The sequence below is a fragment of the Ursus arctos genome, unplaced genomic scaffold (assembly GCF_023065955.2).
Source record: "Ursus arctos isolate Adak ecotype North America unplaced genomic scaffold, UrsArc2.0 scaffold_12, whole genome shotgun sequence".
Classification (NCBI taxonomy): Eukaryota; Metazoa; Chordata; class Mammalia; order Carnivora; family Ursidae; genus Ursus; species Ursus arctos.
This window is the reverse complement of record NW_026622786.1, coordinates 15,223,104-15,285,915: the sequence shown is the minus strand read 5'-3', so window position 1 is coordinate 15,285,915 and position 62,812 is coordinate 15,223,104. Positions and strand designations below refer to the sequence as shown.

Genomic DNA, 62,812 nt, shown 5'->3' with positions numbered 1-62,812 from the left:
TAATATTTCCTCCAAAGATACATTAGCATTTCAGATTCACTGTAAGACTGAAACTGTTCTTGTTCAGAGATCAGTGGTATTCTTTTATTTAAATAACCATAGTAGAGATTGTGTTTCTTCTTCAGGCTCAAAATTGCTGGCCACCCTGAGATTTCAAAGCAGTCTTACTCCTAGGATGTACTAGGAGAACATTTCTTACTCTTTCTGCTTCCAGCCCACTGTCAGGAGAGCTTCCACTGTAGTCATCCACAGTTTCCATGTTGGCTTCTATGTTAGCATTGCCTGAGGAACTTCTTAGTGCCAGTACCTGGAAACCACTCTCTCAGATTCATTTAAATTGATCTAGGTGGAGTGGGACTTTGCCAAGGCCCCAGTATTATTTTTTTAAGTGCCCCCAGATGATTCTAATATGTAGCCAGGGTTGAGAACCGTTGCTCTAGACACAGACCTTAAACACACACACACACACACACACACACAGACACACACACACAGTCAACCTCTTTAGCACTGTTTGAAAATAAAAACCAAAAACTTTCAGAGTATAATTTGGGTTCAGCACGGCATATATGTTGCTTAGTCTTCCCGTAGCCTTAGGCCTTTTAAAGTGTGGACCTCAGACCAGCAGCATTACCATCACTTGGAAGCTTGTTGGAAGTGTAGCATTACAGGGTCTTACCTGACCCACTGCATGGAATGAGGTCCCCAGATAATTCGTATGTACTTTAAAATTTCAGAAGCAATGCTTAAGATGTACATACATAAATATTCTCTGTGCTAAAAATGGATGATTCGAATCTTATTCCTTGTGGGTAAGATTTTTTGATTTGTTCTTTAGAATGTGACATTTACTTTAAAACATTTAGAAAATATTTTCATCAAGAAAGTAGGAACAAAGGGTTCTTAGGTAGTGAGCTTCTGGTGCCCGGAAAATTACTAGAGGTCTCTGTCATCAAGATGGGGAGGGGTTGCTGTTGCCTGTCTTGGTTGGTTTTTGCTTATTTTGTTATGTTTCTGTCTTTTTTCTCTCCTTCCTATTCTGTTCTAGCCCACTCTTTTCGTGGTGAGATGGAAAATATTATTTTTTACAGATATGGGTGAGGATAGTTGCGACAGTATTTGCTAATAGCTGCCTCATACTTTAGAAAATTTGGTAGAGATGGGATCTCTCTAGGGGGATGGATATAGACAGGATTGAGGAGTAGGTTTGAATTGCTTTGGTTTTTAATTGTGATATGATAGTAACTTCATCAATAAACTGATTTCCGTCACATAGCAACAAGAATCAAGAATCTGGTTCATATTAATCAGTGACAAATAACATAATAAATATTAAGATTCCTATTTTAAAGGGAATGGTCTGGTAAGAATGCTCAGGGAATACTCTTAAATTGCAGTGTATCAGTTTAGATACAGGAATGATTTTTTAATGTGTAAATTTTTATGATAAATCATTCTAAAAACCATTCACCAAGCAATCCCATAGATATCAAATGAAGAAATGCAGCAAGATTATTCACATTCCACAATGTTTTGATTTTAAAATTGGCATATATGCTTTGGAGGCCTTTTTCATCTAGCATAGCAATGCCAGTTTCTCCAGAAAACTTTTCTAGGGTTCCTTTCTGATTTATAGATTTCTCCTGAGACCTGAGACGTTTGTTTTTAGTGGAGACTTACCCATATCATCATTTATCTCTCCTGGCAAACTTCATTTTGTGAAGTGTTATACAGTGTTATAATCTTAACTGAAAATACATTTCACAAAAAAAGAATGAATTCAGCTTTTAAGGTTTGGTGGTTGACAGTACTTTATTTCTATGATACATGAGTGGTTTTTTTCTTCAGTGTGTGGGTGTAAAGGTATTTTGAACCTTCAAAGACACCTTTTCTTCAGTTTCTGCTCCTTAAGTTTAGAGATACTGGAAGCTCTAATAAAATGTTTTTAACGTGTATGGTATTGATTGGCTCAACCTCCTCCACTTTTTTTAATAGCCAAGTTTAAAGGAGGGAGCATATTTAAGTACAATAATTGGTTAAACGTCTTTTTTTCCTCCTGGGTTTCTTTTTAGGAACTACTGACAATCAAAAACCTATAGCCGACTTTGGGATATGACTTTATTATTCAACAACTAAAAGATGAGTTCTAATTGGCAGACTTCTGGCACTGGCACTTGTCCTCCTGTTTCTATAGAAACTGGGTTGGAAGTCAGAGCTGCACAGAGGGAAAGGGTAAGTTCTTTTAAACTCCATATTTATAAACCCATATCTTATTAACTGTGGCGTGGTGTCAGTTTTCAATAAGGAAAATACATCAGTGAACCAGAACTCAAACATGAACTACTAATTTTCACTTGAGTGGAAGCTGACATCAAGTCATTAAATATAATAGGAGGGTTTAAATATGGATTTATTTTTCTTGTGACTCTGACTTCACATTTCTTGAAACAATTGAACTCAGTATGACAGTTCTCACTTTCAGTTATTTCTAATTTGGGGGTTATAAAATTGATTTTTATCCTCTTAGAGCTTATTCTGTCGAACCTTCCTGGTAAGTGAAAATTGGAATATAAAATATGTGCAGAGGACATTTTAAAAGTCTGCATGAATTGCAAGTCTCTTCTTTTTGAGCTAAGTCCGATTCTTTCCATTATAAAACAAGTACTGTACTACTGACCAGTTTTTTAGGTTCTCTCCTCCTGCCGAGCAGGATGAGGTCGTCTGTTGGGCACATACGTTTGTTTTCATCCAGGCAGACCTCCATTATTCGTAGACCCTAAGACACCTGCCAGTTGGTGAGTCATCTTACTGCTATGGCTTCAGAGGGCTATGCTATACAGCTGGGGCATTTAGGCTTGGAATTGTTTAATCAAGTGTGATAAACTCCAGTCTACAGGTTGGGGTATGCAAATAATTTATGCTAAACTCTGACGAGCTTTGAGATATTGGAAGGAAGGCAATTTGGCCCTTGCTCTTTAACACTTAACTTTCTCATTTCTTTGGTCCTGACAAACTTCTCTTCCCTGCCAAAACATTAATGTTGGTTGACATGAACTAAAGAGTGGGACATCTTGGCTTTATTTCAGCTCAGATCGTCACTTCTGTAAAAATAGTAGAAGTGAAAGCTGGAAGTCTTCTATTACTTCCAAGTCCCTGGTCAGTTAATGCCTGAAAGTGGATTCTCATTAAAAATGTATGCCTCCCTTCCTTAACTACTAATGTATATCCTGTTTCTCTTTGCTCGCTGGGGCTTGAATGAGGTAAAAATAGAATTGAATTTGTGATTTTCTTTTTGGGGGGTGCGGAGGTGGCTAGAAGAAAACTTTAGGTTTTAGCTGTGTGCTGTCAAATATCCAGACATTCGGATGTGCTCTCTACTCCTTAGTAAGGGCGGCCAACTCATCTTGGTTTTACAACTGAAAGTCCTGTGTCCCAGGAACTCTCTTGTTTCCAGCCAAACCCAGACAGTTGGTTACCCTATCTTAGTTTATTATTTATATCCCTAAAAAAACCTTCACTAGCTTACCTTTGATCATTATTTTGTATAGAAGATTTCACAATATACCAGCATCTGTTGGAATGTTACCAGGGATTAGGTTCCCTCCCTCCCTCCCTCCCCCCATCTCTCTCTCTTTCTTTCTTCCTTTCTTTTTAATTTTTAAAACAATTTTTAAAAAGATTTTTATTTATTTGAGGAAGAGAAAGGGAGGGAGAGGGAGCACAAGCAGAGGGAGGGGCAGAGAGTGAAGCAGACTCCCCTCTGAGCAGGGAGCCCAGTACTTCGAGGCTCTGCTTCAAGGCTCAATCCCAGACTCTTGGGATCATGACCTGAGCTGAAGGCAGAAGCTTAATCCACTGAACCATCCAGGCGCCTCTCTCTCTCTCTTTCTTTCTTTCTTTCTTTTTTTTTTTTTTTTTTAGAAATGATTGTCATTTGTCTCAGTGACCGTAGGTAATACCAGCTTACCGCTCAGAAATAAAACATGAATTTTAACTGATTTATTTAAAAGTTGATTCCAGCCACTTTTGTTATTTTTAGTTTGTGTATATGTTATTACCTTAGGTATAAATCTGGGACAGTTGGGTAGATATTTGTGGGAAATGAGTAGGCAAATGAGGTAAATATGTGTACATAAAGCCTTCTATGAGTTGGTTTTAGGTTAAGAGAAACACTTAAGGTTTTTAAAAAGTATTGGGTTTTTTTTTTGTATTGAAGTCTTCAGAGAAATCACTGTCCGTGTTTTGTATTGTCTTGCATAAAAATAACTAAAATCAAATACTAATACATGGCATGCTTTTTCTCATGGAAAAAGCTGATTTTACAGTTGGGCAAGTTTATTAGCTAAGCTAATTTTTTGCAAACAAACATAGCATCACATATATTAATATGCCTAGATTATTTGGAAAATCTCACAAAATTATCACCTCAGTCCATTTAAGTGTTGTTGCTTTCATTAAATTTTAACCTTCTAGACAATTATTGCAGAAGGGAAAGCCAGGGACCGTGATCTAATCAACACTGGAAATTAGGTTTCAGAATTGGCCCTGTTAAAGACTAGCTTTGTAACTTTTGGCAAATAACTTGGTCTTAATTTGCTTTTGTTCCTTAAGTATAAAATAGGAATAATAATACCTATTCAACGTCCTTACAGGCTCGACAGGATGATAATAAGATAATGGGTAGGAAAGGACTTTAAAAAGTTAAAGGTATCGTAAAGGTAAAGTGTTTTTTTTTTTAAAGATTTTATTTATTTATTCGACAGGATAGAGACAGCCAGCGAGAGAGGGAACACAAGCGGGGGGGGGGGGGGGGGGGGTGGGAGAGGAAGAAGCAGGCTCATAGCGGAAGAGCCTGACGTGGGGCTCGATCCCATAACGCCGGGATCACGCCCTGAGCCGAAGGCAGACGCCTAACCGCTGTGCCACCCAGGCGCCCCCGTAAAGGTAAAGTTTTAGTATCAGAAATAGTACTTAATGATCAACATATGTAGAAATTCCTTCTTTTGTGACGACAGTATGGCACTTCTTAGAGTAATGGCTGCAAAAAATGGTATCCTAACAGTTTAATTTTTTTTAAAAGATTTTATTTATTTGACACAGAGCGAGAGCACGCGAGCACAAGCAGGGGGAGTGGCAGGCAGAGGGAGAGGGAGAGAAGCAGGCTCCCCACGGAGCACAGGAAGCCCAAAGTGGGGATTCAATCCTGGTACCCCAGAATCATGACCTGAGCCAAAGGCAGTCGCTCAACCAGCTGAGCGACCCAGGTGCCCAACAGGTTTAAATATAAGCCAATAAGTAGCTGAGAAGAAAATATGCTGAACTTTTATGTTCAAATTATCATAGATCTACTAAATAAAAAAATAAATGTATATTTCAAGGCTTAAGATTTATAAACATTCCAACCAATATTTTAGTACTGAGGAATTAATTATAAGTGGCCTATACTCAAGCATTACCTTCTTTGGTAAGATTCGGTGAATACTGGAAGACCTAAAAAAGTTAATTCTCGTTAAATTACATTGTTACTGCACTGTAGCAGATGTCTTGTGGCTTTAATTTATTTGTTCTAGTTCTTAGGTACTTTGCATTCTCCTTTTCCTTTCAATCTAGATATTATAAAATTTACGCCAATTTGAATTTAAACAAATTTGTAAATGCTTTCAATTAAATCAGCTTCATAATCTTGTGGTACTGCCAAGAAGTCCGGGTGATCCAGAGGGGGCAGTGTAGGGTTTCTTGTCAGTCTGTATGAATTGTGACTTCACTATTTACTGGGTGTTTAATTTCTTTGACTTTAAACTAATTCATTGCAAGATGGGCATCATAGTATCTGTTTCTAAAGGTTGTGAAGATTAACGTAATATATAAAACGTGCCTCCCTCAGTGACGGGTATATATTGGATGTTGAAATAAAGTTGTTCACTACCCTACCACTGCAGTCACACATGGTTGTGTATCTTAAAATTAATATTTGTTTTCCTCTTTGTCCCATAGAGATCTCTTGAGGGAAAAGGAGAAAGAAAATCAGTGAACTATTTTGATTTTCTTGAAACTGGGTATATATCTGAGATAGTATTTCTAGACTATGGATTCCTAAAAATGTGTTTATATCTTACAGTATTGTCCAAGAAAAGTAATAAATGAATAGGAACATCATAAGTTAGTTGTTCTTACAAGGAGTATATTAGTTATAGCTGTCTTAAGTTCTTGTAGCCTAGGAAATCAGACTTTTTTTTTTTTTTTAGATTTTATTTATTTATTTGACAGAGATAGAGACAGCCAGCGAGAGAGGGAACACAAGCAGGGGGAGTGGGAGAGGAAGAAGCAGGCTCATAACGGAGGAGCCTGATGTGGGACTCGATCCCAGAACGCCGGGATCACGCCCTGAGCTGAAGGCAGACGCTTAACCGCTGTGCCACCCAGGCGCCCCGGGAATCAGACTTTCTTAATCCACACCACCCAGGTTCAGAGGGCTGTTGCCATTGAGCAGATGAAGAGTCGCTCTGTTGCGTAAGATTCATAAAACCTGTCCAAATCTGAATTCAACGTGGAGTTCTTTAGTTCCTACTTAAAATGTACATCTGCTTTCTTAGGAGGAAAGAATCTCATTGTTCTAGGTAAAGTCTCTTTTGAGAAAAGTATTGCTCACAAGAGAAGAGGGGATGGATAAGAGTGGTTTCTAGTAAATTGTGGATTTCTTTTGTCTTCTGTTTTGATAGAAAGGATGTAGAAAGCAGAAAAAAAGGAATTTAGAAGCTGCTGTGTCTGAGGGTTATTTTGCTTAGTACAGGAGTATTTTCATTTAGTCCTCACAGTGTATCTGTGAGGTAGGCTGGTACTGTTACCCCCATGTACAGAGGAGAAAAGTGGGGCTCAGGTGGCATGACTTTGATGAGGTCATGGTAACAAGTGGCAGAGCGGAATTTATTATTAACTGTTTTTGCTGTCTGTATGTGTGGGAGGAGTGGTGTTTGTTTTTTCCCTATTGTCTTACGTCTAAAATATAAAAAGAATGTTAGACATTTATATCTAAATGTAAAATCTGTGTTTTCAGTAGCACCAACTCCTGTTTTTAAGATAGCTGAGATTTGAACCCAGATTAATTTGGTTCCAGAATTTATGCGGGGGAATAAAAAGATGAGTAGAACACCACCTAACTTGTTGATCTTGCAGAGGAATAGAAAAGATCTGAACAGAGAGACTTCCTGCTGGGGGAGGGCTCCGGACGAGGTAGCCTTTGACTGAGTCAGCTTGTAAGGGGTGAGACTGTGCCCAAGGAAGAAAGGCGAGCTTTGGGTCTGTAGTGATGGCAAAGCTTGCGCAGAGGCATACACAGGGAGCGAGCTGCCAGGGTATTTTAGAACTAAGGCAGGCTTTCAGTGTAGTCTTTTTCTCCGTAGTGAATCAATAGGTTTTTTAAAGCAGAGAGGAATGGAAGGATAGACTAACGATAAGAATTTTTAATTTTTTAATTAGTTTTCATTTTAAATGACTTATTTTAATTATTTAACTTTAATGACAGGAGTTTGGAAGAGTCTTCTGAAAGACATTGTAAGGGAGCTTGGTGTTAGAGAGAACTCTAGGTATTTTCTTTTCTCTTAAAATCACCCAACTAATGAAATGAAGGGCTCTCTATTCACATGTAATTGCTTACTCTGAGTGACATTATTAACTAGTTAACATAATCCTATATTTAAAGAACGTAGTTTAGGGGTGCCTGGGTGGCTCATTCGGTTGAGCACCTGCCTTCAGCTCGGGTCATGATCCTGGAGTCCTGGGATCAGGCCCTGTCTTGGGCTCCCCTGCTTCTTCCTCTCCCTCTGCCTGCCTCTCTGCTTGCTTGTGGTCTCTCTCTCTCTCTCTCTTTCTCTCTCTCTGTCAAATAAATAAATAAAATCTTTAAAAAAACTAAAAACATAGTTTAAGTATATCTTCCATTAAAAGCTACTTATTCAGCCTTCATATAAAACTTGTAGTTCCTTTTTTTTTTTTTTAAGATTTATTTATCCATTTGAGAGAGAGAGAGTATGTTAGCACACAGGTGAGGGGCAGAGGGAGAGGAAGAGAACCCCAAGCAGATTCCCTGCTGAGCATGGAGCCCAACATGGAGCCCAGCATGGGGCTTGATCTCACGACCCAAAGATCATGACCTGAGCTGAAACCAAGAGTCAGATGCCCAACCAGCTGAGCCACCCAGGCACCTCTAACACTTGTAGTTCTAAAGACACATCTAGATCATTTATCTTGAATATTTTAGATAATTAGTTATAGTGAAAAGTAATATCGTTTGGATGGGCAGGAATACTATTCAAATGATCTTGAAATAAAGGAGGGTTTTTTTTTTTTTTTTAAGCAATTTTTTTTGAAGATTGTATTTACTTGTCAGAGAGAGAGTTCGCAAGCAGGGGGAGTGGCAGGCAGAGGGAGAACCGGGCTCCCTGCCGGGCAGGGAGCCCGATATGCGACTTGATCCTAGGACCCTGGCATCATGACCCAAGCTGAAGGCAGACGCCCAACCGACTGAGCCACCCAGGAGCCCCTTTTTAAATTCTTTTTAAAGATTGATTTATTTTAGAGAGAGCGTGCATTCAAGCAGGAGTGGGAGAGAGAAGCTCAAGCAGACTCCCCACTGAGCATGGAGCCCTACACAGGCCTCAATCTCACAACCCTGAGATCATGATCTGAGCTGAAACCAAGAGTTGGGCACTTAGCCGACTGTGCCACCCAGGTGCCCCCTTTTTTTGTCTTTTTTTTTTTTTTTTTTGGCAATTCTTATTTTTTATTACATAGCAGTACACATTTATCATAGAAAATTTAGGAAACAAAATAATGAAAACAGAGCTTACTTCTAATTACTTCCAATAAGGAAAGATAACTTGCTGGAGGATGTATACCATTCTAGTCACTCAACGAGGCTTTAATACTCATTCAGATTTCAGAGGCCTAGTCAGCCAGTGGCTACATTTAATACTTCTTTAAGCTAATAAGAATGGTTTTTCATCTCCACGTATTTTAGTGGCTGGATTACCAAGGCACAGTTGAGAGTTTGGTCAATTTATTATTAAGTACGTTCTGATTTTTACTTAATACCTAAGGCTTTTGTTTTGACTGATGAAGATTTTAGCCTGTTTGATTAAATACTAACAGACAGCTTAGTTTAAGTGGCTCTTATTCTTTTCTCGCTATTAATTAGACATTCCTCAGAAAGTGAAAGCAAAAAGGAACCTTAAAAACTACCTGGTTTGCCTTCTCATTTTACAGATGAGGAAACTGGTTTCTTCCAAGCTTTTGTTTCCAGTGACTTCTTAGTTTAGATTGTGTTTTGTTAAGCTCTCGCTTGATTGCAGTCCTTTTCCTTTCTGGTCAGGCTCTGTTTTTCCATCTCTCAGCCAACGGTACAAAGAACAGGGAAATTGAAGAGAGGAGAAAGCATGTGCCAGAGAAGTAGAAGGAGCCGGCGTATGTCTGCGTGTGATCATATAACCAGCCTAGAAGGAAGGAGTGGTCTCTGTTAGTGAAGCAGACCTTTCAGGTAGTAATTCTCAGCCGTCGACTGCGTTGAGGGAAGGAGCCTCCTGTACTTACTAGTATGTATTGTGACCATTAGGAAGTTAGTTTACCTGCTTACCTTATTTTCTATTGATGAAGTTAAATCTGTTCCACCTGAGTTAGGGACTTAACCCTGTGGGGAGAAAAGTCATCATGGACTCAGAACTCACCTGCAGTCTTTGAGTGGAAATTGGGGAAAATTAGGGAATGTACAATCTGATTTTATGATTTTTTTTTAAAGATTTTATTTGAGAGAGAGAACACAGAGGGAGAGGGAGAAGCAGACTCCCCGCTGAGCAGAGAGCCCAATGCGGGGCTCGATCCCAGGACCCCAAGATCACGACCTGGGCCAGAGGCAGACGCTTAACCGACTGAGCCACCCAGGTGCCCCTGATTTTACAGTGAATCTTATTAGAAGGCCACTGGTCTTACAAAGAAAATAATTGTGAATTACTCCTGTTTTCCAAAGAAAAAAATGAGAGAATTGATTTTCTTTCCCCTCACTGAACAAACATTTCAGTGCTTACTACGTTCCCAGCAGTGTGCTAGTTTTTGGAGGAGAGAATGGTAATGAGCCAAAACAGACGTGCTCCCTGCCCTCGCAGACTGTACAGCTTCCTGGGGAGTTGGGTACTAACCACATGACTTACACATGTCGTAAGAGCTGTGAAGGGAAGGTTCAGGAGGCTGTGAGAGCACGTGAAAAGGAAGTGACTACTTAGGTGGGTTAATGACTATAAGTCCCCCTGAAATCAAAATGTTCTTTTAAAGCAAGAATGAGTGGGTCCACAGAATCATTTGGCTTATGGCACATACCAGAATTTTTTAAATGAAACACTTTTCTTAAAAAACTGTGAGTGTATGATGGCAAAGAATATTTGTGCAAGGAGCTGGCCTTTAAATATTGTTATACAAGTCAGCCCTGTGAAAGGTCAAATAACCTCCTAGTAGTAGTAGTAGTATGGTAGTTTTGACCTCTGAGGCTTCGTAAAAAGGTCTTAGGACTTCCAGGTGTCCACTGGCCACACTCTGAGAACCTGTTTTCGAAAGTATTATGTGCGTATTATGTTCGTAGATGCAAATTGTCTTTTAATCCTAAAATACCTTAAAAAGTTAAAGATGTTATTCTCATTATTTATTCAGAGAAGTTGTGGTGCTATGTGCCAACACAGTTCTCGGTACTAGAACATCTGAATGAAACAGATGGAAATATCTGCCCTCGTGGAACGTATGTTGTATCTTTTCATTGATATTTGGAACATGATTTCTCACTGCATGTGTAGCGTATACCCTCTTCTCTTTTTGGTCTGATTGTGTATGTCTTTATCTCCTGTCCTTTTTTTTATTTGGTTCTGATATAGACATTTAATTTTTTTGTTTGCTTCATTAGCTTTATGTTTCCTGTTCTCGATGTAATGAACGAACGGAATGTCTTATAGCCTCTTAAATTCACCTAACTTTAACTTGCTTTTTACCAGTTAACCCCTTGCTGGATCAGTGACCTCAATTAAATGTTTCTTGGAGTTAAGCAAAAGAATGGAGAGAAACTGACTAGGACAAGTCTTTGTATTATGTTGATTGTGATTGCACTTTAGACATCAAAGAGATAGGTAGGGGACACCCTCAAATTTCTAGAAAGGAGGAAGTATAGAAAGCACCAGCACCCCTTCCTATCCCTTGTCGTTGTTGCTTTAGTCCACCAGTACAGCAGATGTATCGAATTGTAAGATAGGGATATTAGAAGTAATGCTCTGGAAAAGACTGGTAATTCTTAGATAAGGAAGTAGATCGTGTTGCTAAAAAGTCAGGAGGATGTAGGTAAAAATAGTGAAAATGGGTGGTGGTGGGGGCGGTGGTTGTCTTTATAAATCCTAGAAAACTGGTAATAAGCTTTTCATTTCACATACACATTTAAAGTCAAAATGTTGTTTCTGAAAGATTAAAATTTATTTAATACATGTTCTTACCAGGGCAGGGAATTATTTAGCGTATTTTAGAACTCCCCATGTATTTCCATGCAGAACTTAATTAAGTAATTAGTTTTAAATCTGTTTCTCCTGGGGCGCCTGGGTGGCTCAGTCTCTTGGGCATCTACCTTCGGCTCGGGTCATGATCTCCGGGTGCTGGGATCAAGCCCCGAGTTGGGCTCCCTGCTCATGCTCTCTCTCTCTTTCTCTCTCAAGTAAATAAAAATTAAAAACATGTCAATCTGTTCCTCTTATTCATGCTTGATAACTGAGATATTAGTAAATTTTTAAAATTCTGTTTCTGAGATCCAGTTGCCATTCAGTAGGTGAATCGTGCAGTTGAGTATTTAGTTTTATATTTGTATTTATAAAAATAGCAGGTACGAATGAAATGTAGGATGTAGGGCTATGTCATATTATTGACTGTTTTGTGAAAGTATTAGCTGTCATACTCAAGCTTGGATTTACATGGCAACTAAGTAAGTTAAATTCAGAGCTTCATTGGTATTGAAACATCTACTGTATTTGGTTAAAATAATCAACCTTTTCCCACCACCAAAAGTAAGAGAAGACTGTATATTTGGTCTGATTTTATTAGATCTCTCTGCTTTTTTGGTAACAGTTCGGAAAAGCTGTGTACAAATGCACTTTCAACCCTACACAGTTTAAGGCTCCTGTGTGTATATTTTTAAAAGAAATGATTATTGGTAGTTGACAGCCTATCCTATTCTAACTACTTGAAATGTAAACACCTAAGTTGACATTCAAAAGATAGGGTTCCTTTGTGGTCATAGCAAAAGCATTGTGAATGACAGAGAAGGACAAGATGATGTAGCAGCCGTAATGCAGAAGAGTGTGCATCCCTCTAGTGTCCGCTCCGTGCAGAGTACTCCCGTGTGTAGCCAGCAGCCTGCAGCTGGTGCAGACCGCCTAAGCTCAGGTGCCCTGTTAGCATTTCCTCAGTGTTTACAGACTACCCACCCCAGATTCATCTGAGATGCACGTTCATCGTGCAGACCATTGGCTTCCCTTAAGCGTAATTCATCATGGGTGACCCAGTCGATTCTTATTCACAATAAAATTGTAGTCCAAATTGTTTTCCTAGGTCTCTGGCTGTAACCCTTATTTTAAGCAGGAATGTATAGTAATATTTCCTTTGATTATTTAAAACAACTAAGAAGATAGGGCTCTGCTTCTGTAAACAGTTTTGCAAATGAGTTTTTTATAGTCTATCAAACTTGATATTTAATATAGGATTCTGAATTTTTTTTTAATGTCAACACTTTTAAACTATTCTGCATCATTTTATGGGCAGAGCCTTACATACTTAAAAATGAGTGTAACCTCCTAAGAACTACCTCTGGGGCATCTGGGTGGCTTAAGCATTTGCCGTTGGCTCAGGTCATGATCCCAGGGTCCTGGGATCGAGCCTCACATCGGGCTCTTGGCTCAGTGGGGAGCCGGCTTCTCCCTCTCCCATCTGCCTGCTGCTCCCCCTGCTTGTGCTCTCTCTGTCTCTTTCTGTCAAATAAATAAATAAAAATCCTATATAAATAAATAAAGAGTACTCCTGATATCTCAGAACTAGATTGTTGAGCTGAGTTATGAATCCTTTTTTTAAAAAAATTAATTTATTTTAGAGAGAGAGCACTCGAGCAGGGGAAGGGCCAGAGAAAGAGAAACTCAAGCGGACTCCATGCTGAGCATGAAGCCTGACTCAGGGTTTGATCGCATGACCCCGAGATAATGACCTGAGCCAAAATCAAGAGTCTGCTGCTTAACTGACTGAGCCACCCAGGTGCCCCATGAATCATTTTATTAGGATTACTACTGTAAGTATATTATTGGTCATCTTGTTAAAATTTGAAATATACCCATAAGGCCCTTAATTCCCAAGTTCCTTGATGCTAGTTCAAATTAGTGGTTGAGAATTCTGTAAGTGACAGCGGGTGTTGAACCAGACCTTCCAGCTGTTGGGCTGCAGCATAGTGGCAGACTTCCAAGGTGTACAGAGACAATGATCTTTTGTCATCCCTGGAGTCGCTGGAGCCACCGGCTGGCTATTAGCAGCCTTTTCATTTTACTTAGCGTGTGCTATATAAACATTTTCTATATGTGCCATGATGGAAAAATCTTGCAAAACATGGTTTAGCAAATTTAAACCTCACTGCCTTTTTTTCTTTTTTTTAAGTTTTTTCAAAAATTTATTTATCTGAGAGAGAGAGAGAGAGCAGGGGGAGAGACAGGGAGAGGGACGAGCAGACTGCTGAGCGCAGAACCCCTTGAGGGGCTCGATCCCACCACCCCGAGACCATGACCCAAGCCAAAACCAAGAGTCAGCTGCTCAACCGACTGAGCCACCCAGGCGCCCCAAACCTCACTGCCTTTTAAGACAGGAGCTCTGTAAAGTCCCTACGTAAGTAAGATTTATCAGGAGTGCTTTAAGTATTTGTTTTGTGCTATGAGTTTCATTAAAAGGATTTTGCTCTGTGTTAGGATTTTGAAGCTTGATTTTTTTTGACTTTGCGAAGAAAATACTACTCCAGCCCTGCCCTCTTTTTAACCACAGTAGAGAGCTAATTGGGAATTTATTTGTGATGTTTTTGTGGGGGTTCATCAATCTTAGGAATACTGAATCAGATTACAGTTCTTTGGGGCTCTATTGTTTTTGGGGAAAATAATCACAGAGTAATTAATGATCTGCATTATTTTCTTTTGAATCTTCAGGGTATAAATATATTCCTCAGGATTTAGAGGACAGAGAGCTCTGTCTGCCTTCTTACTTATCTCCACCCACCCCAGCCTCCAAAGTAGATTTATAGCACATCAAAAGTTTGAGTTGTTTTATTTGTTTTCCAAATAAAATTTCAGGTCATAGAGAAGTTTTCAACTAATTGGCCAAGATGATAAAACTGTAGAGGACATGGTTGATAAAAGGTGGGGTGAGGAACAGGTGGAGTATTTGTTTCATGTTGCATCTGAAATAAGGGTAGAATAGAGAGAGGGAGTGACCATTTCATGAGGGGATGACCTTATCTGGATCAATGGGACAGAGACAAACTTAGATGGATGCATTTCCATTTTAGCCATTGCCTGCTCTTATAAAACACAGATGAAGAGTTAGTGTAAAATTATCAGTTTCCCTCCATGGTATTTCTGATGAGGTGTGAGGCTGACAAATAATAGCAAGAGAGAGATGTACTTCTCCTTTAGGAACTACTTAACTTACTCTGCAGCAGAACTAGCTTATAGTTGTTCAGCATTAGAAATGGCTGTCTTAACAAAAAAAGAAAGAAATGGCTTTCTTTGAGTTTGTCGAAAAAATCACTTTTGTGAAATACCTACTTGATTGAGTGAAGCTTCAGTATTTTTTAAGATCATTTTATTATACCATAGCTCAGGATATCTTCATTTAAAGGTAAAACAGAGTGTGTGTATATCTATCTATCTATATCTATCTATCTATCTATCTATCTGTCTATCTATCTATCATCTATCTATCTATCATCTATCTATCATCTATCTATCTATACATATACACACACATTATATATATGGAATATTATTCAGCCATCAAAAAATGAAATCTTAACATTTGCGATGACATAGGTGGAACTAGAGGGTAATATGCTAAGCGAAATAAGTCAATCACTCATATGTGAGATTTAAGAAACAAAACAGGAGGAGCATAGAGGAAGGGAGGGAAAAATAAAACAAGATGAAATCAGAGAAGGAGACAAACCATAAGAGACTCTTAACCATAGGGAACAAACCGAGGTTTGCTGAAGGGGGTGGGGGGTAGGGGATGGAGTAACTGGGTGATGGGCATTAAGGAGGGCACGTGATGTAATGAGCACTGGGTGTTATATGCAAGTGATGAATCACTGAACTCTACCTCCGAAACTAATAATACACTATATGTTAATTGAATTTAAATTAAATTAAAAGTAAAACAGAGTTAACCAGTTTTCACAATAACCAAGTTATAGTGACTTAACCAAATTTTCAGTTAATGTGGTAGAGAAAGAATGTACGTTCTAATAATTCTAAATTTAGAGGATCTAGACTATTGTCCTTAGTATTAATTTCTGGCAGTGTATATGACAGTGCTCTGCCATGACCCAAGGTGCTGTGGAAGAACTATAAGAGAATAACTTTTGTCTTCTCTATGTTCCCCCTAGCAGCTAGGAGAGTGCTGTGCTAATAAGTTGCTTGGTAATTATTGAATGAATACTGAGTTATAATCATAATTATTGATGGTGGTTTAAGGGAGTTTTCAGATTATATTGTGATTGATTTAAATATATTTAAAATATATATATAGTAGCATAATCTAGGCATTCATCAGTTGGCAGTGGGTGGGATATGTGGAAGAGAGGGCAACTGCATTCAGTTTTATTTTATAGGCATAATAATGGGCCCTTGGTGGTTTTATTTTTAAGTGAAACTGAGCCTTTAGCATTTTCGAGCTCACATATCAAATGCCTTGGATACAAGATTAGAAATTTCACATTCCTACTTATGTGTTAGGAAGTTTGATTATATGCTCTGTTTGCTTAAGGCTTGAGTTTTATATTTATATTGCTTTGTGCAGGTTCATTTTTGTTAACAGGGGTTAACTAGAAATAATAATAAGGTTTTAAAATATCAATACTTTTTATTTTTCTACAACCTTCCAAGGCTTCCATCTGGGCTAATTTGTAGCTCTCTGGATGCCATCCATCAGTGAAAAATAGCCCTTGGGTTTGGATGAGCAGTGACATTTGGCCTATACTTAGGTCTGTTGACCACCCTAGGTCAGGAAACTCAGTCCTAAAAAACTGTCCTAATCTAAAGCAGATCCTATTATTAACTAACACTGAATTTGTCACAGAATGTCAGAAAGGAGTGGGGGGGCTGTGGGGTGGGAGAAGCTGTGTGTGTATGGAGAATCATTTTTCACTTTTTTCCATTTCGGTCCCCGTCTTGTTATTTTCATTCGAGATCTAATACATTTTGTTGCTACTATGTTTCTTATATTCAGAGTTAATAAAGGTCTAGGAATAATTTTCTTGCCCATATGCTCTATTTACATTTTTTAAAAGAAAAGTATTTTTTGAAAACTCAGTCATATGATTCCTGTGGGTTTCTTACACATTTTTTTTCTTTCCTTTCCTCGGATTATTAAAATATGCTGTGTAGGACTAACTTGTTTTTCTTTTTCATTTCCATACAGGAAGGAGAAAAAAACTGTTAATGTGATTGATGTTACAGTTTTAAACTAGTGCCTTAACTGAGGGTTATTGTGAAAAATTTTACCGTTTGCTTGATTCCTAATTTAAAAATGCCTGTAATCTTTTATAGGAGTTTCAGCTTTTGCAATTTGATAATAACAGATCTAGGTAAGTACAAAATGAGCATCTCCTACATTCGGAAAATCTAAGTTTGGTTGCGAATGTAATACTTTATAACTGGTAAGCCTTTTGATTTAGTTAAAGCTGAAGATGATGAAGTGACTGCCCATAACCTGTCGAGAGTTGAGTGAACCTGTAAATCAACACCTTTGATGTTTCTTTGGTCCTTGCTGCTAGAGTCAAAAGTTACGAATAAGTCTAATGGCCTTTGTAAAATTCTCTTTGTTGTTTCACAGAAGAATGGCTTATATGAGTAAGGACTTCACTGAGGTTTCTCCTTTTAACAAGATGCTTAGCATAGTGTTGCAGTCAGTGAGAGATCATGGTATAAAGAAGGAAATTAAACTGAATTTTGTATTAATTATTATAATCTGGTTTAAGATACTATGAGCAACTACCAGACTAAAAATCTATGTATAAGCTATCAGCAACAGTCTTTTCACTTCCTTTGACTATTTTGTAGACTTTCTAAAATTTATGATTGCCTAGATAATATTCTCAGAATTAGTGGGTAAAAATTCTTTCATGAGTTCTCCTTATCCTCACATATATTGCTAGGGTACTGTGGACATTGGGTAGTAAAAGGCTTGTAAATTTTTTTTGACTCATTGTAAGAAATGTGTTTTACATCACATATATTTTGTATGACGTAGGGGTGTGTGTGTGTGTGTGTGTGTGTGTTTAAAATAAAGTGAGGCACAGTGTTTTTTAATCTGTTGTCTATTTTTCTAAATAAGATTTATTTATTTTTGAGAGAGAGAGCAGGGGGGAGGGACAGAGGGAAAGAGAAACTTAAGCAGGCTCCATGCTGAGCACAGAGCCTGACACAGGGCCCCATCCCAGGAGCCTGAGATCATGACCTGAGCTGAAACCAAGAATTGGACACTCAGCCTACTGAGCCACCCAGGACCCCCTAGTCTATTCTTTTTCATTAAAAAAATATGAAAGATCATGACCCAACAAATTGATTGAAGACTACACAATTACACACATCTGTAGTTTTTCCTTTTAGAGTAATAGTCCTCACAAAACTTGTCTTCTCATGTATTGAACTCTTTAAACATTTTAAGGTGTAGGGTTGCCTGGATGGCTCAGTCGGTTTAAGCATCTGCCTTTGGCTCAGGTCATGATCCCGGGGTCCTGGGATCGGGCCCTGCGTAGAGCTCCACACTCATTGGGGAGCCTGCTTCTGCCTCTCCCTCTGCCCCTCTTGCCCCCACTCGCGCGCGCTCACGTGAGCTCTTTCTCTCTGAAATAAAAATTAAAAAAAAAAAACAAAAAAAAAACACTTTAAGATGTATGTAAGAACATACAAAACTTGAAATCTCTAAACATGTTACATGTGTTTATCATTTGAGTAAGATACTCTATGCGCTGGGTATTTGTTACCTCCCTATACTTTGGGCCTAATGGGCTTGGAAAGTTTCAAGGCACCACTTGGATGGCCTTTGAAGAGGGATCAAGATTGAGAAAATGCATTGGCAAGCTATATTTGAGTTCTGTTTTTTCTAGCTTGCTGACCTGGGCACTAGCCACAGAGCTGCTCTGCTAAGCACGTCTGGTGTTTAGTCTCCTGTTACCAGCCCCTACATCACAGTTCTGGGCCTGACTTTAAAATTCGAGCCTGCTTTCCAGGTGTGAGATGTAGACTGAGCTAGACCACGTGGGCAGAGGTGGGCTCATAAACGCAATAGGAGTTGCTTGTATATTTGTATAAATATCTTTTCCTTTAGAAGGAAAATCTTCTAAATCCTTTAGTATAAATATATCTTTTCCTTTAGAAGAGAACACCTAAAGCGAACCTCAGATAATGGTGCATTTTTTTTCATCCATTAAAAATCTTTGGTATTAATTTTATACTTTCCCTTTTGCTCTTTGCCTTTTCTAGGTCTTACATTTTATTTTAACTAAATAGTATTTAGTTTTTAAACGGTGATAATGAGGCAAGATCATACCTTTTTTTCTGTTTCACTTCAGGACTGAAGGAAGTAAAAGGAAGTTTTAGGCTGAATTCCTTTTTGTGGATGATTGGAAATGCTGTATTAATTTGGACATTTAAACATTGAGAGCCTGTAGTGTGTAAAATACTAAAGTTTAAGTCTGTTCCTAGAAATATTTCTGTGTGAGTAGTCTTTTGAGAGGCTTGGATTAAATGTTCAGCAAGCACAAAATGTCCATTTAAGTTAAAAGTGCATATAAAACAATGCTCTAGTCTTAAAGCTAGCTGAAATATCAGAACTCCCCCAATTTTTCCTGTACCTGTATTTAATATTCACCAGTGGCTGGCCCCACACATCTTCTCCACAGAGATTCTGGCCTATAGGCCAAGTATCCTCCTGAACCTTTGGTCCAGAGAGAGTATGAAGGGCCTCCATTCTCCTTCTTGGGAAATCAAAGATGCCAAAGACGGGTGGGAAGCCCTGGACAAGCAGTGTGAGTAGCACATCTGAAGAGCAGAGGGGTCAGGCAACCTCCAGGCTTTGTAGGGACTCCTGACCAGATAAAATGTACTAGTGGTTGGTTTGTTTAAGGCATCATAGGTCTTTGAGAATTTTCTAGAACTCTGAATTGTCTCCCCAGGCAAGTAGATATACATACAATCCCTGCTCTAAGACTCCCAAAATACTGTAAGAAGCTGCTTAATGAACCTCTTATTATCTCTTGAGTGAATCCTCGGATTCTCCCGGATGGGTCTCCTGGATGGGTGATGGAGCGTGAGAGGGAGTATAGGAACAGCAGAGCTCTCATCAGGTTTTTAACCTGATCCTGTCATTGCATGTTCCCATTCATAATGGATCAGCATTTTCTTTCATAGCTGTTGAAGTTTGCTCAGAATATGGCTAAGCTGTTACCTGCTATAGGTGGTCCAGAAAGGACAGCCATCCCAGCAAAGAAATTGGCAAGTCCCAAGAAGCTGTGTACTCTAAAATTCCCGGACAGATCAACCTGTAGGGATTAGAATCTAGTGTTAGCCATATTGAGGGTGAAACTCTGTAGAGACCTATGCCTGCAAAGGGTTAAATACTATGAACAGTTGACTTCTGAGGTGATTTGAATGGCCTTTTGCCTTGATATTCTATAAGAGCTGAGGCAAACAGAAGAGTCATTGTGCCAGGCAGCCGTGTTCTCATTGTATTAGTAATCTTTGAGGCAACCCAGGGTACCTTTCTTCCCTGACCCTCATGGTTCTTCTCTGTTAGGAAACGATGCTACATTCTGAGCTGACAGTGATATTCTCAAATCCCCTGTTGGCTAAATACCAGCAATTGGTTTGTAGGAAGTCCATTTTCCCAGGTTGATTTCAGCTTTAGAAAGTTTGGTTTTACATAAGCTTCCTATAATATCCTACAGCCCTTAAGCGAATATTGATATCAGGCCAGAAGAGTCCATGAAGTATTTGTATAAGTATTTCCATTCCTTTTGGGCCCAGAACTTTAAGTCAATTTGGGGTAAAAGGAGAGACGAATTAAACAATGTCCCTATTAAAGTACATAGAACTACTCTCAACAAGAGAGAAACCACACTGGTGAGGAAGTCCTGTTTTCTCTCAAGGAACTCCTCAAGATGGTGTCTTAGAAGGAGCCAAAGAAATTTCTGGAGGTAAAGGAAACAAGTAAACACAAACCTAACCTTTTGGGAGACTGAGAAGCAGAGTGGAATCCTGCTGATCTCTTTTTTGCTTTCATTTGTTTTTTGTCCCATATAGATTAGTTCTCTCATCATTCCTCCTCCGAAGGTAAGAGGAATAACTGGACAGGATATCGCTACAGGATTTCTGAGGCCTTGCATATGATTTTTTAAATTATAAAATTAATACAAAATACGTATGCTCTTTGGGGAGGTAATTATTAATACCTGCTTTTACTAAAATGGTTTACCAGTGTTAACGAGTATATCTACTCACCAGTACAGGAAGTATCATTGCCAGGTAACCACCAGCGAAAGCGGCAAAGAAGATGGTATAGGTCATGAGTAGTGGAAATGTGGTGGCCAGAGGAGCGAGCAGGTTAGTGATGCCGCAGAGGATGAGGTAAGACTTGTGGTAATGATACTTCTTGATCCAGTTTTGATCAGCAACCCATCCAGAGATTATCTGACAGACGGCCTCAGTGACACCTGGAACAAGATGGAGAAGACCTTATGAAATCCGAATTCCGCTTCCCTAGCCCCTTTGGAAAGTGTAACTGCGTAAGACCTCTCTTGAGTAATACGCCTTCTTCCTGAGGCGAGGACACATGAGCAAAAAATGGTCTCATTTGTGTGTCAGTAGGCTCAATCATTTAGTTACCTACTCCAAATACATCTAATACAGTGCCAGAAAGGCTCCTCCAGAGTTGGGTAGAAGACCCCTCAGATGTTTTTTGTTTGTTTTTCCTCATCAGGTTTGGAAAGCTTGTACCACCTAACTGGGAATCCCTTGTTACAGAGGCCCCAGCGCTCAGGAGGCCTTCCTCAAAGAGGTCCTGTAGGTGAGGGAGTGAGAGTTCTAAAGACTGGGAGACCCTCTGGGCAGTGTGCTGGGGAAGTCCAATGGTGGAAGACTGGACGTTATAAATAATAAAGTCTTATGTTGAAAAAAAAAATAGATGTTGGGACTCTTTCTTATGGTTGTACATGAGGTTTTGGTAATTAAGTGCTCCTCTAAAGGTTATTATGCTTGGAGATAGGATATCTGTTTTGCTTGTTGTTTTGTTTTGCTTTTTTTTTTTTTTTTTGGAAATAGGGAATCTGGAAGTGCGTGATCATTTTGAACATTGGGGCTATGGTGTAAACTTGAATAAAATTTAAGAATTGTATTTTTCATTCAGTTCATGATAACATACTTATTTTGTATCGATTATAAACTAATGTAGCAGTTAAATAATAGAACATTTTCACTGTAGCATGACCTACAGTTGATTTGTACTTTAAATTCTTAAGTTGCTTCCCAAAAAAGGCGGGGGGGGGGGACAGAAAATGCATACTCCTGTTCTATTTTTAGTTACTTCCCAGATACATGTGGAAACTTTTTGTTAAGTTCTTTCGTCCTGTTGCATAGCCTAATCTGGTCTAAATTGATGACTACCAGACATGTGAATAAAAAAAGCAGTTTAGCTATGTATCTTTTTCTTGTGTACACAAGCTTTAGTTGACTGAAGTGGGGTATCTTTGCAGTTGGAATGGCCTATCGTCAGTTTTGTAAGGACTTTGTAAGCAGCCTTTTCAAGAAATTAGGAGAGAAAAGTTAACCTCAAGCTATGTAAAATTTCCAGAGATTTAGAACAGTCCCGTTCCATGTCGTCCCTTTTCATTTTTTTAGGCTCCCTATTTTGTCCGTTGAGAGAATCCACCTCTTTTGAATTAAGCATTTTGTTTACTTACATTTTTATAAATACTCAAATGATTTCATTTTTAACCTAACATTCTAATTTATGTTAAGTATCAGCCCAGTCCCTAAGTGAATGGCCTTAACAGGCGTATGTATCTGTCTTACTATGAGTGCAGGGGGAAAAATTGTTAGCCATCCATATTAATAGAACATTATTGAATGCTTATGATGGGCCAGGCACTATTGTAAACTCTACTATGCATTGCTCATTCAGTCCTGATAACCTCATGAGGATAGGTACTATTATCCCTATATTACAGATGAGGAAATTGAGGCACAGAGAACATGAGTAACTTGCCCGGTGTCATACAGCTAGGAAATAACAGCAAAACCTGAACCCAGGAAGTCTAAGCTCTAGAACCAATCCTTGGAGCCTCTGCCCTGTGCTATCTGCCTATGATTTTCCTCCTTCTTGGAGGTGGCTGTTGCCAGCTTTTTAAAATCAAGTATTTATGCAACAAATACTTAACGTGTACTGTGTCAGAAGACACTGACATGAAAATGAACAAGACTTGCTTAGAGGCCACTGTCTGACATAGAGCACCTGTGTGCAAGGTGCGGTGACAGATCTGTGGAGGGGCATTCCTGGTGCCCCCACCAGCCTCAAACAGCCTCCTTTTTCCTGGCCCTCCCGTAACTCCTTTTTTTTTTTTTTAAAGATTTTATTTATTTATTTGACAGAGACAGCCAGCGAGAGAGGGAACACAGGCAGGGGGAGTGGGAGAGGAAGAAGCAGGCTCACAGCGGAGGAGCCTGATGTGGGGCTCGATCCCATAACGCTGGGATCACGCCCTGAGCCGAAGGCAGACGCCTAACCGCTCTGCCACCCAGGCGCCCCCCGTAACTCCTTTTTTTAAAAAAAAGTTTGTCTTTAGTTTTTTATAAAATTGAATAAATTTATGTAAAACTAAGTTCATTTTTCCTTTTGAGTTTGAGGTCAAAGTGCGCTTTCTTACCAGCTACAGAAACGAGGAAGGAGGCATCCATGATGTCAATCCCCAGTGTTCTGGCTCTGGCCACCAGGTGAAAGGTAGGGACGAAATATGCCAACTGACTGAGGAGAAGAGACCAGGTAAATATGTAGAAGAAAGGATTTTTTAAAAGGGAGGCGTCAAAGAGTTTTTCGTAACCGTCCCCTGTAGGCTCGTTGTTGAGCTCTTTGTTCTGTGAGACTGTTAAACCTGTACCAGGTTGTCTGGCCTTCTGCATAGCGCTGTCCCTGATGGTGGCCTCTTGTGTCTCATTGCAGGATGATGTTTCTGTTGCACCCACTGCCCCTGGATTACTTGCAGACAAGCTGCTGTCTTCATTTTTAATATCAGAATTGTTCTCGCTTTTGATATGGATGGGTCTTAGGAGCATACTAGTAGGCACCAAATTCAGTGTGATCCCTCCAAGTAGTATAAGGGCACCTGCATGGGGGAGAGAAAGTGAGAAGTTAGGTTAAAAATTACCCCTCTCGTTTCACAATACTCTGTGTTCTTAGGCCCAGAAGGGGCCTCTGCCACAAATATATTCAGTCATGCTGCAGTAATTCCTGAAAACACTATTTTGTCCCCTAAATTGAAAGTATCTAAATCTGTTGACTTCATTTTTAGCCCCAAACACCACTGTATCCTTGTGAAAACAGGGCGTCCTTTGAAAATAGAAAACCAGAAAGCTGCACCAGGAGATGGCCCGGAAGGAGAGAGTGTTGTTTGTGCGAGGAAAAAAGAATCGTTTTGGGGAGAGGATGGGGGGTGGATATTTGAAATGTTAGAAAATTATGGTGTGTTTTAAATAGGGATTTAAGATATCCTGAAGTTGGGGATACAGATTCAAGGACAGAAAATACAGAATTCTGGAATTAGATGATGAGAGGCATTTGGAAACCGCTCAGAAGAGGGGCCAGCCTTTGATCTCATGCCATTTTTAATTTCCTTGAAAGGAGACAGATGCCAGTTTTGCCTTGGAAGCTGAGTACTTGCTTGGTTTCAGCATGGTCTGACCAAAGCAGTGGCTTGTGTGTGGAGTTTCCAGAGATGGAATTGGCTGTGGGTTCTGCTGTCCTGTCTTAGGGATTTGCCAGCTGGTTCCATTTACCATGAGACCACTGGTAGTTTTTCACTTGGGAAAGGAAGGAGTCAACCAAAATGCTCTGTAGGTAGAAACAGTCTTGTATATATTCCTATGTACGTACATGTACATATACGTAAACACAGTTTTCCAGTAATTTAAGATTATTTTAATCCGAATAAAACATTCAGGCACAAAGAAAATTGTGGAGTGAATGGTTTTCATTTGTTTGTGAAAAATTTATAGATGATGGTATATAAGAGATGAAGGAGCATAATGCTCTTTTTACCCCCTTCTTTTTCTTGGTCTATTTTAGTGAGTCAGATGGAAGAGGCATTTTTTTAACGTGGAATTTTTTCTTAAGGGAATATTGGAAAAGAGAGTGCTTTAGTGATGAAAGAGGAGAAGGGAATCCGTGTGTCTCCAGGAGTATCACTTTCCCTGCAAGGTGTTTCACCAGCTGCACGGAGTGGCCTCCATCCCCTCAGACATGAACCCTGTGAACTCTGAGGTGCTCGTGTGGTCTGTGGCGAAGCCTGCAAGTAGTTCAACATGTCTTCTGCTGTGTGTTCTCCAAGGAAGAGGAGGTACATGTTTACTTTGCTGTAGAAATCCTGCTTATTTCTTCCCTGGCTCAAAAAGTCTTCACTTCCACTCATGAGAGGGAAAGAGCTGAACATACCTTGTGGAGTTGATCGTTCAGACACAGAATGACTTACCTGTCCAGTCGTATAGATCTATCAGGACTTTTGTAAAAGGCGCTATCAGAAACGTCAGTCCCATCCCAGAACGGGCAATAGCTGTAGAAAGCGCTAATCGTTTCTTGAAGTATTTGGTAGTTACCACAGCAGCTGATTGGTACAAGAGAGAAGAACCCAAACCTAAAAAGAAAACCAGTAGCTTGGAATCACATGAAGTGGCTTGGTACCAGACGAGATACTCTCCTGGACCCGAGATACTGTAAGTAGGCCTTTTGGGCCCATGGACAAGACAGTAAAAGGGAAGGTTCCTACTAGTTCCATCTTTTACAGTCTTACTTTTACAGTGGACTCACCAGGTAAAAGTCCCATAGTCACACAAAGAAAGGGAATGTTAGTAGCCCAGCTGCTGATCAAATATCCACCAGTAACAAGGAAAACTCCAAGAATGGAGGCAGTTTTCTCTCCAGTTATGTCACAAATAATGGCAACCAGGGGACCTCGGAAAAAGGAAAAAAGGCAAGTACCAGGTAAATACGCTTTGGCATTTCTTACCTTCTGATGTGCAATTGAAATGAGCAGCTGAAGGCAAACAAGAGGACTTGACTTTGGAGTATTGTATATCCTTTAGAAAGGTGTCTGAATTGGGTTTCATAATATTCCCAGTCCCACACTCTTTTGCTTTTTGGAAAAAGTTGTTTGTTTTAAAGAGGATTGTAAAGAAGCAGGTTTGAAAATGCATTATAAAACCACAAAACGAGGGGCGACTGGCTGGCTCAGTCAGAACATGACTTGATCTCAGGGCCATGAATTCGAGCCCCACACTGGGTGTACAGATTACTTGAATAAGTAAAAACCTTAAAAAAAAAGAAAACCACACAAAATGAGATTGCACCTAGTTATCCATGACTAGAACAGGTTCGATCATTAATCTACCCTTCATGTTTTAGCCCCAAATAGAGGCAAAGGAAGAGGAATTGGTTTTCTGTGTTGTTTTGAGTATGCTTCGGTGGGGGGCTTAAGAACTTCGTGGTCTGATTTCCCAGAGAGACTGGCTCACTGAACCCACGTTCAGGCACTGTGAAAAGACACAAGGCACGAAAAATTGAACCATGGACTTAAATAGTTGGATTCTTAAGCTTTTTTTGAACCCTCTTCTGATTTTGTCAAGCTAAGTAGAGGCTAAACACTTCAAGTCCGTAACTTTTCTCAGCTTTACCTATTAATGAATCTGAATTTTAGCAACGCTTCAGTCTTAAATGACTGACAGATGAATCTTGGGATTGCCCTTTGTGGGGCTTTTCCTTGGGCAGCAAGCTTATTGCCAGCTTTATACCTGCAGAAAAACGAAGTGATGACATGATGGATCCAATCCAGCCAGTTTGCCCTGAGGTGCTTTCAAATTCTTCTTGGAAAACCACAAAGAAAATCGCAAACGTCTTCAGCATCCCCATCACAAACACGTTTACCTAAATCAGAGCAGACCAAAGAGTCCAAGGCAGGTGGTGAGTGAGCCATTACAGAGGCTACAGCTGCCCTCGCTTATGCCCGCCCCCCGGCCTCACGTCACCAGTATTTACCAGTTTGATGGTTCCACATTATACATTTTGTATTTCGTGGGGCGCCCGTCCCCTTGGAGCATCTAAGTACTTTACATAAATCATCTCATTTAATCCTCATTATAAGGCTATGGAATCAGTGGGGGTTTTTTGTTTGTTTTGTGGGGGTGTTTTGCTTTGTTTGGAAAGGGAGGTTTAGAGAGATTAAAAGTCACTCCAGATGGGGGTGCCGGAGATGAGATTTGAACCCAGACGGACTGACTCCAGACCAATCACTGCTGTTCTGTCAGAATCGTATCCGTTAAAGACAGCTAATTGCATTTAACTCTTGTGAGAGAAGCACATTGGTCCAAAAGGTGAATTGTTCCCATCGGTTCTTAGATTAGCTTCGCTTTAACTTTGCTCTTAAACTGAGTAGCCTTCCTCACTAGATACATAAATAGGGTAGCCATATATCATCCAAATGGAAACATTTGAGAGCAGAAAGGAGCACTACTGATTTTGCCAGAACAGCAGGGTAAACAGGTTGGAGAGTCACTTTATGGTTGGTCATGTGCCCCATCCTTTTCTTTTGTCCCAACTAACCCTCCTTGCCAGCAGCACCCTTCTCCCTTGCACTAGGAGGAATATCCCTTTTGAGGTTATGTTTTCTTTCTGTGGCATATTAACATTTGTTTCCTAGAATTCCGATTACCCTGGGGGCAGTGAAGAGCAGGGGTCGGGAGGGGGAACTGGAAGAGAAGCCACTGGGCCAGGGTCTGCAGGCACTCAGCACAGGAGGTACATGCCACTTGTCTCCAGGGGCTTCCAAGCTTCTCCTTTCTTTTTTTTTTTTTTTTTTTCAGTGGCCTTAGCTTTCCAAGGCCACTTTCTCTGCTTTCAGCCTGGCCGCGCATCGCTCACAAACCACAGACCCTGGGCTTCCTTTCACTAATTCCACTTTCTCTGTCTACCTGTAAGTATTACACCTCCTGTCATTCACTCATCTCACTCTGTACCTGGTCCATAGACAGTCATTCACTTGAGGTTTAAGTCACCATCCCCGTATTCATAATGTCATGGTTACGAGTACTGTTCTGCAGTCAGCCTGCCTTGGCCTGAATCCTGGCTCCACTTCCTATGCAGAGTGTGACCTTGGACAGCCTACTTTACAGAAGTTAAGCTTTCTCTTTGTAAAGTGAAGATAAAGGAAATGTTACGCTCCTAGAACCGAAGATTGAGAAAATTCAAACTGTTAACTGTGATTTGGTTACCTCGTGTAAACATTCTGCTTTTTCAAGAGCTGCAGACTCATTTGTATGACTACCATATCTAACTCCGGTCAGCCCATCAAAATTAGACTCTTCTTTCCCTAATCCCACACCTAGTCTTCCTTTATATTTCTCCTTTCATTGGGACCATCGGCTTGCTCACCCAAGTCAGAGACCCGCGTCCTCTTAGGCCTCTCTCTCCCTCAGCCTCTGCAGCTGCATATCCAGCAGCTTCCCCTCCGTCCCCTTCACTTGACTCTTGTTTCAGACTAGTAGTATTTCTTGTCTAGAGTAAGGGACGAAGAACCAGTGGTGCTCCGAGGTTGCAAAAGTTGGGCGTGGTGAGAAGGGGGTCCCTTAAGGTATTTTTCCCGTTTCGATTTGATAGCAGCAACAAAATTGTCCTTATTTAGAGTGAACAAGGCCACAGACACCTGGGCTCTACATTCACAAGTGAGAAAGACATCAGGCCCTTATTCAGGCGATTTGTAATCCTCCTGTTCCTCAAAGTTGCTTCTCTCAGGAAAGGAGGCTAGAGAGATAGCAAACCTCAGGCGGCCCCCCTTGTTTTTCTCAGTTTGGAATGCAGAGTGGTGACTGCGGCCTCTCATGAGCGAGGGACACCACAATGAGGCATCATTCTGTGAAATACCCTTCCTCTTTTTCTGTGGCCACGGGTTCCGTGCTGGTGTCTAGACGGTGCTGACCTCTCCTTTCTTAGCCACCTGCATTTGGCTAGCTTCTTGTCCCCCCCAGTTCAGGACCTTTCCTCTCTGGTCTGTCGTTGATGTCTGGGCGTCGCAGCAGGGAGTGGATAGGGCTTGTCTCTGACAAGTGGGTCTGCGCTTTCCACTGTGTGTCAAGAAAGCCAAGGACACAGCCTTTGCATCAGCTCTGCCTCCCTTCCTGAACTTGTAACCTTCCAACTTTGTTTCTATTTTGACTCAGATATCAAAACTTTTTTTTTTTCCCGCAAGATCTGGATTTTCCCTTAGTTAGCCAAGCAGACTAGGTATGTCTATGTCCTGGCTTTCGACTAAGGTAGGTGGGTTTCAGTCCTGTTCCAGAGTTTGCCTTAGACATTGTAAATGGGCTTACCCCAAAAGAAAAGTCCTGAGAAGTTCTCCCGCGGCTGACCCAGCCCCCTCATATTCTTTGTATCTTTAAGAGCATCATCCCCCCCCCCCCACACACACACTCATACACGGTAAGAGCTCCCTCCCCAGATCACTCTCATTGAAATATTGTCTTGGGAAAGCCCCCTGGATCAGCCACAGGGGCCCCTTTTGAATAGAGAACATCAGGCTTTGTCAGCAATGATGGGGTAATTACTGTTTAATAACAACTTCCTTCTACTGTGGGTCTCTCTTTCTTATCACCCCAGCTCTTCCTTTCTGGACTACACAAACTAGAGAACAGTCTGTTAGGTTATCTCTACTTCCTCACATCCCACCGTGGACTGTAGGGACGCTCAGCGAGGCTACCAGAGGCTTCCTCGTTGAGCTAACAAACCCATTGTCAGTTCTGTGGCATCTTGCCTCGAGGCAGCATCTGGTCCTCCCTCTTGGCTCCTGGGCACTCCTGCCTTCGCTTCTGTGATGCGCCATTGTTGCTTCTCCCCCTGCTTCTTAGTTTCCTCTGTGGGCTGCTCTCTGTCCGACCCCTAACATCAGTTTTCCCCAGGCTTCTGCAGATGGCTCTTCTCCCCCTCCCTGGCGATTTTACCCAAACTGCCTGTGGGTTCGAGCCCATCCACGCATACCGATGACTCACAGATACCAGCACGCAGATCCCGTGCTCCGCCTGCATGGGGGCTGCTGAGCACATAATTGGGTATGTCACAGGCCCCACAGCCCCTGCCCAGGATTAAGCCACCCAAGCATCTTCAGACGTCCTTCCCTTCCTGTCCTCCAACTCAATGAATGACGCATCATCCTCCAAGTTGCCCAAGACATCAGCCCAGGACTCCTTGACTCCCTTTCTCCCTGATACTCTGTTCCTGGCCAAATCTTCTAGGTCCGTCTCCTCCATATTGCACGGACCTGTATTTCCTCCATCCTCACTGCTGTTGGTTTAATTTGGGGCCTTTTTTGCTCATCTGGATTATTACAACACCCTCCCAGTGGGTCTTCGTGCTTCCAGGCCTAGCCCCCACCAATCATCATCCACCCTGCAGGCAGAGCTATTTTCCTGAAATAGATCCCATCTGATCCCATCATTCCCCTGCTTGCTTTTTTCCATTAGCTCCTCAGCCTCAAGATAAAAACCAGTGTTTTAAACATGTCCCTCCGCTATGAGCCTGCTTCTTCCTCTCCCACTCCCCCTGCTTGTGTTCCCTCTCTCGCTGGCTGTCTCTCTCTCTCTGTCGAATGGATAAACAAAATCTTTAAAAAAATAAATAAATAAAAAATAAACATGTCCCTACAAGGCCTCTGCCCATACCCAATCTATCACTCACTTTATTCATAAGTGTGTCCATCAGTCAGTTCATCCATCCTTCTATCCATCCTACCCATCCACCAACAGGTATTTATTGAGTACCTATCATGTCCCAGGCTGTTTACTATGGGCTGGGCTTATAGTGGTGAGCAAAACACATGGTACCTGCTGTCATGGGACTCAGTCCAGTGAGAGACTGGGTACAGAAAAAAAACAAACAAACATGCAAATATGTATCTACAAAGTGTGGTAAGTTAGAATGAGTTCTTTTTTAAAAACTTTTACTCTTTTGGGACACCTGGGTGGCTCAGTCAGTTAAGTGTCTGCCTTTGTCTCGGGTCGTGATCCCAGGGTCTTGGAATCAAGTCCCGCATCAGGCTGCTTGCTCATCGGGAAGTCGGTTTCTCCCTCTCCCTGCCACTCCCCTTGCTTGTGCTCTCTTTCTGTCAAATAAAATCTTAAAAAAAAATAACAACTTTTACTCTTTTTAAAGATTTCATTTTTAAGTAATCTCTACACCCAACATGGGGCTCAAACCGACAACTCCCAAATCAAGAGTCACACGCTCCCCCAACTGAGCCAGCCAGGTGTCCCAAGAAGGAGCCCTCTTTTTTTTTTTTTTTTTTTTTTTTTTTTTTTTTTTGAAGCAAAGCACTCCCAAAGAACATTTTGCTACTGGATTTTTCTTTCTTTCTTCTTTTTTTTTAAATTCTTAATAATTGTTGAGTAAGGGGCCATGTATTTTTATTTTGCACCAGACCCTGCAAATGATGTAGTCATCCCTGCCTGGAGCTCAGGGCTGTTCCCACCCCTCTTCTCAGAGGGTGAAGCTGGCCTTGAGAGGTTATATCACTTGTCAGGGACCCACAGCTACATGACAGAACCAAGATGAGTCCTTGAGTGTCTTAAACTCCATCCCTGTTTCTTCAGGGCTCTGGTTTCCGCTTGCTCACTCATTTTCTTCTCCCAGGCACTTCATTTTTTAAATTCTACCGAAGGGCTTCTCTGTACCGCTCATTTATTAACTGGTTAAAACGTAATTATTAGGCTGATAATCTGAAAGGAACATTTTATAATAGGCCACAGGATAGACTGTAGAACTATTCTGTCCAATGTAGTAGCCACTAGCCACATGTGGCTGTTTGAATTTTAATATTAATTTCAAGGTAGTGTTAAGTGGGGGGCTAATTCTCATTTAGTGTAATTTTTTTTTTAAAGATTTTATTTATTTATTTGACAGAGATAGAGACAGCCAGCAAGAGAGGGAACACAAGCAGGGGGAGTGGGAGAGGAAGAAGCAGGCTCACAGTGGAGGAACCTGATGCGGGGCTCGATCCCAGAACGCCGGGGATCACGCCCTGAGCCGAAGGCAGACGCTTAACTGCTGTGCCACCCAGGCGCCCCTCATTTAGTGTAATTTTAATTAAGTTGGGGGCTAATTCTCAGTCTAATTTTAATTAAGTTGGGGGCTACATCAAAATATACTGGGGCTTCCTTTTTCTTTTTTATTTGGGGGGGGGCTTCCTTTTTCAAATTAAGTGTACATGGTTGTATGTGGAGGGACACTAAGGTCCCCCAGGGTGTGAGGACAGGACTAGGGAAAGGGGCATGAAGTTCGCACTCGAATGTATACCTGAGGGTGTTTGTATGAATGTGTTGCACGCTTCAGCACCTTGTTTTGTTCAGTTGTTTCACTAAATTACAATGGTTCAGCCCCTCCCATAATGTAGTTTCTCCGTTGCACTAGCTACATGCTGCAAGATTTTTCACTCACCTTTTCAGAAACTCATCTATTGTAGAAAAACATACTTGTAACCCATGCAGACACGAAAATGTAAACCGTAGTCTGTAAGTATCCACATACCACTGCAGTCACTTAGCCGGAGTTCACTGTTAACACTTGAGGACTCAGTGTTCTTTGTGCTTTTATCAGCAGTGTCGCACCCAGAAAAGTGGAACACTGTTTAATAATCTGGTTATTAGGCAGTCTTTCTTACCAGCAACTACATTGGTCAAATAACTTCTATCCCCAGAGGATAATGTCAGAAAAGTAAGGCTTGTTACTGGGGAGAAAGGTGGGAGATCTGGAGATCCTCACCAGCAGTGCTGGTTCTGCAAAGCCCATGATTTGGGGAGGTGGCCCAGCCACTGGGAGGGCTCTCAGACTTAGGACATCCTTAGCTTTCTTATTAGTAACATATCTGGGAAGAAAAAAAAAAAAGTACACATTCTTTGGTAATGAAGCTAATGTTTAACAAACAGTCCTCTGGTTAGGAGCTGTGTCTTACATAAATCCTGCCTGCAGACCCGTGCCGCTGCTTTCCCCTCCTCTGTCACCAGGGAGGAGGTATGATGTTTTCCCATCGTCCCGTTTATGGAGCTCTTGTATCACACTGTAGACTGCAGGATTATCAGTTAGGAGTCACCAAGACCCACAGTCCCGTCTTTGTGAGCTGCTTTCTGTAGGCACAGCAGGGATAGGACATCTTCGTGAGTCCGTCTCAAAGTTAACTGATTTGGGAACACATGCGGAATGTGGAGCTCGTGCCACTGTTACAGTCTTGTTTGGGGCATAGCCAGAATGGGACTCACCAATATTCTAGAATGGTCCTGCTGACATTGCAGGTCACCACTGTCTCACAACCACCTTAAGAGCCTCTGGGAGGATGAGGGAAGTACGTTAAGAAATGGAGTGCCCAGTCCAGTTGCTTACAGATGGAGAAAAATCAGGCTCCAGTTTCAGAATCCACATACTTCTCTCCCTTTCCAGACATTATCAGAAATACACACTGGGCCTAATTCTAGTATAAGTTATGGTTGTGAGGATGGGTTAGGAAGCAGACAGCAGGCAAAACAGAGAGGAAATATCCCCATGCCCTAGGAGAGAGGGAGGTTGCTGCCATGTGTATGCGGGGCAGAGCTGGGAACCCACCCAACGGCACTTTTTAGCACGTCCCAGTGCTACTTCTGAGGTGCTTAAATGTATGATTGTCTACGCATCCTAATTGCCAAGCAGCCAGGGTAGAGCTGCTGGTGGTGGGCGGCACATTCTGTAGGTTTGGGGATGGTAGTGAGGAGGGCACTGCAGGGGAACACTGTGTCCTTCAGTCAGGGAGGACATTTGCAACTTTCTCCCGAGTTCCGCGTGGGCCACTAACTTTGGCAGCTGTTGGCAATCCCTGGCTTTGCTCTGAGCCTTTCTGCAGGGGAGCGGTCTTTGGGGCAATAGGAAGGGGGAAAGTAAATTCTTACCAGGAAGAAATGGAATACAATCATCCATCCCCAGCCTCCATCCAGGGCTTTAGTGTAAGGCCGGGCCCTCCCTGCCCTCTGCATCATGATGGTTGGTCTCTGTGACGATACCAAGACAGTTGATTCAGTCGACAAGACACTGAGCTAAACTTTTAAACTTTTTCTCTGTGATATAAAACGACTTGTAAATTTTTTTTAGCCCACCCCGTAAAAATAGATGATTTCCTCATTCCTAAATTATTTACAGGCTCTGATCTCAACCTCAAAATGCAAGCAGGGCTTTGTATCATCTTGGGGATTTTTCTGGAGGCCTGCCAGCCTTCACCTGGCAAGTCCAGATGGCTTCGACAGTTATCTCGGGGGTATGTCCTTAGTTACATATAGTCTGCCTGACTATAATATAGTCTCCCTACCCCTGTTTCTTCCATAATCACAATCCAGGCAGAACCATGGGAGAGGTGAGAAACAGCTAATGAAAGGCCATGATTTGAGGGACATCGGAACCATCGCAGAGATCTGAATGGCGTCTGAAAGCTGACCACTCAGTGTATTTCAGGCAAGAATGCAAAGGAGTTAACTAGAAAGCCTGACCTCACCGTAGGGTGGCCGCTCTTAGCGCTGGCCTCCATGGCCTAGGTCTGCAAGCCACATCCTAGGGGAAGTCGTGCATCACCCTCTGGTCCTCTGGGTGAGCTCTTGACTTTGGAGAAAGAAGGAAGGGAGGAGGAGCCTCGGAATTCCTAAACCTGTAAAATTGCTTTACAAAGCAATTGCTAAAATGAAAATATTCTAAGGGACTAACTAAGTAGATGTGACCATAAAAATGCCATGACCATCGCTCGAATGACTCCTGGACCAGAAAACAAGTCGTAAAAGACTTTGGGAGGTCACTTGGGGAAATCTGAATTCTGGACTTTTAGGAGACCACGTGAAATCTCTCGAGGGTGGCGGGGGTCTTGTGGTTCTGCTAGGAGCGTGTTCTTGGTCTCAGGAGCTGTGAGCTAGAAAGCACTTAGGCTTGAAGTATCAGAGAACCTGCTATTTTCTCACAAGTGATTCAGTAAAAAATACTTGTAAAGAGAAATGTTGTAAACGTTCTGAGGAAAGCATGTGGCATTCTGTATTTCCCACCAGCAGGCTGGCCGGCAGCCTGCTGCTTCCGGGGCGGGGCAGGCCACGGCCAGGCCAGTGCATGTGGAATGGCCGGCAGCCTGCGGAATGGCCGTCTGGCGAGCAGGCCAGGGGAGGCGGGTGGGGGGCTGGGGGGAGATGCCGGTCGTTCAGAACAGTACAGAAAACCAACCCCAACACACAGTCCCATTTTCATTTTACCTTTGATGTGGTCTTGAGCAAAGGAATCCTTCACCGATGAGGCAATGAGGCAGTCTGGGAAGACAAATAGAGTATAGGATTGTCGACAAAGTTACTCTTTTTTTAAGGCGTTTCATTCGGCGGCAGTGTGAACACAAGCGAGCATTCTAAGTCTGTGAGGTTGGAGCCAATGAGGTCACTCCTGCCAGTGGACTTTACTTCCTGAGGGGCGGAGGAAACACTGTGATTTGACATCATCCCAGGCCCCCCCTCCACCCATCCAGACTCAGAAAGTAGAGTTGTTCACCACAGGCTCAGAAGCAAGCATCAGAGTAAACCAAGTAGAAAATCCTTTTGGTAACTGGTTAAATTAATTCAACAAGGGAGCGCTTACACAGAGGTGGCTCTAATGCCAGGATGGTTTCTGTAAACAAACCGATATCTAAGCCCGTCAGTGCCACAAAGTGACCAAATGAAAATGGTAAGGACAACTCATCGCAGTGAACTGGGCTTTAAACTATAGACTATCAACAGCTTCCTTGCTGGGGTCCCTGGCTGGCTCAGTCGGTCGTGACTCTTGCTCCCAGAGTCCTGAGTTCCAGCCCCAAGGTAGGCGTAGGGCCTACCTAAAATCAATAAATAAACTGTCTTTAAAAAACAGAACACCAAAAACTTCCTTGCTTTGCTTCCGCCTTTTCTCTGTAAAAGCCTCTCCCTGAGCTCCTGTTGATGGAGTGCTGCTAAATACTTCTGATTTGACACTGCCCAATTTAAATGGATTTTTCCCCAAATAAACTCTTAACGTATTTACTGAATACGCCTCAGTTTATCTTTTAACAGTTCTGGTATCAGAAGAGGGAACAAAGGAAGGAGACCCTTGACTCCCCCTCCCCCCCAAGAGCCACGAGCAAGGGGCACGGGTACCCGCCCAGCCCACAGAGCTTGAGGCTTTCTCGCTGCCCCTGCAGGTGACCGGCAAGTCCCCCTTGAGTCCTAGCTCCACAGCTTTTGTATTCCAAACTGTCGGACTTGAACGAGCATTTCTTTTTAGCTCCTGGGTCCAGAAACTGTGTTCAACTTAAAAACTGGCCTGGGTCTGGGGGCAGACTAGGTCCAACTTAAACTGGGCTGGGTCCAGCGTGAGGCCTCAGCGCCCCAAATAAAATATTGTGTTAAAGCTGAACAAGCAGGTTAACCTTACCAAAGGTAGTCTTGAATGCCAGTGGCCACAGTGGAGAATTTTTAATTTAGGTGAATGTATCCATTTATGCGGTTCGCTAGAGAAAAAGGGTCTTAGCCAAACACTCACTATAAAAAGTGGGGGAAAATCATTTTCCTCCTCTGCAATTTCTGGCCACCAGAATAAGACCTCCTGGGACACCCCACTCACTCCAGAGCCTGCAGACGGGATCATGGGAAAACTGGCTGAAGCCAGCAGAGGATGAGAATTCCTACCAAAGTTAGCTCTCCTGGATCTCTGTGGTGCCTGGTTGAGAGAGGAAGGTAAGCTTCATGCTGTCCCTTCCTTTCCGAATTCGGATTGACAGGAGAAACATATTTGTAAGAATTAGATCTTTGAATTGTGGCTCACCAATTTCTGTTTGGGTACCCATCTGTTATCAATCCTTTCTTTCCTGGAGACAGCGATTGCTTTCTCCTTTGTCTTATTTTGTGTCCTGAAAAGTTGGCTTGGCTTTTCTGCCTGGTGGGACACACAGGTTATTAGTTCTTGCAAGTACAGGCAGCTCAACTGTAGGACTGGAGGCCCTAAACTGTGGCTGGACAGAAATATGGGTTGCACCCCATATGCGATGCAGCTGGTGGCCTGCCAGCCATGTCCAGCTGTCAGGGGATTGTCTGAAGTCTTCCTCTGGCTTCTCTTTGGGAGTAACTCAGGGTCTTGGGAGGTAGTATCTCTTGCACCCTCCTTGGGGGCACCTCTTCTGTCCCTGGTTAAGTCATAAAAGGTTTGTTAGTTTGGGTTTTGAGTCATTTGATAGGGATACCACTGGTTTAAAAGAAAAAGAAAAATATTTACTGTTCGTCTAGCTAAAAAGTGCTGATAAGATATTTGAAAGGATTTTTAGTGAGCTCTGTGGTCAAAAGTTGGCCACATGGGAAGCTGATATTCAGAGCCTGATAGGAACTTTTTAAAAGGCCTCTTCCCCTAAACTAAAGTGAAACTATGTACCCAAAAGGGAAAGAAAAACATTCCCAAGCCACTGTGAAAGGATTTACTAAATCATAAAGTCACACAGCTCTAAATCTAGAGTGTGAGAATCTTTTAATTTCCATCTTAGTTGAAATCCCCCTAATGGGGGCGCCTGGGTGGCTCAGTCTGTTAAGTGTCTGCCTTCCACTCCGCTCGGGTCATGATCCTGGGTCCTAGGATCGAGCCTGCTTGTGTGCTCAGCGTGGAGCCTGCTTCTCCCTCTCCCTCTGCCGGTCCCCCTGCTTGTGTGCTCTCTCTCTGTCAAATAAAATCTTTAAAGAGAAAGGAAGGAAGGAAGGAAGGAAGGAAGGAAGGAAGGAAGGAAGGAAGGAAGGAAGGAAGGAAGGAAAAGGAAAAAAAAAGAAAAAAAGAAAGAAAAGAAAGAAAAAGAAAGAAAGATCCCAGTAATGAATAATAAATAAATTCTTATTCTTATCTGGACCCAGCAAATTGAAGATCGTGTAGGTGGATGGGAGGGTCAGTCAGCCTCTTGATATTCTTGATATCACCTGCAACCCAGTTCTTTGAGGAATTAAAAACAAATGTACTCACAAATCTCATCTTTACAAGGACAGAAATGTGGCTCTAGAAACAGGTCAAAGCCCACTATCCATTCTACCATCCCCAGACTTCTGTTCATCTCAAAAAGCTTGCAGGTACTATAAAACATCTGGATTAGGGAATAAAAGTCCTTTTTGGTGGAATTTACATCTTTTCCCTGTGCCTTTGAGATGTAAATGTTCTACTTCTGCTCTCCAGGTAGCCAGAGCCATTTCTTTGAAATGCAGACTTCAGGGAGGTCATTCTTATCAGAAGGGACAAAAAGAAACTGGGTTGGGAGTGAGGGCACTGCTTGGAAACTAGGAGAAAGTTCTACTAAGTTAGGTTAAATGATGAATAGTCATTGAATATCTACATCATTTCCAAGTAAGATAAAACACTAGAATATTAATTACTAAACATAAGTTTATTTACTTTTGGCTTTTTATACAGAGGACCTAAGGATATTTGAGTCTATCGGTAAGTATTTTTTGTACCGCCCTGAAAAATTTGCTATGAGGCGGGACACACCACTAGAAATTATGAAATGTATTTGTAATTTTGCCAGTTCACAGAATACCAGTGTAACAGTCCACAACTGCTTGCTTCTCTGATTTCCTAAGAAATTAAGGATTCTAGGGGTTAAGATTCTAGTTAATATATGTAATCACAACTACCTAGAAATAGTAAGGGTGAAAGGAAACAACTATGTATGAAAAGCAAGGAAGGAAAGTAGAATGGGTTTTTAATTTTTATTTATGTTTAAATTTTTTGTAAAGTTTATTTGAATCATCCCTACACCCAACATGGGGCTCGAACTCACACCCTCGAGATCAAGCGTTGCATGCTCCGCCGACTGAGGCAGCTGGGCGCCCCTTACAATTTTTAATATACCTCAGTTGATTGTTGAACACTATGCTGGAGGCAGGGTGTGGGGCCCCGGAACTTTGCATTATCTCCTCCAGTGCCGTCCATGTTGTAGCAAATGTTGAGAACTCGTTCTTTCTGATAGCTGAGTAATATTCCATTGTATATATGGACCACAACTTCTTAATCCAGTCATCTGTTGAAGGGCGTCTCGGCTCCTTCCACAATTTAGCTATTGTGGACATTGCTGCTATGAACATTGGGGTGCATATGGCCCTTCTCTTCACTACGTCTGTATCTTTGGGGTAAATACCCAGTAGTGCAATGGCTGGGTCATAGGGTAGCTCAATTTTTAACTTTTTAAGGGACCTCCACACTGTTTTCCAGAGTGGCTGCACCAGCTTGCATTCCCACCAACAGTGTAGGAGGGATCCCCTGGGGCCCCGGAACTTTGATCCAGGCGCTGCTCCTGGGAGCTCGTCAGAACACGCTTACTTGACAGGTCATGTTCAACTCTCCCAGAGCTGGGAGATAGTTTCCTGGCTACAAGTGGCAGTCTGCAGTACGTTCTGCCTGTATGTGTGACCTTTTGTGTACGGGCTCATTTTACTTAGTAATCTGGAGTTGAAGCCCCGTTTCAATTCCTTTTTTGTATTCTCGAATACCTTCATTCCGAACACCTCCTGTGGGAAGGATACACTTGGAGTTTTAATGAAGCCTTTCTTCTGGCATTTTGGAAATGGCTACGTTTCCTTGAAAATGACTGGGATAATTCAGCTTTCTTATCCCGTTTCCTTCCTCTGTTCCACCCTCCACATCAAAAAATAAACTATAATAAAAAAGGCAGCAGGAAATCGCCTTTCATCTCCCCAGCACCAGCATTCTAGGTTTTGAAACGCAGTGTGTTTTTCTTGTTTTATCTGGAAAATCTGCCCATATTTATGCATCCTCTTTTATAAAAATAAGGGGTTTCTCAGGCTCTTAAAACCAAACTCTGTAATACCTTTTGATGAAAGTGCCAGCAAATGCACAGCTTAGTGGTTCGGGGAGAGGCCCTGCGAGTGTTACGAGTGTTACGGATGGAAAGGGTTATGCAGTTGCGTGGTGCTGATGGTAAGAATCCAAAGGACCTTCCGCAGAGGGCAAAACCCTAAAGAGAGCAGGTGAAGGCTTTTCAGACAGTTCTTTGTGGTTACCGACAGTGTGTTCCTAATTGTGTTGTACTTACATACTAACAAGCATTTTCGAGTAAACATCTGTGGGACTCATTTTGGGGGGGTTGTGGGGAGCACTTGTTGCTCTTTTAAAGCAGGGCTACCTATGATTCTGATAGCCGGATGAGATGAGGCTGGGCTTCCTAGGGATAGCTCTGATGCTGAGGGCTGGAGGTCAGGTTCAAAGGGCAGGGAACAGTCACTCACCCACGGAGACTGGAAGGGACGCATAGTCGTGTCCCCCGCCCCATGAACCACTCAGAGCACCTATGGCATACAGGGAGCTTTTGGGTGTGGTGGGAAACGCAGACTTGGCTAGAATCTCAACGTTGCGGTTTTTTTAAGCCTGGAGACACTGGACAGGTTACCCTGAGTCTGTTCTCAAATCTGTAAAATGTAGCTGCTACTACTTTGCAAGTTTTTTTGTGAGGACTAACAATATATGGAGATCGTAGACAAACAGAACCGATAGGAGATCTGTGTGTAAGCACACACACGCAACCCTACTTCAGCGGCATACGATCGCGTACAATCCCACTTTAGCTGCCGCTCTGTATACAAAATCAGCCGTCTCTAACCCTGAGTTCTTCGCAGCGCTCTTTCCATCAATAAATGTGGGTGAACTCTGCCCTACCTCGAAGGTTGTTATGAAGAATAGATGAGGAAGTATGTTCATGTATTAATTTCATTCAGTAAAGTTGCCTCCTATGTGCCAGGTGCTGTGCTAGGCAGAAGGGCTACATGTCGGCAGAGGGTGGTCTGAGATGTGGCCTATGGGGTGGCCGGGGGGCCGATCTCCCAGGGCTTGAGAGACCATGGGTAACAGTTTCAGGTTTTGTTGTACAGGCAAAGGCAAGTGTAGCACTGTGCCTGCTACAAAGTCAGCACCTGATACATGTTTGTTCCTGAACTTGAATACAAATTCAAGTTCAACATAACCTAATATCAAACCCAGCCATTTTTGCTCTTTGCTTTGTAATCCTTCCCTCTGAGTTGACTGCTGCTTTCCAGGGCACCTAGTTCTTCCTATCTCTAGATTAGACAATTCAATTATCTTTAATTCTTCCTTCTCATTTCCTTTCTGCCCATTTGTTTTTTTAATTGTCTCATATTTGATCCTGAGCTAAGGACTTTATCTTGCTGAGCCTATTTCTTCCTCTCTGACATGGGGATAATACCTTGTAAGAGGATTTAAGGAGCTAAATGCATGTAAATTGTTTAGCATAGGTCTAGCATGTAGCAAAAACGTGAAGATCGGCTTTTATCACTCAGGGGTAAGAATTGGAAATACATACTAAGAGGAAGTTTTTCTGCTTGAAAAAGTGAGTTTGGTCTACCTCATCACATTAATCTTTAAGCTCAAATTTGGTGCCTACTTATTCCGAACTCTATTCTGCTAACAGGATAAGGCCCAGGATTCCTAAGAAGTAGGTACTCAGGTTCTTGGGGTAGCTGCCCGAACTTCCAGCTTCCTCACCTCCTACCCCACAGACCGAACTAAAGCATTAGTACAGAAATAGCCCCCTTGGTTTCTCACTGGTGTTTGCTATTGCCACTCCCTCGGCCTGGAAAGGCCTAGGTCTTTCCACAAAAGTCTCTTCTGTTGGTTATATATGATTCTATCTGGCACGTATCAGTGCCTACTATGGCCTAGTACTGTTCTAAGTACTTGGAATACACTTGTGTAAGACAAAGCACCTGCCCGCAGAACGTATGCAGAGGCAGGCAAGACCGGCAAATACAATGTAACATGGAAACATATTTTAATATATAAAGCAAACATTATACTACACGTCAAGTATTGGTGAAGACAACCTATGCGCACATGCCTTCTATCTAAGTACGAACTCGAACGCTGGAACCAGGTCTTAGGCAAAATCTTTGTATCCTCTTATAGTATCTTTTATTTGGAGATGCTTTTTTTTTTTTTTTTTAAGATGTTATTTATTTGTCAGACAGAGCACACAAGCACAAGCAGGGGGGAGCATCAGGCAGAGGGAGAAGCAGGCTCCCCACTGAGCAAGGAGCCCCATGTGAACCTGGGAACCTGGGATCATGACCTGAGCCAAAGACAGACGCTTAACCGACTAAGCCACCCAGGCATCCCGCTTGATATTTTTGAATAAATAATATTCTGGAGTTTTTTTTATACTGTCAAGTATTACATTGCTGAAGAGTAACAGGAGCTGCATTTAAATTCAACAAAATGAGGTCACCTGTGCCTGCCTGTGCACCATTCTGCTGTTGAGAACTATAGAGGTTAAAGAAAAGATAATGTTGTCTTCTATGTTCAGATGGTTAATTTTTTTTTCTGGCCAAACATGCCATTTTTACAATGGTCTGGTGTTCAAAGTACAAGCTCGGAGTTGGGAGTCTTTTTTTTTTTTTCCAGATTTTATTTACTTATTTGAGAGAGTATAAGAGAGAGGGAGAGCATGGGCGGGAGGGGGAGAGGGGGAGGAGTTGGGGTGGAGAGGGAGAAGCAGACTCCCCGCTGAGCAGACAGCCCAACGTGGGACTTGATCCCAGGGCCTGGATCATGGCCTGAGCCGAAGGCAGATGCTTACTGGTCTGAGCCGCTCAGGCGCCCCTGAGTTGGGAGTCTTAAATCCAAATCCAAATGGTTACTCTGTAAATCCCTTGGCCTTAGTTACACAAACGCAAAATGGGGCAGCTAAGAGTACATACCATATAAGGTTATCAGTGAGAATTAGATGAGTTCCTGGTATATAGTAAGTTCTCAATGATAATTAGCTATTATGTTATTACGGGGTGGGAAGAGGCTTAATTTGTTTTAAATATCCATGGACACTTGTGTGAGAATGTATGTAGTTCAGGAAGCTTCTGAAAGAAAAGAGCATAATTTGGAGCAAAGACCTTAAAAAAAAATTAGAATTTGATAACTGGAAAAAAATGAACAAATGATAAGAATTTAAAGAATCCAGAAGAGATCCAAGCTTTTCTCTGACCAGATTTATTGAACGTAAGAAAATTCTATGTACAAAGTGACCTGGACTTCAAAACGTGATCCTTTCTTACTAATTAGGTCAGTCCACTGAGTGTCAAAAAGCAGTTTCCTCTAAAATTAACAGAAAAGTGCCCAGTGCACACTAAATGGCCTAACTACTGGGACTTTCATAGTTCTTCAAGATACTTTGCACAGCTAGGCTCGGGCCACTAGGACAGGCTGCCGGAGAGCTGACAGGAGCCGTCAAGAGGCCATCTTGTGCACCGCCACTGTGATGCCGTCATGCTTCTGGATCATAATGTTCCTGAAAGCAAAGCGGAAGATAGGAAAATGTTGTGAGGGGGAGTCTGCTGAAGATTAAAGATGCTGTTTGGTTTAGGATACAACGAAAGAAAATGTTATTTATCATTTTTTTAATGTATGAAAGCAATATATGAACACAAGAAAACATCTGGGGAATACAGGAAAGTATAAAATACACAAAAGGAATCTATAATCCTACTGCTCAGAGACAGCCACTCCTGTGTTTTGTTACCTGCACGTATGGATACATTTTTTTTCTCTTTTTACCAGACTCTGATCGTCCTGTGCACAGTTCCGTATTCTGCCTCACGTACTGTTATTCTGAGGACGCTCGCTTGGAATATCTTTAGTATTTATGTTTATACTTAGTATTTCTATTACTATGGAAGTAGTTTCTGTTCTGTGCTATTTATTACTTTCTTTTTCTTGATAGACTGAGAGTCATGACAATTCTTACTCGTCATTTAAATGTCGTTGTGGTCTGAAAGCACGTTAGCTTCAGAGGTCAGTCTGTTTCCTCCTGTGGCCCAAAGGATGAAGAACGTCCCTCCAAGGTCTTTGAATGCAAATCACTAATAACACAGGGCAGGCCCCACTCGACCTTCCCAGGGACTTTTCTGATTAAAAAGGAAAGGATCTGTCAACATCTACTCACCCATTATCTGATTCTAGACACACCACAGGAATATCAGTGGGGTCTGAGGTCAGCTTAGCTGCTTGCTGGGCTAGGACAGATATCACCCCAGCATGCTCATCTGACAGGGTCCCACGGCCTGGAAGACAGAGAAGTAATCATGTCCTCTGACTGTCCAAAAATGAGTACGGAGCTACAAGAGTCTCTCTCATTGATTTAGTCACAATAATCCTCGGATAATGGTCTTTTAGGTGAGGTACTGACATGAAATGATTCTGTCCTGATACTCAGCTGGTTACATAAACGAGAAAGCCAGACAACAGTTCTTCAATCAATAAAGCGTCAGGAGACACTCAATTTTCAATCACTCTCATCACCATCTCTAAACACCTTCTCGCGCACACAGGAAGCTATAATTCAAGTCAATCTGAAAGCCGTAAATTCCTTCTACGGGAAGCTTAGTGAAACCAACAAGACGCTCAGAGGTGAAGTTGACAAAAAGCAGTCAGGGCAAGAGGCTTGTTGAAAGTAATTAATTCCTCATGGGAGATCTGATTTCCTTTTAATGAGCTCAACCTCAAAGGATACAAAGTCTTTACGCAGGAGTTCAGCTGTAACATCACCTTGACGGAATAATCTGTGAGCAGTTATTTCAACCAGAATAAACTGGCTGTTTTCAAATACAAACCTAACTGGCTTTTTGTTAATGTTTGCTTTCGCCTGCCAATAATAATTGAATCTTGGGTGCCCGATGCAAAAGGTAATTACGGGGCGCCTGGGTGGCTCCGTTGTTAAGCGTCTGCCTACAGCTCAGGGCGTGATCTCAGTGTTCTGGGATCGAGCCCCACATCAGGCTCCTCCGCTAGGAGCCTGCTTCTTCCTCTCCCACTCCCCCTGCTTGTGTTCCCTCTCTTGCTGGCTGTCTCTCTCTCTCTGTCAAATAAATAAAATCTTAAAAAAAAAAAAAGATAATTACGAACTGTACACTATGCTTCCACGTTACCAAGGCGACACGAGCTCGCCTGCCTGGCACTATGGCAGGTAACGGGGCACACCAGTGCGGCAGGGTCGGAGGACTTACCACGGTTTCATGACACGCCACCTCGACAGATGGTGCAGTCTTTTGGGCCTTGTGTGTTTCTTGAAGGAACTTATTTCATTTTAGATTTCCACACCTGAATTTCAGCCTTTTCATCAACAAACACCTCAAGTAAATCTGCCTTTTTTCTCCCAGCTACATGATCTGTGTAAAATCTGAGTTACACTGACTACCTCTTTCAGTTACCCTCCCAGCAGAAATTCGGAGCTCTAAAAATTCCTGCAGTAAAGAGGAGCAAGGAGGTAGGAGGCCTCGGTTTACGAGTTCTGACATGAACTAGCTAAATGTCTTAGTTACTTACCCTCCAGGATTTATCTCCTCTGTAACTCTTACCATGTACTGAGCATCACGTCTGGGGTCTGTGCTGAGTGTTTTACACACGTTATATAATCTTACAGCACTGTGACTAAGAGGTTTTGGAGCCAGACTGAAATCCTAGCTCAACCCTAGCTCTATGACCTGGGGCAAGTTACTCAACCTCAATTTCTTCATCTGCCTCACAGGGTTGTTACAAGGATTAAAGGACTTAGCTTGGGTAAAGCACTTAGAACGGTGCTCTGCACATAGTAGGCGCTCAATAAATGCAATTCTATAATTACTATCGTTATTAAACAACAACCCAGGACAGAGATCCTGGATCGGCATAGCCTTGGCAGCTCGTGTCCTTTCCACCCATGTCAGCCAACTGCCCTGACCTTTGCTACCTAACGCCCCCTTGCTGCCCGAGGCCTGGCGGCTCAGCACCGCCCTGTGGCCCACGGGGGCCTGCTTGAGGGCTGCGCCTGCGCGGGTGGCCTCGGTGCTCGTGCGGGGTCCGGGCTGAGGTACACCAGCGGGCTGCCTGTTTAGTGATGTGCCGCCTCTGACGTGAGAGGGAACCAAGGACCATGTTCTTTACAAACAAAAGTCTTAAAACTCATGGACAAGACTGACCCAGAAAAGCTCTAGGTAAATTCCCATTTAATGAAAGACCAAATCGCTTGGGCCATCTGGACCAAGTGGAGATTATCTTGACCATGGAGGATGACTTGGGTTTGAAATTCCTTTTTTCTTTTTAAAAGATTTTATTTATTTGACAGAGAGAGAGACAGCCAGAGAGAGAGGGAACACAAGCAGGAGTGGGAGAGGAAGAAGCAGGCTCCCACTGCAGCAGGGAGCCCGATGCGGGGCTCCATCCCAGGACCCTGGGATCACGCCCTGAGCCAAAGGCAGACGCTTAATGACTGAGCCACCCAGGCGCCCCTGGGTTTGAAATTCCTGATACAGACGGGGAGAAGTTAATGTGTCCACAAGAAATTGTATATTACATTGCAGATAAGGATTTATATGAATAAGATATCAGACCCCCTTTCTAGACCCCCAACTAACCAACCAACAAAAACAACCTAGTAGAGAAACTGAGGCTCAGAAAGGCTATTTTTGGTCCAAATTCACATTATTAGCAAAGGAAGAGCAGGGGGCCGAACCCAAGTGTGTTCAACTCTGAAGCTCCCATTTCTACTGCCTACTCTCTTATTATTAAGTGTAGTTGGACTACAAAATAGCACCGTCCACCTTGCTGGGTTATTGTGAAAATTAGAGATAAAGTACACAAACCCTAGCGGTCTACACACATTCAGCAAATGGTACCTGATGTTATTACCTGAGGTCCTTTCTAGACCCAATTTAAAATTATTCAAATACTATTTTAGTAGCAACAATTTATAGTGCTAGAACTGTGAGGACTCCTTCTACCTTCATAAATACCAACTGAAAAGTTTCCATTTTCTAATCCTGTTTGGAGATAAACTCTACTCTCACAAAAGTACCCAGAAAGGGGCAGGGGAACAGGAAGTACAAACTAGAGAACAGCACACTAGGGTCCCAGTCAATATCAAATGCTGCGCAATCCACCAAAGAGTTGATTGTGAGATACTTACAGCCCAGGTTAAGTCCTTGTGAATCTGTGCACAGGACTCCAACAATGGATGGATTCTTCATTCTAATTCCAGGAGCACCAGAGGAATGAAGCAGATGGTATCAGAAAATGAATTCAAATAGTCATAACAACACATATAGGTGTTTCTATGTACCAGGCATTGTTGTGCTTTAAACCAGTGTTTCTCTGTCTTTTTTTATCACCCCCTCTGAGACCAATGAACTAATTTAAATTTAATAGTTAAACCAATTTATGTCTGATGGGAGAAAAGACTGTGCGTGTCGGGTACTGTTGAGCTCTGGAGGGCCGCAAATTTGGCAATATCCGAATTTTGTCGTCATTGCTAAAGATGCGGAAAAAACTAACACCGGTTGCTTCCAGGAGGGGAAGTGGGAGAAACTGAGGGCACTGGTGGGAGGGAGCTGGTTCCCTGTGCGCCTTCCTACACTTTCAATTTCATACTTTACGTGGATATTACTTGTTCGAAAATGGAAGAGATGTCTTTCACTTCCCTAAGCACCCAGTAACTGTTTACACACGCGAGGAGAGACCTGTGTCCTTGTGTTTACATTGCAAGGCTTTGCACAGCCGTTAACAACCTTCCCCCAAATCAACCCATTTCCTAAAACTAAAGAATGACCTGCCATACATACAACTGCAAGGCGACGGGCGGTTTTGGCCTTGGCCTTGGGCTGCGGAGAGGGTGCGGAGCCCCGGCGAGATTGCGGGATTTTAATTCCGGGTCACCCCTCCACCCCGCGGCCGCAGGACAGGGCTCCCCCCCCCCCACGACGCGCGGCGTCCCCAACACACCCGGCCGGCACTCGCAGCGCGCGCCCCGTGTCCCGCTCACGTCCCCCCGCCGCGCTACTCACGTGTCCTCCAAGTGCTGCTCCAAGGTGGCCTCCATCCCCCCCGCCTTCCAGCCGGCCGGGATCCCGCACCTCGTCGCCTCCTTCTCCGCCCCAGGTCCGGAGCGCGTCTCGCTCACATGACCCGCGCAGGGCGCAGAGGGGGACGGCGCCTCCAAAGGGACAAACTTCTGCGGACAACCTCCGCGTTGTGTTCGGAGGAGTTCGTGCCGCCCGGAGCCTCAGCCGGCTGGCGCGAGTGATTGCGGCTGGGGGAGAGGCCTGCGGCGGGGCTGCAGGGCCTCGGTTCCGGCCTGGCCTTGTGTCTCAGCGATGTCAACCTTTGGATTCCCATTCAACCGACTCCGAAACCTCCAGGCCAGATCTTGTTTGCGTTTTGCAATCACCGGGCGGGTCAGACAGGGTCAGATCCAGGCGGTGCGGCGGGGACAGAGACGCGGGACCCTGGCGCCGGGCTGCACAGGCGTGTGGGGGAGGTGACGTGCACGCAGGGGCTAGAGGACCGCCTGGACCGCGGTGAAAACCCCAAGCTAGGTATTGGGAAGGGGAGGGATTAACGAAGACATTGGTTCTTCCTTTGGCGAGGGCGCAGGAAAAGTTTGGGAAAGGTGTCGCTTCTAAAGAAGCCTGGGTAGGTCTACTAGAAGAGCAGTTGTGAAAGAAGGTTAGAAAGCCACCCGGTCTGTCCAGAGAGGATTTAAAACCCCTTGGAGAGGGGCGCCTGGGTGGCTCAGCCGGTTGAGTGTCAGACGTCCGCTGGGGTCATGATCTTGGCGCCCTGGGACCCAGTCTGGCGGTGGGCTCCCCGCTCACTGGGGAATCAGCTTGTCTCTGTCTCTGTCCCTCTCCCCCTGCCGGTCCCCCGCTCATGCTTTCTCTCTCTCTCTAATAAATTAATAAAATCTTTTTAAAAAAAGTTCCTTGGAGACTATCCTTTCAGCCCATTGCCTGAAAATGTATGCTTTTATTCATTTTGTTTTCTTTTTTAGGCAAAATTGACACATAGTGGACATGCAGTTCTGTAGCTGGCCTTTTCCACAGAATTTAGCATAAATGTCTTTCCATGGCAATAAGTATTCCTTTGCGTCCATTGTGGTAGTTACAAAATATTCCATAATGTAGTCGTACCATAAATCATGTAACTAATCCCTTATTAATACCCAGTTAGTTGGTTGTGGGTTTTGAGGCGGGGGGGGGGGGGGGGGGGGGAGGGTATTACAAATGCTGGGTGAATATCTTTGTAGCTAAATATTTGTGCACGTTAAAATTGTCCTTAAGATAAATTACTGGAATGTAATTCCTGGGTCAAAGGGTATGTCCCTAGCTGTGCTAGTGAAACTTGCAGCTTCCTTAAAATTCTAGTCTTGAATGTTGTAAATTAGGAGTTTCGGTCTTGTGTCTAGAAAAACTATGTTCACATAGTATGGGCCATTTAAATTTAAGAAAAAGCAGCTTAAAACTACCTTTAAAAGATAGCATTAAAAAATGTAAGAAGCCAGTCGCCTTCCCTCCGAAGTTCTGCGGCAGGAGGCTTGGCTCTGCGGTAGCGCCCCCTATGGTCCCATGCGTTGTAAAGCTTTACTGGACTAGGGGTTCTCAGCTCCCGTTTTGTAACCTCCCGGGGGCAAGGCCATCCTATAGAGAGCTATATAACTCGAGCCACCCTAAAAAAGTAAAACAGGTAAAATTAATCTTAGTAGTATATTTTATTTATCCAAATAATGTGTCCAAAATATTGTCATTTCAAATGTAATCAATTTGAAAATACTAATCAGATATTTTACATTTTCTCCCCTGTACCAAGTCTTCAAAATCCGGTGTATATTTTTCACAGCACATTTCAATTCAGACCGGCCACATTTCAAGTGTTCAGTAGCCACGTGTGGCTAAGGGCTACCGTATTGGCTAACACCGTTCCCGGGTATCTCCGATGATCTCAAAGCCAGATTGATGATTAAAGTGTTCTCAGAAAAGCTGGTGATTGCTTTTCAGGCTGTAGGAAAGGCCTGTCAAGGGAAAATGAGCAAGGAGGAAGAGGATGACCGCCAGCCCACACGTTCTTGCCACACCAGAGGCGGGAGGGCAGACTACATCACACTACCCCTCTCTCTCTGTCCCGTCGCTGTGCGCCCCTGCGAGGTGGTAGCTTGTGTAGGCTGGGGAGGTGCTGGGGGTTGGTGAGACGGAGGAGTGCCTGAGCCCACACTGTTTTCTACTTTATCAATGGGTGGGGGTACTTGATGATTCTTTTTCTCAGTTTTGAGTGTTGATATCCATTTCTGGGGTGACAGGAAAAGTCCGATATTCGAGTACGTGCCTCATGGCATTGTAATTTTTGTATGTTTACTTTTCAAAGACAAGAAAAGTGTCTCCTCCATTTCTGCACCCTGAACATGGTGGAGCACAGTAAGGATTCAATATTTATTGAAGAACCTCGATGGGTCTTTTGGAAAAGAAACTCTGTCACGTTAGGAACGTTTAAGTCATAGGGCACCTGGCCGACTCCATTGGAGGAGCGTACGACTCATGATCTTGGGGTTGTGAGTTCGAGCCCCACGTTGGGTATAGAGATTACTTTAAAAAAAAAAAGAACAAGAAAAAGAAAAACCATTAAGTCCTGAACTTTTGCCACATGTATCCTCTTCTTTCTCCTCTTCTCCATAAACAAGCTCTTGGAAAATGAAAGTCCCAGGAGGGTCCAGCAGAGAATGGCCCTGCCCACGTGTCTTGACTGGAGTGGTGGAGGTGAGAAGCACAGTTAGGAGATCCAGACCTTCCAGGGCCTCTCGCTGCTGGAAAACCCCAGCCCCTCTTCCTTGACTTTCAGGAGCAGAGTCCTCCTGGGGGGGTCCATTGAAGAAGCGCAGCTTAGGTAGAGGGTCTAGTTCTCCCTTGGGTGCACAGGGTCTGCCACCCCAGGGCCAGCCCTATTGGTCACTGTGTCAAGTGCCCAATGTCCCAGGCCTACAGTGGAATGAGCCTGAAACCTGGCGGGGGAATGGGCCCTCACCTGCCACTAGGGGGCATCAGGGCCATGGAAAACCCTGCTCCGGCTGGAGGATCCCGGTGAAGGAAAGGGGGCCACAAGCCGCGGAGCTGGTACAGCTTGGTGAGGATAGCGTTATGCTTCGGAGTCCCACAGAGCGAGAATTGGATCCTGGCTTGACCACCGCCTACCCGTGTGCCCTCTGGGGGCTCCTCTGTGATTTGACGTACCTTTACCCGCCTCATGAGGCTGTGGGGAGGATTATACGAGATGCTTTACGGAAGGGCTGGTGCATTGCGGGAGCCAGTCCATCAGCTCTGCCAGATCCGAGTAGGAAGCCCTGTTTGTGGCCTCACATTGTTTACAGTCTAGGTGAGGACACGCATGAGAAAAGAAGGAACAGTTCAACGAAGATCAGAGCCAAACGCTGAGGATACCTCCAGCCGTCTAGTTCATGGGCGAGGGAGGTCGCAGGGCTGGATTCTGCAGAGCCGTGTTCAAGGCCATCATTGAATGTGGTTTATTACACTTTTGTATGGTATAAAAATTATAAAATACAGTGAGAGGGAAAAAAATCACCTGAAATCCGAGCCCTAGCCCTAATGACACGAAGGTGAATGAGCTAAATAGAATGGGACAGGATTTGGGTAAGGTGGAGCTGGGGAAAGGCAGGTCACAGGGGTCGCCGGAGCCTTGCCGCTAAGGCATCTCACTCCATGGGAGCCCCTGGATAGGACGCCGGGTCCCTGCCTTCTGACAGTGGATGCCACCGAGAGCCGAGTCCTGGATCCAACGCCCGCCCGCCCCTGCTAAGCACAGTAACACCATTCACGGTTCACGTACGTGAGTGACAGCTGTGCTCTGCGCAGGTCACAGGCCTCATTACTCCTCACAGCCTTTTTTGGTTTTTGTTTTGTTTTGTTTTTGGTAGAATATTTAAGTTCTGTATTTTTAAATTTTTTTAATTCCAGTGCAGTTAACATACAGTGTCATACTAGTTTCAGGTGTATAATAGAGGGATTCCACACTTCCATATATAACCCAGGGCTCATCACAAGTGCCTTTTTTATTTTTAAAGATTTTATTTATTTATTTGACAGAGACAGCCAGCGAGAGAGGGAACGCAAGCAGGGGGAGTGGGAGAGGAAGAAGCAGGCTCATAGCGGAGGAGCCTGATGTGGGGCTTGATCCCAGAACGCCGGGATCACACCCTGAGCCGAAGGCAGACGCTTAAAGACTGCACCACCCAGGCACCCCAACAAGTGCCTTTCTTAATCCCCATTGCCTATTTTTACCCCATTGCCTATTTTTCCATCCCCCCCACCTCCCCTCTGGGAACCATCAGTTTATTCTCTATGGTTAAGAGTCTCTTTCTTGATTTCTCTCTCTCTCTCTCTTCCCTTTGCTTGTTTGTCATGTTTCTTAAATTCCACGTATGAATGAAATCATCTGGTACTTGGTTTCTCTGCCTTATCTTGCTTAGCGTAATAGTCTCTGTCTCCATCCACATCCTCGCAAATGGCAAGATTTCCTTGTTTGGGGCTGAGTGATACTCCATCGTATAGCCCTCACAACTTTTGTTTAGAGTTAAAACCCCCTGAGGCTCGGAAGCTCAGTCCTCGCTCAAGGTCACCCCAGTTGCAAGTAGTGGGGCCTCCCCGTGGACTTCGCTACTCCATGGCCTCAGTGTCTCTCATTGCATCAGCAACACAGTCCTGGAAAGGTGAGGGGGCTTTGGAGGCCCCATCCAGATCGCCTGCTCTCTGGAGAAGAAATCTGACGCTCGGACAGGGGAAGTGGCTAGTTTAGAACCTGAACTTCAGACTGTTCGCCTTCCACCCCGGGCTCTAACTGGATTGTGCTGCTGGAGGCTGTTTTAGACCTTCCATTAAACCCACTTCAGAGACATTCATTGTTACAGTTGAATTGGGTCTCCCTAAAATTCATGTTGTCGAAGTCCTAGCTCCCAGTACTTCTGAATGTGACCTTATTGGAAATAGGGCCTTTACAATGATAATCCTTCAAATCAGGTCGTTACAGTGGGCCCTACTCCCATATGACAGGTGGCCTTAAAAAGAGGGGAAATTTGGACACAGAGACATTCCCAGAGGGGACAGTTATACAGGGAGATACAGGGAGAAGACTGCCATCTGCAAGCCAAAGAGAGGGGCTGGAGCAGATCCCTTCCTCACAGCTGTCAGAAGGAACCAACCCCACTGACACTTTGACTTTGGACAGCTGGCCACCAGAATTACGAGGCAATAACTTTCTGCTGTTTGAGTCCATCAGTTCGTGGTACTTTGTCATAACAGCCCTGGGAAACCACTATACTCGTATATCCATAAAGTCTGTAAGTCAAAGTCAATATCTGAGATATCAGATATTTGGCTGCCCTTGATAGAGAAACTGGTTAAGAAGATCTCCTTCCCAGGGGCGCCTGGGTGGCTCAGTCATTAAGCATCTGCCTTTGGCTCAGGGCGTGATCCCAGAGTCCTGGGATCAAGCCCCACATCAGGCTCCTTCGCTGGGAGCCTGCTTCTTCCTCTCCCACTCCCCCTGCTTGTGTTCCCTCTCTTGCTGGCTGTCTCTCTCTCTGTCAAATAGATAAATAAAATCTTTAAAAAAAATTAAATTAAATTAAAAAAAAAAGAAGAAGAAGATCTCCTTCCCAGAGGCAAAAGGATAGAGCAGATTATCTTTCCAGTTTGGTCCCAACTCTGATACTTGGCTAACTATTTTCCTTGTATTGGACATTGGCCAACGGTCGTGGCATGACCTCCTTGGCCGTGACCTTCTTGAGTCTGTTTTATATCCCTGAGCTTGGCCCGTAGAAGGTGCTCAGTAAGTGTGTGTAGAGGGGATGCGCCCGAGAATAGGCTCCTGGCCATTCTAACCCAAGCCTCTCCGAACAACGAGTTGGGCAGGGGGTAGGGTATGGGCTGTCAGTGGACAGAAGCTGAAATTGGGTACTGTCTCCCAAAGTGTCCAGCCGAGTCCCAATCCTGGAAGACCCAAGCAAAATATATTTTAGATGACTCAGGCTGGGCTAGAGAAGTTCGAGCTGAGGAAGCTATTTTCCTGATGCTTTATTAATTTTGCTACTGAGGATAAATGAGATGCAGACTTTCATATCCAAGCCTTCATTAGACGCCCAGTTAAAGCAGCCATGACAAATGGGAATGAAGCCCTTATGAATAAAAAAAAAGATCAACGCAGTATAAAAAATCGTTGACCAGAGAAAAGAAAATTTAAAGGAGCCGATAAAATATCTTATCCTTAATTCGACCGTCTGTACCACACATCGCATCAGCCTTAATGTCAAGATTGATAGGCCTTGGAATTGTGTAAATGAAATAAGAGCTTGGAAACGCACGGAAAAGAAATTACCTGTTAAAATGTATTTGCAGTGCAGGCCTGGACACAGGCTTCAAGTCCAACGTCGGCCTCTAGCTTCTCTTGCTACATATTCCTGTCCACCTGACGCGTATCCCCTCAGGTGGGTTTCAGAGAACATGCTTGTGGGCGGACAGTACTGACCCCATGGTCAGTAATCTTGTGAAAAAACCCACCGTGTGGAAACATCCTTTCTGGGACGGTGTCTTGGTGTCTTTATTTCACCCTCTGTGAACCTGGTGAGGTGGTGCCCATCCTTACTTCAGAGAAGAGAATGTTGGGAACAGGAGATGACCCACCTCGTTCCGCCCGGCCCGCCCAGGGGAGCAGAGGGAGAAGCTTTCTCGTGGGCCGGCTGTGGGCATCCACGTGTGGCTTCAAGTGCTTAGCTACTGTCACCACATTTAATTACTCTCTTGGGAGACCTTGGACAAGTCTTCTCATGCCTCGATGTCCCCACTTTGCCCCACAAGCTGTGAAGATAAGAAGAGCACCTGCCCCAGTGGGGCCGTGTGATGATTCTGGTGGATGATGAACGTGGAGCCCGGAGCACAGTCCCTGGCACCAGTGCGAGCACTGAACAGAGCGAAGCCGTTGTCGTTGCTGGGACCTCAAGATATGACAGCTGGGGCAAATGTGAACTCGACTGTCACCCAGGGTTCATAGGTACCAGCAGTAGGAGCTGACTTATGGAGTAGGAAAGGAAGTTTTATTTTGATTTATTTTTTTTTAACAATTTATTTATTTATTTATTTGAGAGAGAGAGAAAGAGACCATGCGTGGGGGGTGGGGGGAGGGGCAGGAGGAGAGGGGGAGGGAAAGAACCTTTTTTTTTCAAGTTTTTTTTTTTTTGAAGGTTTTATTTGTTTATTGGAGAGAGAGAGAGTGCAGAGCAAGCAGGAGAGAGAGAGCATGAAAGGGGCAGGGGAGGCAGAGGGAGAGGGAGAAGCAGGCTCTCCACTGAGCAGGGAGTCCAACATGGGGCTCGATCCCAGAACCCCGGGATCATGACCTGAGCCGAAGCCAGCCGCTTACCTGACTGAGACCCCCAGGCGCTCCGAGGGAAAGAATCTTGAGCAGACTCTGCGCGGAGCGTGGAACCTGATGTGGGGCTCGATCTCACGACAAGCATGACCTGAGCCAAAACCTAGGGTCGCCCGCTACACTGGCTGAGCCACTCAGGCATCCCAGGAAAGGAAGTTCTAAAATGACGTTGGGAAACTGGTGGGACTGGGAAGGCCAGAAAGGTCGGTCTCAGCGTCCAGCGACAGAACTCCAAACCCCACAGGAGGAAAAGGCCCCCGCCAGCCCTGCCCCTGGCCTGTCGCAGCACCCGTGCCACTTCTGTGTCAGGAGCCGAACCCTACAACCGCGATCCCCCACCCCCCAGCCACCCCTCTGTGGCCGCCCTTGCCAGCAAAGTGCGTGCGGTCTCATGTAGGGGAGCATAAGCGGTGAGGCGTGGATCACCCGCCTGGCTTTAGGGCAAAGGAGGCCCAGGAGGAAGTGTTCAACTTTCTCGATCTGATATGAAAGTGCCCTGAACATGGGAGAGGCATTCATAGGGGGCTGGGCAGCAAGACAGGGTTTCAAGTGTCTCCTACAGGGGGCTTCTTGCTTCGCAGGAGGGTGACCTCGCAGGAGGGGCACCCATCGCCCTTTCCGCAGCTGGGCAACCTTCTGCTCCCTGGCAAAGGGGAGGGGAGCCCTCTCTGCTCTTTCTTCTGCATGAGCCCTGTCTGTATGGAATTCGAGAGCATGGGTCATTTTTGCTCTGTGCTCCTAGAAATAACGGCCGCCCGAGCCATCTCAGCGCCTGCGTGTCCACCAACTTCACGCTGTGGCCTCGCTGTCGGTCTACAGTTCCATTTCCTTATGGATTTCACAGTCCTGGTTCACCAAATTCTACGCTGGGAGCACTGGTAAATCAGGCCGAGCTGCCCTAGGAAAGGAGCTTGTGTTCTATGCAGCAGATAAGGTATGTAGTGAAAAAAAGCCCCATGTTTTATTTTGAGAAAGAAAAACTTTTCAGACCAATGATCATCACCCATGACAACCTGCATGTCTGGCCCTGCCTGGAGCCTGGGGCCAGCACTGCCATTTCCAGGCATCAGGTTCTCAGGAGAGGACTCAGGGGGGAGGCATCCGTCCCTCGCCAGGCCTGTCAGGGACAGACAGAGCTGCTTCCGGGAAGGAGAAGACAAGAGAGAGAGGGGCAGGAGGGTCAAGAGGGAAACACCCCACTCTCACAGCCAAGGCCTTTTCAGAACTTGAGTGTGTGGTCCTCACTCTCCATGGTCCTTAGAAAAGCATCTGCCCGCAGCTGGTGTTCAGTAAACGTCTGTTCTATTAGAGAAGGAATCCCCTCTGGAGATCCCAGGAAACTGACCCTGTCCACCCCTTCGTCTGTGCCTTATTCCAGCTCCCAAGGAACCAGTAGAAACAGTGGTGATCTGAGGTGTCAGTAGCAGTGAAGATGATGGATGGTCTTCCTAACTCACTGTCTGTTACGGATTTCCTCTCTCTAGGCCTGGGTTTTAACATCTGTAACCTTGGTCAATTTCTCATTCAAGAGCATTGCCTTCACTCTTGCACCTGAAGATGAAAAGCTGACATTGACAGAGCCCATCTGCTCACACACGTTACCTCATTTTCATCCCACAGTCATCCTGCAATGGGGGATCTGTATTCCCACTCTGTGGATGAGGGAACGGAGGCCTGGAGAGGTCAGTAACTTGTCAAGGACATAGAACTTGACCGTGCCCGTGGCTTTGGGGACTCCACAGCTAGGGACATTGAGTCGCCAGGATGTAAGTCCCAGATCAGTCGGTCACTCTGCAAACTATTTTCTCCCCCAGTTTAGACAACACAGGCCCCTGAGCCAGTCCCATAAAGTGGCCAACGGCTGCCTTCGCCCACCTCCCCTCCCACTGGTGGGAGAGCTTGTCTGCCTGCCTTTGGACACCACACAGTAAATCAATTGCCACATTAATTCTGGACCATCAGCATTTTCCCCCAGGAGAAAGTCAGAAGCAAGAAGACTAATGTCTCATTGATCTTTTCAATTGCTAAAGGGGAAGCGAGATGAATATAATCCCATCTGTCAAGGCGGAGAAGGGCCCATCTGAAAGCAGTGTGGATTACTTTAAGGGGATAACAGTTTATCACTCTCCGGACAAGCACATATGAAATTAGGACTAACCTCCTTTACGAGTTGGTGGAAACATCGATCAGCAAGGAGAACGTCTAGGGAAAAGAGCAGCAAGTTCTCTGGCCTTTTCCCTTGTCCTTTCCCTGAGACTTTCTACTTCTTACATCCACACACCCACACAAACAGGACGAAGTCCACCCTTAGACCCCCAAGAAATAGTGCACATTTGCTGGGGACTGGTTATTGCTGGGTGTTGTACTAAGTGTTTTATTCTCACTCTCCAGCAGCTTTATGAGATGTTATCACCAGCACCATCTTACAGATTTGGAAACTGAGGCTTAGACAGGTGGGGTGACTTGCCCAAGGTTACTTAGCTAGTGGAAGTGAGTCAGGTGCAGCCCGGCTGCCCTTGAGCCTGCCCTCAATCCCCACCCAGTGCCTGCAAGTTACTGAGGTGGAAAGGAGTCCAGACAACCCTGGACAGCTTCCAGACAGCCGGGCTTCTGTCCACTCTACTCCCTCCTTCCTCGGCCAGCCCCTTAGGTAGCCCTGCTGACCCCGAGGGGGAGATGGCCTTTGCTAGTCGTAATGGCCGAGCCAAGGCTGAGGGGCTGGACCATCTGGAGGCCTCAGTCAGGGCATCTGGGCAGCTGAGGCTTGGGGAGAGGTGGAGGAGTGGGCAAGCCGGGGCCAAGGGGCTCAGCTCTGCTGAGGCTCCTCTTGGTTCCTGCTGTGCATGAATTTCCATGGAGGAGAGAAGAAGTGAGGTCAGTGATGGTCTCTTGGCTAAAGCTGGGCCATCCAGAGTGTCCGACCAGTGCAAACTGCTGTACCCACCAAGAGCCCAAGAAAATGCCATGACCAGGGGTTAGGAAGTTTGCATTAGGGAAGCCTGGGGACACAGCAGTGTGACCGCAAAACCCCGAGAAGGAACATGAATACTTGAGATCTTCAGAAAACACAAGTCTCAGCATTACATTTTGACCCTTCCCTTGAAGCAGGGGACAGAAGCACCCTCCAGGATAAAAAGCCCCAAGGGAGGGGCTTCCCCAGCAGCCTCCCTGGAGACACTCGCTGCCAAAGCAACCGTCCTTCCAGGGCCATGGGGCACAGGCTCTGGGGCCAGAAGTCAGTTTTCTAATTAATACCACTTTGGGTCCGACAGAGATGGCTGCTCTGTTTCGGGCTTGTTGGCTTGTTTGCTGTTTATCCCCGTGATTGATGCTGATAACATTTAGAGTCTGTCAGGGAGATATTTCATGGATGCCCCATGCGGGAGGGTTGAGACAGCCAGGAAATGTGATTCCGCAGGTAAGGCAGCCTCGAAGATGAGCCTGGAGTGTTGATGGAAAGGCCCAGGACCTTTCTAGCCTCTGGAGGGGGAGGGGAAGGGGGAGAGGGGGAGGTGGGGGCTGGGGAAGGGCTGCTCGATCCCGGCGCTGTAACAGGGACCCCGTGGGAAGGGCTGTGAGGAGAAACAACATAGGAGAGAGGCAAGGAGCTTTTTTCCTTGGCTTGCTTGTGTGAAAGCATCACATCTGTGTTGGCCGTTAGACTTTGCTGGCTAGGACACACAAGAAAGGAAGCCAACAGGTAGGGGAACACCCTTCCTGGGGTCTTTGATGTCTACCACAGATCTCCATTTCCACCTGCCAAGAGTCCACCCGTTAATCAGAGGGCTGATCTCAAAAGTGAAAAGGTCTTTGAATCCCCCAACCAGAAGTGACCTTCACCCAGACACGTATAGCACTTTGTACGTTACCGTCGAACATAATGTTCAAACATTTAAAAACATGGCTCTCATAAAATACGGAATACACATGTGTCAAACATTTAGTAACTCATGACTGAGGGGACAAGAACATATAAAGAACTCCTATAAGTCAATGACAACAAACCAAATAACCTGATTTTAAAATGGGCTAAGAACTCGAAGAGACATTTCTCCAAAGAGGATGTACGACTGGCCAACAAGCACGTGAGAAGATGCTCGACATCACTAATCGTTAGGGAAATGCAGATCGAAACCACAGTGAGATATTACCTCACACCCATTAGGACCAACCAACCAACCAACCAACACCCCCCCCAAACCCCAAAATAAACCCAAGAAATAACAAGTATTGGCAAGGATCTGGAGGAATTGGAACCCGTGTGCACTGTTGGTGGGATTATAAAATGGCACAGCCACCGTAGGAAACAGTATGGCGGTTCCTCAAAGATGGAACGGAATTATTGCATGATCCAGGGATTCCCCTTCTGGGTGTATACCCACAAGCCCCAAAAGCAGGATCTTGAAGAGATATTTGCACACCCATGTTCACAGCATTAGTCACAATCACCAAAATGCGGAAGCAACCCAAGTGTCCCTTAACAGGTGGACGGATAAGCAAATTGTGGGTTGTACATACAATGGAATATTATTCAGCTTTAGAAAGGAAAGACAGTCCAAGACAGCTACAACATGGATACAACTTGAAAACAAGCCAGTCTCAAGAAGACAAATCCAGATGATTCCACTTATAAGAAGGGCTAGAGTAGTCAAATTCATGGAGGCAGAAAGTGGGATGTGGTTGCCAGGTCCCAGGGGGAGGGAGGAATGGGGAGGTATTGTTAATGGGCAATGAGGTTTGCAGGATGAAAAGTCCTGGAGACGGAGGGTGGTCAAGGTCGCAGCAAAATAGGAATGTACTTCATGCCACAGAGCTGTGTGCTTTAGCGCGGTTGAGATGGTACCAGATTATGTTAGGTGCATTTTATCACAATTAAAAAATAAAACTGGTTGATGTCCTATAGGGCAATTATAAAAGTGGTGTTATCTTTTCTATTTGGTAGAAATTATTTGTATATATTTTAAAGTTTATTCATTTATTAAAGATTTTTATTTATTTATTTGAGAGAGAGAGGGAGATTGAGAGAACGAGTGGGAGGAGGGACAGAGGGAGAAGCAGGCTCCCCGCTGAGCAGGGAGCCCAATGCGGGGCTCCATCCCAGGACCCTGGGATCATGACTTGAGCCGAAGTCAGACGCATAACCAACTGAGCCACCCAGGAGCCCCTATTTATTTGTTTCTTTAGTAATCTCTACACCCAACGTGGGGTTTGAACTTATGACCCCAAGATCAAGCGTTGCATGCTCTCCCCACTGAGCCAGTCAGGCGCCCTGAAATTATTTCCATCTTTACTGGACACGATCTACAAGTTAATATGTAACTTGACAGACTCTGAGCCCTTAATGGTAAATAGCCAAGTCAAACAGAAATCCATCCCCTAGGTAATTAAGCAATCCTTGGGTGGGCTTGTGTAACAATGACCAAATGATGTCCGGAGGGCGTAGTGTCCTCTTGTGGCCTTATTTACAGGTTTTATTGGTGTGTTTTTTTTTGTTTTTTTTTTTTTAACATCACAGTCATTTATATCCTCCCCGTTCCCACCAGTCCCGGGAGGGCGGGGGCTCTGTCTTACTCATTGTTGCCTCCTCTCTTTGCTCTGGTTTATTGAACAGCACTGAAGAAAGCCACGTGGTAGAACGAGCTGGGAGCAGCGGACCTGTGTCCGTGACCGTGACAGGTCCTGTGATTTCCCCCAGGGCCTTGATGTCTCACCCACCAATGACTGCACGAAGCCCTGGGCGCCGCGCTGGGCACTGGGGACGCTGGGTCCTCGAAGCACTGGGCGCCACGCTGGGCACTGGGGACGCTGGGTCCTCGAAGCACTGGGCACCGCGCTGGGCACTGGGGACGCTGGGTCCTCGAAGCACTGGGTGCCGTGCTGGGCACTGGGGACGCTGGGTCCTCCCTGGCTTTCCTCCCAGCTCTAAGGCTCGGGTTCTAGTTTGGTCTTTCATCCACCCAAGAAAGGCGTTACTGATGCAAACATGTGAACGAGACATATCATGAACATGGGAAAGAGCCTCTTTTGGGTGCCTGGGATACACGGAGGCATTTTCTTCTTGTTTTTCTTGGAAGAGCCCCCCACAATGCCCGTGAGGTCTGCAGCCCAGGCTCCGCAGCTGGGAGGCGGACGAGGATGTGCTGTTTGGTAGTTTTGCTAGAGAGGGAGCAGCTGCTGTTCAGTGGGGGCAGGCACGCCTCCTCCCAGAAGCCGGGGCCCCTGGGTGAGCAGGCCCCGGAGGGAAAGTGCCCAGCCTCCAAGTCTGCCTTTGAGAAAGGAGCAAATTACTGTCTTATTATGGATTCATGAGACTCTTCATGCTGTTTTCAATTAGTTTCTTGAGAAATTCTGGCAGTTCCTTTTCTTGTTTTTCTAAGGGTAGGAGGGAGATGCCGGGTGATCCGTTAAGAAGGTGAAATTATGTGCCAGTTGGGAGCTCAGGGGACCTCTTGCTGAAATTAACGTGAGCGCCTTGGCGTAAGATTTACACGGCAGAAGGGAGCTGGGATCGCTCCTTTTGGCAGCTGTGGGGTGTTGCCTCTGTCTTTCCCATGGTGGGAAAGGTCCCCAAAGTCATTTGGAGCCGTGCTCAGCCCTGTCCTGCCATCCCCCCGTGTCCCATGTGCCCCTGCTCTGGCGGCTCAGCCACTTCTCTCGACTGTGGGTCTCACCAACTTGCAGGTGGATTCATCCGCCCCCCCCCCCCCAGTCCGGCTTGCCCCTCACCTCCACTTGCAAACCACACACAGGCATGCACACACACACACACACACACACACACACACACACACACTGTTTCAGAAAGAGCATTGTGTTTGGAGACTGTGTCCTGGACTCTTCAGAGTCAGCTCGCATGAATCATGGCCATAGACGGGGCTGGAGTCTCACTCCCTGGAGTCCCGAAGGTCTCTAGTCTTCTCCACTCCCTGCGTCTGGGTTGGAAGCACTGCTGGGCACTTGATGGCAAGTGGGGGCACCTCCCAGCAGGACCACTTCCAGGATTCCCCCCGGGCTGCCTCCCGTGCACCCTCTCTAGACCTCAGTGCTAGAAGACCTTCCTAGCACCATAACCGTCCTTCACCGGCTGCTAAGCACCCTTGCTCTGCAAACAGTGACCAAGCACCTTGAAAACAACAGCCCTGCCTTCTCTAAACACATGCCACGCAGGTGAGTTAGGGAGAGGAGACAGGGGCTCAGGGAAGAGCAATCATTTCTCCAAGGGCATCAGCTAAACAGGGACCGAACGAGGATCTGAGCAGAGTTCTAAATTATCCCAATACTCCTGTTCTTTTATATTTTCCCTTTTCCACCCTTTATAATTATTTTAAAGAAACGCTTACTTTATTTTCTATCACAAAAGGAACACATGCTCCAATGGAGAACGTAGAAGGCGTGGAAACGTCTGAAGGCGGAAGAACCACCGAGACTAACAAATGAATAAAATCAAGTTCGACGTCATTAACAAATCTTCCTTGCCAGGACGAAATGCTCACCTTTTAATTCCCTTCTTTCCCACCTTCTTTTTCTTTGTGTCTATGTGCATGTACACACGGCAGCCCCCCAACACGCGCAAAATGGAATTACATCGAACATTCTTTTTTTGTTTCCAGCTTTTTTCACTTAGCGATATAATATTAACATTTCCCCACATCAGTCATGATCTTCGGCCCCATGCTCATTAACTTCTATCCAAGGCACAGCCTGCCCAGCTTTGTTTTCTGTGTCCAGTCACAATTCTCCTTTCTGGGCTGTCCCCCAGCGGGACACCGGAAACTCTTTCCAGATTAAGCTGGTTTGTACCCAAGGGACTTGCTTTGCAAGTGACATATACCTGCTTTGTGAATCTACCCAACTCTATTCAGGGTGGGCCTGTTCACTTGTTCAAAGCCCATCTGAGAGAGAGAAAGAGAGAGAGAAAGTG

At 44.2% G+C, this 62,812-nt stretch overlaps 2 protein-coding genes across 2 annotated transcripts; both read right to left on the bottom strand.

Annotated features, from left to right (window-relative positions):
* Nucleotides 1-9,152: 9,152 nt before the first annotated feature.
* Nucleotides 9,153-35,060, bottom strand: SLC16A4 (solute carrier family 16 member 4). Its single transcript, XM_026484596.4, has 9 exons — nucleotides 34,863-35,060; nucleotides 33,531-33,629; nucleotides 26,367-26,499; nucleotides 25,387-25,530; nucleotides 25,052-25,213; nucleotides 23,234-23,689; nucleotides 20,814-21,025; nucleotides 19,762-19,855; nucleotides 9,153-9,488 (listed from the first exon to the last, which is right to left on the bottom strand). Exons 2-9 carry the CDS (start codon nucleotides 33,615-33,617, stop codon nucleotides 9,364-9,366), a joined length of 1,413 nt encoding a protein of 470 aa, XP_026340381.1. The 5' UTR covers nucleotides 33,618-33,629; nucleotides 34,863-35,060; the 3' UTR covers nucleotides 9,153-9,363.
* Nucleotides 35,061-42,632: 7,572 nt separating this feature from the next.
* Nucleotides 42,633-50,069, bottom strand: LAMTOR5 (late endosomal/lysosomal adaptor, MAPK and MTOR activator 5). The gene is made up of 4 exons (XM_026484552.4): nucleotides 47,472-50,069; nucleotides 46,598-46,659; nucleotides 43,601-43,718; nucleotides 42,633-42,946 (listed from the first exon to the last, which is right to left on the bottom strand). Exons 1-4 carry the CDS (start codon nucleotides 47,504-47,506, stop codon nucleotides 42,886-42,888), a joined length of 276 nt encoding a protein of 91 aa, XP_026340337.2. The 5' UTR covers nucleotides 47,507-50,069; the 3' UTR covers nucleotides 42,633-42,885.
* Nucleotides 50,070-62,812: the final 12,743 nt, after the last annotated feature.

Excerpts from the sequence above, each read along its gene's own strand:
- SLC16A4 (XM_026484596.4), bottom strand. The coding sequence starts at position 33,617 with ATGATGCAGAGGGCAGGGAGGGCCCGGCCTTACACTAAAGCCCTGGAT. Across the intron at positions 26,500-33,530 it reads TTGTATTCCATTTCTTCCTG|GTAAACGTGTTTGTGATGGG; the intron begins GTAAGAATTTAC and ends GCTCTGATTTAG. Across the intron at positions 21,026-23,233 it reads CTTCCTCGTTTCTGTAGCTG|GTGTCACTGAGGCCGTCTGT; the intron begins GTAAGAAAGCGC and ends ATCTTGTTCCAG.
- LAMTOR5 (XM_026484552.4), bottom strand. The coding sequence starts at position 47,506 with ATGGAGGCCACCTTGGAGCAGCACTTGGAGGACAC. Across the intron at positions 43,719-46,597 it reads ACAAGGACTTAACCTGGGCT|GCCGTGGGACCCTGTCAGAT; the intron begins GTAAGTATCTCA and ends TCTGTCTTCCAG. Across the intron at positions 42,947-43,600 it reads TGTCTAGAATCAGATAATGG|GAACATTATGATCCAGAAGC; the intron begins GTGAGTAGATGT and ends CTTTGCTTTCAG.